Source organism: Tinamus guttatus, unplaced genomic scaffold (assembly GCF_059628265.1).
Source record: "Tinamus guttatus ecotype Peru unplaced genomic scaffold, ASM5962826v1 Tinamus_guttatus_pri_ptg000286l, whole genome shotgun sequence".
NCBI lineage: Eukaryota > Metazoa > Chordata > Aves > Tinamiformes > Tinamidae > Tinamus > Tinamus guttatus.
This window is the reverse complement of record NW_028288820.1, coordinates 1,737,341-1,809,255: the sequence shown is the minus strand read 5'-3', so window position 1 is coordinate 1,809,255 and position 71,915 is coordinate 1,737,341. Positions and strand designations below refer to the sequence as shown.

General features: G+C 42.1%; 1 protein-coding gene and 1 non-coding gene across 2 annotated transcripts; one reads left to right on the top strand and one right to left on the bottom strand.

Annotated features, from left to right (window-relative positions):
• Positions 1-33,377: 33,377 nt before the first annotated feature.
• Positions 33,378-62,597, bottom strand: HAAO (3-hydroxyanthranilate 3,4-dioxygenase). The gene is made up of 10 exons (XM_088527412.1): positions 62,475-62,597; positions 58,328-58,406; positions 52,866-52,949; positions 51,458-51,564; positions 49,439-49,528; positions 48,637-48,680; positions 37,270-37,415; positions 36,078-36,146; positions 34,862-34,944; positions 33,378-33,458 (listed from the first exon to the last, which is right to left on the bottom strand). Exons 1-10 carry the CDS (start codon positions 62,552-62,554, stop codon positions 33,380-33,382), a joined length of 861 nt encoding a protein of 286 aa, XP_088383538.1. The 5' UTR covers positions 62,555-62,597; the 3' UTR covers positions 33,378-33,379.
• A 5,218-nt stretch (positions 62,598-67,815) lies between these two features.
• TRNAI-UAU (transfer RNA isoleucine (anticodon UAU)) lies at positions 67,816-67,908 on the top strand. Its single transcript is given in 2 exon segments — positions 67,816-67,853; positions 67,873-67,908. It is a non-coding gene; the product is annotated as a tRNA-Ile (tRNA).
• Positions 67,909-71,915: the final 4,007 nt, after the last annotated feature.

The window sequence follows — 71,915 nt, the reverse complement described above, 5'->3', positions numbered from 1 at the left end:
CGGAAGTGTGCACATGTGTGTTTATAGGATATATAAAAACTTAGGAGGTGGCACCCTGAACCTTTGGTAATGATAGTGTTCTGTTTTATTTCTCCTATGCTTGTTTCTCTTCCAAGTATTATTGATTTAGAAATAGCTCTGAAGAAATATTTTGTCACGGAGTGCTAAGGAGAGCAAGTGTTAACAAGTGTTAAACCTAGCTCATTTTGGCATATTACTACTTCCTTTCGAATATTGACAGTAAAAGCGTGACCCTACTTAACGTAGGAAGTAGCATAAGGGACTGCATAGTACCAATCATTAAGTTTAATTTTGTGCTCATAAATCCCAGTAAAGGTTTCGCAATGACTAACTGTCCTTTTAATTGAAATGTGGCTGGGCCAGGGAGACAGGACGACAGTGACCCAAGTAACTTCTGTTGTTTCATATTTGCAGCATTCTAATGCAAATACGAGTATCACAGAAAACATAATTACAGCCTGGAGTTTTATAGGGGAAAGAAGGAGAAGATCTTCTCTTTGCTGGGCTCCCTGGAGCGGCAGTGCTGCCCGGCGAGGCTGTGAACAGGCCCTTGGGTCTGAGGGAGCTCTCGGCAGGGAAGGCCGTGCCTGTGGTGAGGGGTGACCGCGCCCTGCTGGCGGTTGGGGCTGCAGAACGGCGGGGCCGGGTGGCCTCCTTAGCTGGGAGAGGCAACGTAGGGCAAGATGGGCAGAGGTCTGCCAGATGGCGGAGACGCAGAAGGGACACTCGCAAAAGTAGCCTCCGAAATAGGAAAATTCTGGTTTGATTTGGTAGTTAATGCACAAGAGTTACTGTAACTCTGTTTTTTGAGCCAAATGAGCCATTGGATAGGAGCAGCAGCCATGGAAATAAGTAGTCGCTGCTTCTTGTACTTGAGGCACGTCTGACTTGCTTCATTTTTGATGAGGTGCTTTCCTTTCAGCAACACAGAAATTGAGCAATGCTATTGCTAGTTGTGCGAGCTTTACGTTTAAAATTATTTATTTTATTTTTTATGATAAGGACTGGTATCCTTTTGGACTGTGGTTTTTGCTTAATCATAACAGCGTAAGGCAATGTGGACTTAACTCCTCATCGCATGGAAGGTGAAAAAAATAATAAAAAAGAATGGATAGTTCCCAATCTTTACAGATTTTAATAGTTTTCATTACTGTACTATGCAATGTGACAGATGTCCGACATGTCTGGCTGGTTGGCTGGTTTTGCATCCTGTATATTACTCCTCTTGTGCCCAGAGTTGTATTACGTTTAAGTTGGTTTGCTTGCCTGCATTTTGTGAAGGGAAGGCAAAGAAAGATGTTTTCCTTGAAGCTTTGGGGACTGAGACTTTTTTTTTCTTGTTTTTTGGTTGTTTAGCCTTGTGGTTTAGTTTTATCAACCTTCCCTAATGTCCTGTTTCAGAGATACATGGGCAGATGACTAGAAGGGTCATTAGGCTTTTGCTTGAGAGGGAAAACAGGATTTTGGCCTGTAGCTTGGCTGTATGGAAACACTGTTCATTTTTTGTTTCATGGTTACAGCTGTTTGCATTAACTGAATTTTTAATAAAAGTCCAAGCAATTCACGCAGCTGGTGTTCTCTGAGACTCCTCATGGCCTGGGGTCATTATGGCTTTCACAGGCAGCTTTGTATCTTTTCTACTTTTCCTCTGCTGTTCTGTTTTGCTCTCTTTTCTACAGGTACCCCAGAGAATAATAACTGTTTGTTTTCTTCTTCATTTACTGGTTTATAGAGGTGTAGGATACACTTATCATCATTACCCTTCTGATCATTACCATGCTTATTTCCTGTGACTCCTTCCTCAGATCATTCCTGTGAAAGGAGAACAATGTGGCTCTTCTACCTGCTGGCTTGCTGATTTCTGGCTGTGGTATGTTTTCTGCTTTCTCTTGTTCATTTCATAGGTATTTCCGTTTATAGGTGTATTTTTTGTTTTTTGTTGTTGTTGTTGTTGTTGTTTTTTTCCTTTTCTAAATCAGACTTTGGTTAGTGCAGACCTCTTAAGCCTTTTTTCCCCCCCTAATCTATGAGAGACAGAAATAATCAATATGAAAGACTTGACAGACCTTATTTTTTAAATTCTCATATCAAAGCATCATGTAGAAGACATCAAACAAAATGCAATATTCCAATTTCTTCCTGGGTTGGGGCAAGAAGCGAGAGTGAAGCACAGGCAAGTAACTGCAATTCCCAAGATGGTAAGTGTCCTTCAGACACAGTAGCCTTGCTAGCATTTTTGCTCCATGGTTTGGTGCACTACTGTGCACATCAAAAGGCTGTGGCTAGGGCCTGGCCACGTTTTCTCCCAGGGAATCCCTGGAAATTCATCTTCCAAGGCCATCAGCTGATCCAATCTGTCAGTGAACTTCCTGGCCATGCATATTGCAGTAAACTGCAGCTTGACCCTGAGTTGCTTTTGTGTCATTTATTAGATTGTGAGTTATTAGTTATCCCTACCTCAGCTTCAGAAAGCTCAAAATCACTGTTTCAGTCACACACCTGGTCTGTGTCCTCAGGTTGCACTTTGTGAGCTGCTAACTCAGCCCTGCAGCTTTTTCCTTCCCACACACCTTGCCCTCCAGCTCCTCCGCTGCTCCAGCTGGCACTGTTCTCTGCAGTAAAAATTGATGACTGCCTAATACAAATGAGACTAGAAAAGTGTATTTCGGTGGAGCTGGGCTCTTGAATGTATAATGGTGTCATGAACTCTAAGTCTCTGATGTTGGATTTTTTGTGCCATATGGGAAATGCAGCATAGCAACAAAACTGCTACTCCTAATTATATACTATAAATGTCAAGCTTGTTCAAAATTCAAGAATTACATGCTGCTAGAAGAAACTCTGTCTTCTGTAGACTGAAGCTTTTTGGCAACAGGTTCTGAAGGAAGAAGCACTTAGTGTCTGTGATCTCATCAGCCTGTTTCTTAAACAGCAGGGAGAAGGAAAGAAGGCATTTTCACAATGTCTTTGCGAAGGAACGAGATCAGTTCTTGATTTCAGCTCTGAAAAACCTCCGAGATGAAAAAAAAAAAATCCCAATACACACAAATTTTCATATTAAGATTAAAAGACTTAACAAATATTGACTGGTTATTTAAGCATAGCAATGTTATAAAGCAAACAAAATTCACAGATGGGTATAGCCTGCTGACTTCTTGGTTGCTGCAATATAAAAAAGGACTTTAGAAATGATCAGCTGAATATTTAGGAAATGAGTATAGATTACTGCTGAGAAGAGCTTCTAATAGATATGACTTTTATAACTTTAATATAATACATACTAGAATTAAAACAAAATGCTATACCATGCCTTTAGTAAAAGGCTATCACTATCCTTGGATCTTACAAGCTTAAAAGTAAACAAAACAGTGTGTTAGGAAGGAAGTAGTATTATTTCACAGTGGAGAACTGAAAGTAAGTTTTAATGCCAAAGTTATACAGAAAATCTTTGGCAATACTAATTGCCTGTTAAACGAAGTCTAAATGGAGAACTTCAGAACTGCCTCTTGTAGAATGGATTGCAAAAGAAAATACCCAAGTAGGCACTTGTCTCAATTCATATTGGTTCTGAGCAGTTTTTATTTGATTTATTCTTAATCCACTTACTCATCTCCATAACTTAGAATCACCTTCAAAATCATTGTTTCATAAGTGGTGACAAATCATCTGTATGTGTTAAGAAATCTGTGTTTCATGAGATTGCAAATCAAAGCAATATGAGGTACCTTATTTTAAAAGGCTATATTATATAGTTATGGTTAATAATGCAGAAGTAATTTATATAAAAAAGAAAAACAGTATTTTGAGTGGCTTAAACGACGTTGTTTCTTTAGTTTAACTGGTTAAAGAAATTCCTACTGGGCTTTTATATTTATTACCTAATGCAGCTTGATTTAAAGTCAGCAAAACACATAACTCATATTTCTGATTTGACCGAGTGGCAGGGAACATACATATGATGTATTTAGGATGGGCAAAGTCTCATCTTAGTGAAGAGTGCTGTAAATTACTTTTGATTAAAAAAAATCAGCAGAGGAAGTGAAAAATCATTACTGCCAGAACAAGAACAATAAAACATTAATGTTCTGCATAAAGATTGATGGGTAGTTGAGAAGCTGATTTATAAAAGTCACCAGTACCACAGGGCATGAGTTTATTAAGATCATGAAAGAGGCAGAGTAAAAAATGGGGTCATACTTTAATCAACAGAAATGGAAAATAAACAGCTCAATATTTGTAGGCTTCTTTCAATAGGCTTTAGTTTGAGGGTAATTGCCTCTGCAACTCCCTCATTGTCCCCCAGAAAAACAAAACAAAAACCCTTAAAGCTTTTGAAAGCAGCCCTTCCCCAACCTTGATCTGTCTGAGCATCTGAAAAAAGGTAATAATGGGTTTAGAGGCAGATGGGAAAGTTGACCATCCATCTTTCTAATAATTAAAATACAGAAGGAAATGCATAGCAAGAGCAATAAGGAAAGAAGTAAAAATCTCGAAGTCGCACAACTAGCTGGAAGTTAGTCACTGGCTGACCAGGCTTTCGTGGGCTCAGAAACAGCCATCATATGTTTGACATTAATTGGATTTGGCATCCGTGTCTGAAAAGTCGGACCAGAAACTCCGAGGATCTCACAAGCATAAAGTATCTTCCATTTCAGGAGGTGAGTCACATAGATAAAGTACACAGGTGCTGGTGACTGTATGTATTTCTGTGTACTGTTTCCACTGTTGCTCTGGAATAGGAAACTTTCTTGATAAAAGCATATGTACAGAATTACACTCTCAAAAGCTGCCAAACCGACAGCCTTCGTACCACTGGCAGAGGTAATGTGTTTCTTATTCTATCTAGCCAATAGGTCTATATTTAATCTAAAAGCGTTGAAATACAGTATGAGAGATATATTTTCTTCCTGCTCATTTATGGTTTACTGCAAGATGCTGAGCTTTTCTGGGAGCTGGTGGGAGTTGAAAACTTCTAGCAGCTTTGTGGGATTTTTGGTGTGGTAAATATTTCACAAGAATGCCTGGCGTTTTGTGGAGGCAAACTCCGAGTCCTTCTCCTCTCCTCCGAGGTTTTCAGCAGAAACTGATGAACACACTGATACAATTATCAAACAGAGGCTTCCAGGTGTCTGATTGTTTTGGTAACTTCCCTTTCAGTAAGCCTATGTGGGTAATTCTGTGTTTACATATGTGATCTGGATTTAATATTAAATTAGGGGCAATATAGAAAGGTCTTTCAGTGCCTAAAATGGAAAAAAAAAAAAGCCCTTACCCTTGCAAAGCCTCAAATTCATGCGCTGTCTCCCCCTCTTGCCTTAAAGAGTGAATATAAATGAGCAGTTTTTTCTAAGAATGCATTCTTAGAATGGCATGACTTTTTCAGTCTATGATATATGCAGTAATTATGTATTTGACTACTTCAGTTCACACTTCTATAATATGTACAATTCAAATTACTGGGATTTTCTGTGTTTATGTTGAGGGGTATTCATTATTGTCATTTATTCTACAAGAGTCTTTACCGTCAATATACTGCAGATTTTTCAGCTTGTAGACTGTATCCTCCTCTTTCTGAGAAGCTAAGTATTTAAAGAATGTAAGTATGTTCTAAATGTGTTAGCTTGAAATGAAGAACAACATAATTGTTTAGCATGCAGTAAGGGGAAGATTTGGAGAAGTGTTTTCCTACATTAGAGGGCTTCTTGTGAGCTCTAAACTATAGAAGATCAAGGAAGAAATTGGCAGTAGCAAGGAACAAATGGGTGATGTCAGCTCTCCAGAAAGTAGCTTTCTTTCGGTGTAATAATTGAAATTTTCGTAGCAAAAAGAAAATTGCTGCAGGAATATAAGGATTTCAAATACTCACAGCAGTGAAAATGTGCAAGGAGTTCATCTGGATCAATATGGTGTTCTTGTGGTAATGTAAATATTAATACCCAACACTTTTCATGTTGTTGTTTATTTGAAATGGGGCATTTGCTTTGCTGTTGCAAACATGATTGTCTGGAGTTTCAGGAGAAACAAAGTTTGTAGGGAAGGTGATACCCTCGTTGGCCTTGCACACCTCGTGGGTAGGAAGGAGTGATAGGCAAGAACTCAGACTGTTCTACTCACACTGGATCAGGCAGTACAGTCTATTGCTGGATGAATAAAACTGTATTTCATTTGTGATTAGTAGCTTTCTGTTCACAGTATTGCTCCCCTGGCTTCCTGTTGCTAGCATAGGTGAGTCCTGTAACTTGCTTGAGGGTTCTTCACTCTTCAGGTCCCTCCTTGCTTGGGGCTTTTACTGGGATTTTGCTTCCAACTTACCGTATTGTTAAGATTCCAGTGACAATGCTTAATTGCCTTTCTCGTGGGAGAATCTAAACCAAATTGGCTGCTTCTACTTTTACTTTCCCCTCTCTCGCCCCAAAAATCCCGTATCTGCAGTGCCCTGTCTGATCAGCTACGCTTGTGGGTATGGTAGTTCACTCTGCAGCCCTCTTCTGGAGGGAACTAATTAGTTCCCCTGGGCTCTGTCAGCATTTGTACCTTGGTATGCAAGAGTGCAGCAGTAGATTGAAATGGATGGTCCTGAACATCATGATGTCTCTCCTTTTTGTGTGCTACTGGGATTACAAAGGCTGTCACCAGCTGCTGCCCTCTGGCATTCCCGCTGACATAAAAGTTGGCCAGCGCCTCATCTTGCGTGGGGCTGTGTTATGGCATGCTGTGCTGCTCCGTTAGAAGCAATGCCATGCCCACAAATAGGACAGCACCCCATTATCCTGCCCTTTCCTTCCTCCTGGGGGTTACATACCCCACAACTGACCTGCTGGCAGCCAGCTGCACGGTGAAACTGGGAATAGAAGATCTCTGCTCCCTAACTCCCCCTTCTCCCCACGGAAACCTGAGTGGCTGCTCATGCTGTGTGGGGGTCTACGCTGAGGTGTGTGTGTGGCCAGGGTGTAGTGTGCTTGCACTGGAGCCTCCTCCAGAAGGAATGTTAATGCACATGAAAACCATTCTGAGAGTTGACGCTATAAGCAATGCATAGCAATAATTGTGGGGTTTACCTCAGAAGACATATTAATCTTGTGAATCACGTTGCTAAGGTAGATGAAGCTTTGGTCTGGTTTGGGGGCTGGACCATTCCAAGGACTGCATATTCCGGGGAATTACAGGTAAGGCCAGCTTGATTTGACTCCCTTTATCTTGCACAGTCCTCTAACATTCTTCCAGGAGGTCTCCAGTTGCACCCTAAAATGCTTTTATGCCACCCCTTATGTAATGCAAAACATGCCATCAGCACCACAGCAGAAAGAAAGAACAAAAGAAAGAAAATGGGATTTTGGTGGATTATGACATGCCTTTTGGGGCTCTCTGAACTGGAAAATCATTCTCCAGTGTGGCCCCCATAAGAAGTAGGTTCACAGGGCACAGACACATGACATGGGCCCGGGCACGGAGTGTCCTGGCACTCTGCAGGGAGAGCATGGCTACCTGGATACAGGGGGAGAGGAACGCAAGTGGGCAGGAGATACTCACAGAAGGACCCAGCACCGTCTGGTTCAAGGACAGGATGCCACCGTTTTGAATGGGGGACTTTAAGGAGCTGACAGATTTTTCTCTCTTGCTATGAACTTCTCTTTGAAGAGAAGAACAGCTTTTATGGGATACTATCAACCTGTTATACTTTGCATAACTTTATTTTGAAGTACTGATCTTAGAGTGGCAGAGATGCTTCTTAGGTTTTTCAGAAATATGGATGTTTAAGCAGTTGGTGTTTTGCAAGTTTGGTAATCCTATTAGTGGTGTGCTCCTATCTCCCCTTAGCTAGTTTTTTCTCACTTAGATGGGAACATTTTATGCGTGTTCAGGGAGCGCAGAGTGTCTCTGCAGGACAATATAATACATCTACTGCAGCATGTTTGTGTGGCAAAAACCATAGCAGAGAGAAACTAAAGTCCATTGGAACTAATGCTTTCTGAAGAAATGGCTCCTGAATATTATTCTGTGTGCTTAGAATAGAGAGTGAGCTTCCAAACCCCACAAAATAACATCAACAGGCTGAGAAAATTTATAATCTATGAAGCTGGGGCAGAGAGCAGGGAAAGGAAGTAACTGCTACCTTCTGAGCTGCTGAAATTTGAGTCAGACAAATTCATATTTTAGCCAATTCCTGACTAAGATGTAATGAATTATACACAGGCACACACACACACTCAAGAGTGTACAAACATACAGTGTTCTCAGGAAGAAGGATTTTCAGAAATGATGTGGTCAGATATCCAGAAGATAAATGTAGTTTATTTTCAAAAATGATCAGGAAGAAAAGGTTGGACAGAACAGGAGGTCATAGAGCAGACAGATTCGTTCAGGAGCGTAGTTTTTCAGGGCAGACATTTGAAATGTAACAGTGATAGCAGCATGTCACTGTTCCTGGGCATTAGCAATATTGAATGACTTGCCGTGAAAATGAAACAAAGCATTGGCAGGTAAGGTAATAGCACAGAACATGAGCCCTGGACATGATCGTGAGCCTGTCTGTCTGTTTGATTAATGTAATGAGCCCATTCCAAGGGATGAAGAGTGTTAACAAGACCTTTGCAGAGCTTGTGAAATGATCTTGCTGATTGACATTGCACTGAGGTGCAGAGAGTGTAAGAGTTCATGCATCTGTCAACATTTCTTGGGAAATACCAATATAAAGTAGTGGGAAATTGAACAAGGCATCTGACACTCCTTTTTTTTTTTTTCTGTAAACTTAGGTACTACAAGCCACAGGATCCACCAAGTCCAGCCCTGTTAAATTCTTGGTAGAGGAATGGGAGGGATAAAACTGTGGTAAACTGTGATAAAATTCTCTGCATAAAGTGTGAATCACTCTGTTTCCAGTTAACTAATTTAATTACAGTGAGCAAAAAAGGCATTACCTGATCATCCACGAGAAGACAGATATGTAGTTTTGCAAATGATCCATGTCTCAATAATATCTACAAATTAATTGTACTCACTGCTGAGGACAGAGGCTCTTCTCCACAAACTTCACTGATCATCCTAAAATCTGATCCTTTTTCCCTCTGGGAAAATTTTTAATCTGCTTTGATCTGATCTTTGTCAATGATACTGGAATTATTTCCCACATGATCTCAATGGGAGTGGAGTGCCTAGTTTCTTTTGGCCCTTTTTGAACACTTTGTTTTGTTATAGGCAGGACAAACCAGCACTAAGATAAAATCGGAAGGCCATGGACTCGATGATCTTGAAGGTCTTTTCCAACCATAGTGATTCTGTGATTCTATGATACTCTGACAGTGTCGATGACCCTTCTATCCAAAGGTCTCCTTCTGCCTGAAGCACAAGTACTCTTGATTTACTCTTGAATCATTGCTGAACACACAAGATGTTGTTCTTAGCTTTTCATAGTTCACCTTTGGTACTAGAGAGACTACTGACCTTTGAACCGAGAAAACATTCAGGTGATGGTTGTGTTGATAATTTATCAGCTGTAGTTAAGGGGATGATAACTTTCCTTGAAATGTGCCACTGTATTACCGTCTAAGTTTCATCATAAAAATACTCTCAGTATACTTTAATTATGAAATACCCTTTGAAATTGCAATAAAATGATGTTAATATAAACCTGTATAATATTTTTGAATTGTGCCTGCCTCCTGCTGATCAAAACTATGGGCCAAACTCTGCCATTCTATTTGCATAGTCCTATTGGAATGAAAAAGCGAAGTGTGTATTGATTAGACAATCAGGAAATTACATAAATCCAACTAAAGCCCATTTTCACAGTGGCTGTCCTTCCTCGCTTAGATCCAGTGTCCTCATATCTGTGATCTTGAGTTTGATGGGCTCAGAATCCTTGTATTTATTAACACATTTTTTCTGGCATGTGCCACTGAATAGCTGTGTTTCTATGGCCTTGGAGATAATTTAAAACAGTAGATGCATTGGGCTGCGTTGTGGCATCATGTCAACATCTCAGTTTCTGGGACTTTCCCTAGGTGACTGTACAGAAAATGTGCTGTCTTTGACACCCTTTGTTAATCTGTACATGTTGACAGTGGCTGCTGAAAGAGCGCTGTCACTCTTGTTAGGATGCCACTTTTTTCCTCCCCTTTGCTGTGGAGCTGAGGGGGGAATGTGTTAACTCTAGTGGTAAACCATCGTATGGGAACAGTCCTATGGGGCTTCCTAGCCTCATCTCCAAAAAGCAAAAGGCAATACAAGGGCTTGGATATTTGCACCTCGCATATTTAGCTGCAATTTGCAGGTTTCCTGAAAGGGAGCACCTGTTCCTAGTTACAGTGGTATGAAATGCTGTCATATTAACCCCTAGCAGTTACTCTCTTTAGCTTTATGACTTTTTGGTCCTGTAGGAACCAGTAAATGCGTGATTTTTTTTTTGGTCATTCTGTGGTTTAATTGCCAGTTAGCAGTTTGTATGATAGTTAAAAATAAACTTGAGCAACATGGAGCTGAGTTTCTGTTGGTTTCTATCTGCTAAGTCTATTTTTTATTACACAATTTTTCATGCCTTTTCTAAATTTCTCTTTTTTTCCCCTGAAATATTTATCCTAATGATAGTCACTTTTGTGGGAATTTTGTTGGTTCCTTCTTCATCTCTCTAAGTTCAGGAGGACATTAATCTCTGTTCATCTTCTCCATTCTGCTTCTTCCCTTTCTCTTCTGGGTCCTCTATTTTTTGTTTGCCCTTCAGTATCATAGACTGTTCCCAAGGGAAAGGTTTCCAGGTACCTTTGTAGAATGCATGACAAGGGTGAACATAGGAGTGGAGTTTGTATTCAGCGTGTTCAGCAGCCCTGAGAAATGCAAGACCTGCCTTCAATTGACCTCAGTGATCCCTCCTATTCCTCTACCTCATAGAGAAGTGTTTCTGTGATTTGAAGTTGCAGGTCTGTTGAGAACAGGATTTTTTTTTTTTCCTTCCTTTTTGCAGGGTAGAGGGAAGGACTTTTGCCTTTAACCTAAAATTAAAGAGCTGTTTTAGATTTCTTCCCTGATTACAAATTGCTGCCTTCTTACTTACTGACAGTCTTCCTGCCTGAAAAAAAAAAAAAAAAGCTAATTTGTGAAATGGGATTAAGTTAGAAAGCTAACTAATGAGCTACATTAGTGACAATGAATTGCTTTAAGGTCTGGACAATAGTGTTGGATATCTTTTGCTTCTGTGATGCTTCATTATGACGGTATGGGGAATTTTTGTCTTGGCCTGAAGGCTGCATAGTCAATGTTACAGTGTCTTGTGCCAATAGAGGTTGTCAATATGAAATGTTACATAGCTACAATCTTTTTTTTTTTTTTTTTTTAATGAAAGAGGCCTATGTAATTTCAATGCCACTTAAGCCTTGGCTTAAAAAGTTCTGCTTCTCTACACGGTAATTATTTTCATTGGAGGAAATGCATGCGTCCTGTTCACAGAATCACAGAAGGTTGGTCAAGGTTGGAAGGGACCTCTAGAGACATCTAGTCCAACCCCCCCTGCTCCAGCAGGGTCACCTAGAGCACGTGGCACAGGGTGACATCCAGGTGGGTTTGGAAGATCCCCAGAGAAGGAGACTCCACAGCCTCTCTGGGCAGCCTGTTCCAGGGCTCTGTCACCCTCACAGTAAAGAAGTTCTTCCTCACATGGAGGTGGAACTTCCTGTGTTTCAACTTGCACCCGTTACCCCTTGTCCTGTCTCTGGCCACCACCCAGAAGAGTTTGGCCCCATCTTGCCTACTTTCTCCCCTGAAGTACTTATACATATTGATAAGATGCCCTCTCAATCTTCTCCAGCCTAAACAAGCCAGCTCGCTTAGTCTTTCTTCATATGACAAATGCTCCAGTCCCTTAATCACCTGCACTGGACCGTCTCTAGAAGCTCAATGTCTTTCTTGTCCTGAGGAGCCCAGAATGTCACCCAATACTCCAGGTGCGGCCTCACCAGAGCTGAGTAGAGGGGCAGGATGTCCTCCCTCAACCTGCTGGTAACGTTCCTGATGCAGGCCAGGGTCCCATTGGCCTTCTTGGCCACAAGGGCCCATTGGCCTTCATGGTTAACTTGTCAACCAGGACTCCCACATCCCTCTCTGTGTAGCGGCTTTCCAGCAGGTCAACCCCTAATCTGTACTGGTGTCTGGGGTTGTTCCTCCCCAGGTGCCGGACCCTGCGCTTGTCCTTGTTGAAACTCAGGAGGTTCCTCTCTGCCCAACTCCCCATCCTGTCTAGGTCCCTCTGAATGGCAGCGCAGCCCTCAGGAGTGTCAGCCACTCCACCCAGCTTGGTATTTTCTGCTGTTACTCATGCTAATTACTGATGAGGAAGATGAAGGAAAGCTCAGGAATGAAATTTGTTTCATGTGTTTCTTTGTCTTGTCCTAATCCAGGTTCTGCAGAGCTTGCAGCAGGTACAAAGAGTGTTTCTTGTCATCATCCCACTTCACTGCAATTTGAAAATTCCTCTCTCCTTTCCTTAAAAAACGACAAGTTAAAGGGCTCACGTTTTGTCAAAACACCTTTCACATGCTACGTGGACTAAGTAGGCAGTTAGGTGAGTGGCCAAGTGTAGGGTACGGCGCTCGGAAGATCTCGCGATGTACGGGAAGAATAGGGAACTAAGGCATATGCCATATTAGGTAAAGAGCAACGCTTATTGGCTACATAGGCATGCTTCCGCCTTTGCTACCTTTATAAGGTCCAACCTGCGTATATTAAACGCCATTTGCAGCATCCTCATATTGGTGTCTGTGCTCTCTGGCCCGGGCACGGGTGGGACGTGCCTGGCCGCCTCGGCGGACGGAGTCGATTGCCAATGTCAGGCAACAAGTGGTGACCCCGACGTGATACTCCGAGGCGGCGGACCGTAGGCGGCGGACCGTAGGCGGTCGAGGGATCCGCGGATCATGGAAGGGATAATCAAGGTCGTATTATCGTTTGCTCGTGAATGGGGGATTTCTATGAAATCGAACGCAGTTAAGAGCTGCATTGAGCGGCTCCTTGAAGAAGGGGCGGTTAACAGTGCCGGGGAAGTTTTATTCCCCCAGCACTGGCAGAGATGTACCACCGCGTTAACGGAATATGGTATGTCTAAAGGGAGTGCGAAAGATCTAAAGACATGGGGAGTGATACGGCAGGTCCTCCAGAGAGCAAGGGAGGAGAGGGAGACTCGGAGGGCAGCACGGGAGGCTCTCGGAAAGAGCGAAGCAGTGGGAGTGCAGACAGAGGCTGATGAACAGACCCTCTGCAAGCTTTCAATCTGGTGCAGAGAGAATGGGTTCAAAGCCGAACACCACCTAGTATTCAAACCCGATGTGAAAGCCAAAAGCAAAGTGGCCATCGGAGCCACGGCAGCCTTTGCAAGCACTTCAGGACCGGGACCGCCACGCCACTGAAAACCGCTGGTGTTTGGAGATCCATCGCTAACCCCCCTGCCCGTGCCTGCCTCTGTGCCTGCACCTGCGGCGCCTACACTGTCTGTGCCCCTGCTTCCGCTTGTTAGATCGCCTTGAAAAAAGGAGAAAGGGGGGCTGGGGAAGAGAAGGCGAACGAGATCAAGGAAACTTATGTTGCTGAAGGCTTGATGAAAGCCAGGAGGGAGGTGCAGAGGAATTTGATCTGTCTTTAAAAGTGGGGGTTGAAGAACTGTAATGCTTTAAGTGAGGACGGAAACCATTATTAGGGCTATTATTTCTATTTGCTATGTTCATCTCTATTATGTGTTGTATCCTTTGTATATTGATGCCGACACGAGGTATGGTTGAAAGGTGGAAATTTGTATGATCTGTAGAGTCATAAAACTATTGTGAAAAATAGGATCCAAGACCCTGAGAAAGAAGATGTTTGCCTGCCCAGGCTGAGCGATAAGGAGCGCGGAGGCGGCTGCCCAGCCAGGCTCAGAGCCGACCTCCTCCAAAAGCAGATGAAGGCGGCTGCTCGACCGGGCTTGTAGCCAACTTAACTGCAAACATCCTCTAAATTAGTTTGAAGGTCAAACACCCGAGAGGGAGGGAGATGAGAAAGGCAGGACCCTCAGACTGACGACTGGGACAATTTACTGACATGCACACCTGCGCACCCAGGAGGGAAGGTTATGTGACTGAAGGCGGAGTTTGTCCGCCCCCTGGTCTGCCTGCTGGCACGTACTGGCCCTACGTGGCAGGATGCACTGGGCATAAACAGACAGTGCAGAGAGAAAGGAGGGGTGAGACTCCTAACACTGAGACCCACGTTGTCTCTGCGGGGACGCCCGCTGAGTTGGGAGCCTGTCAGCAACCCTCTCATCTGCCAACTCAAGAGAATGTTCAGTCTCAGTGTCCTGCCAACAAGTATTACCTCACGAGTAATTAGTCATACTTTGCTTCTTTAACGTGCTTTCACCTGAATAGCCGTAGCCACTTTGTTCTGTGTGATTATTGACGAATCCCAAACCCATTCGCAACCTAATTGGTAGCGAGGATGGGATTAGGCAATTGAGACAGTGGAACTCACTAGTGGAGCGCACAGCTACGTGAGGTCGTGCCACTGGATGGAAATTGTGTTTGTGCTGTTTGTGTATATGGTTTTTAGATCTTTATTGTGTAATATATATATCAGCAGAGAGGGCTAAATAAGCACAACAAGAAAGTCCAGAATTTGAAAGTGGGAAAGCCAGGAATAACTCAGACTACGGCGTCCCCACCCACCCACCCCACCGATGGAGGACTGGGAGCCGTACTCTGACTTGTATCCTTGGAAAGAGACTAGGGAAGTACTTCAGCATGGGAAACAAGAATGAAGCGATGGCCAAGCTCCAGTGCAACTGACACAGAAGGACCTGCAACAGTCCTTACAAATTGTAAAAGCCTCAATGCTACTGGAGCGGGGGCCTCCTTAATATACAGAAATCCCAAGCAATTTCTGGGGAGGAAACCAAATTGAAGCTATGCAAACATAAATAGAAATGGAAATTGAGAACCTTTCAAAATGATTCGGACAACTTAATAATCGATTTAAAAGATTGTTTTTTCATCATACTATTACATCCTGAGGACCATGACATAGTGGAACATATGAACCAAACGCTGAAACGCCAGCTACGAAAAACGAAAAATTGGCAAGAGCAGAATATGTTTTAAAATGTTGAGATTGCCCCAGGATAGCCTAGTCCCTCTGATGGTCAAACACAGGGCTGGGCTAAAGGGAGGCCTGACAGAAGTAAAGTCGGGTCCGAGTAAGGTGATGCTGACAGACTGGAACACGGGAAACTGGATGGGACCCTTGGGCTTAATAACCTGGGGAAAAGGGTATGCTTGTATCGTTACAGATACTGGAACCAGATAGGTGCCAGCAAAAATGGGCGAGACCTTGGCTGGAAGCAAACTCGCATACATCAAACGTAGCAGGCAGGCAGCTGGTACCCTAGCTGTGGAAAGTGTGAGCCTGCAGAAGAACAACATGGGAGGAAGAAGTGTTACTGTTATTATTAGCTGTATATTGTGGCTTTTAGGAGGTAATATTACTTTTAACGCTATTATAGAAGCTGATGCTACTTTTAACACTAATGGATATGTTATGCTACTTAGGCGTATTGTTAATTATACCCAAATTAAGAGTTGTTGGCTTTGTGGGACAGTGGATCAATTGATGCACTGGTGTTAGGTATTCCTCAAAGCAACTGGACAGACCTGAATCCATATAGCCTACTCAATACATCATATCAGTGCACACAGGAGAATGTATGGGCGGGCACGCCAATAGCCATCATGCTGGAGGAGGCGCTGCAACAGCGCAGCACCACAGCCTCCATAGTCCATGTGAGAAGTCATGCCAGTATACAGGGATATTATCAGGAAGGCAACAATAAAGCTGATGCAGCAGCCAAGGGTGTATGGACAATAACACAAGCTCGTGCTATACACGAGCACCTCCACATAGGAGCGAGAGCCCTCGCAAAGCATTGCAACATTCCCCTTGCAGCAGCCAGGGATGTGGTAGCCACTTGCCCGTATTGCCAACGATCGACTCTATGGGGTGCTGGGGTGAATCCCCGTGGCCTAAAGGCAAATCAAATCTGGCAGTCAGACTTCACATTATGCCCTTTATTCAGACCACGACCCTGGTTAGCAGTTACAGTGGATACATGCAGTGGACTGATCATAGCCACACAACACCAGAGGGTTACTGCCCGTGCAGCTCACCAGCACTGGATAACGGCTATAGCATGGTTAGGCGTTCCGCGAATAATCAAAACAGATAACGGCTCCTGCTTCACAGCCCAATCTACGCAAGACTGGGCTGACAAATGGGAAATTCAACTGCAACACGGAATTCCTCATAATAGCCAAGGACAGGCAATTGTAGAGAGAGCAAATCAAACCCTCAAACAAAAAATCAAGATCCTTGGGGAGGGGGAAGGTCATACCCAAAGAATTCCCAGTATGAAGCAACCAGAAATTTTGATGCGAGCGCTATATTCGCTGAATCATTTCATTCGTGGAGATGAGAACAAGGCACCAGTGGATAAGCACTGGGCGGTCGCAGCTATAGAGGATGGGCCCCCAGTTCTGGTCAGGTTCCCAGAGAAAGGGATATGGGAGTCTGGGTGGAACTTGGTAACCCAGGGAAGGGGCTACGCGGCCGTAAGACAGCAGGAGGTAGTGAAATGGGTACCCGCAAGGTGGATAAGACCGAACCTCAAAACTCATGGCAACTATGAGCTTACCCCTACAGGAACAGCTGATGGGACGACCCCCACAACCCATACACCTCAGTGATGGAGGATTCGACTGGACCCCGACCTACTAAGAAAGCACCTTGTCCGGTTGAAAAGGAAATATTGGAGAATAGCAAAACAAACGATCGACATGGCAAGACGAGGAAAGGCTCTCTTTGCGTTATCCTGCTGATACAGGTTGTATGGAGTCGACCAGGAAACACAGAATCCTAGGCCCGACAATGGGCGAGGGCGAGAGGCGCATCCCATTATTGCCTCCCCACCGGGGTGGAAAAAAGGGGAAAGTCCTGATCTCAACCTGTGTTGAAAATGTTGCAGTTTGAAAGCCGTAGTGGTAATGGTGGTGGTGGGGGGGAAGGAGGTATCAAAAAAGGTATCGGATTCACGAACAGTCTGTCAACTGTAGGTCCGATTGCCCCCCCCGCAAACAAATAGTCGAGTTCACAAACAGTGTGATTTATTCAAGTGCAGCATTTACAAAGCAGGTTTCGATGTTAGTAAAGGAAATTCTCTACTAGAGCATGGGGTTTTTAGCTAGCTCTGATGTACAAATATGCAGTCATCACTCACCCCAGAAAATGGGAGAAGACGTCCAGTCTCGAGTCTCCTCGGGCAGCGTCCCGGCACAGGGGGAGGGAAGGGGGCTCAGCCTCTCGACTGACCCAGGAGTTACGATGAATTCTTCCCTCCAGACTTTTCATCCTTAGTTCACCTTTTATACTTTCTTTACATTCAGGTGGAGCTTGAGTGACTAAAGTCATACTTAATATTGTTGTTGATTGGTGGAAAAGTTTCTCGCTTTCATTTAAAGGTACAGTCAGGCGAAAATCTAAAGCGCATGCTCAGTGAGGGGTGGTCGTACCTCGGAGGCGGGTAACTTCTGAGATGGAGGTACGGTTTTCACATTATAATGAGCAAAGTTCAAGCAAAGTTCATCATTTGCCACTTTTGCTGGCTCAGCACCGGACTTGTTATCGTATATCTCTCATTAGACGGCCACTGTGCAGCTTATCAGCAGCCCAGCAAAGGGAGTGCAACAGAGTTTGGCCGTGGAGCTTTCATCCCGCTCCATCCTCCGTTACTCCCTTTCGCAGCTGCGAGGAGGGCAGATTGCGTTGCCCAGGGAACCGTGGAGGAGCAGAGTCCGTGCATACCAACCATCCTGGAAGTGGCAACTGTGCAGCACCCCAAGCAGGCCTCTGTAATGCCAGAGCTGTGTGGGGCCCTGGTTTTCCTCTCAGTTCCTGCTTTCAAACAATTCTTCTACAAACGCTCCTTCCACACAATCCACTAACATGCTTTGCTTTTGTAAGCTTTGCGGCTTCGCTAACAGATAACGCTTTATGCAAATTAATGGCACAAAGAGCAGCAAATCTCACAATACTGCCTAGTGGGACAGTGTATGGGGAATCATGGTCACCATATGGGTCATATGTTAATGTGACATACCGCTCCCATCATGTGAATTTCACAGGGTACCTAGAGATAGTCACTCAGAAGGCTCAGAAATGGGAGAGAAAGATTACATCAGACCCCTCTGCCACCTATGAAAGTTATAATACAATAAATATAGGCAGAGGTGTGGGAAGATTTAGCTGCGGGGATGATGAAGGAAACAGGGAGTGGATTATACCCGAAGACTTGTTAGACACTCAGGTACAAGATGGACGAACGGTACTATAATTCTCCCCACCTGAAACGTTTCCTGCTCTAGCGCGCTATGCTTGCTGGCTGCTGCATACCTACCACCAGACAAAATACCCCCAACCCTTGTAAAATTTTTTTACCCCCATGTCACCTGATGTCTTTTTACCGGGTAATATGAGCGAGGCACCATTCCTCATCCTAGTGAATGCTAATATTACTTGCCTCGGCCCGATCTTAGGATCAACAGGGCTATACAAAATTCAAAGCTCGACCTGTCACTTGTTGCGGACGAATAAAGCAGTAAACACGTTGTCTCAACAGATAGCGGCAGGTTTTAGGGATGTCAACAAGATACTCAAAGCACATCACGAGGCCATCAACGTAATCTTCGAGATTCGCCAGGTGGGAGCAGGCCAGTCCAGAACATTCAAAAACCTAAAATTTTGTTGCCTGACCACAGAAGACTACGAGAAGATCGGCAAGAGGTCGGAGGACATTCAAAACGTAGGATCAGATCTGCTACAGATGATAAGACGTAACCCAGGAAACTGGAGATGGCTTGAGAACATAGGCAACAGTATCTGGACATGATTACTATCCTGGCTCAATTGAATTGATTGTGGAAGCTTGGGTTGATTATCATTATGGTTTTGATTGGTGTCTTTTGCAGCATGCCTATTTTGTCATGTATAATCCACTATGTATTGCATCAGCTACGACGCTCACAGAAACAAGGCAGTCACAATGTATGCGATTAGCAGCTTGTTCAAAGTAGTGATATTTAGGATATTTAGATTAACATGGGGGGGGGGAGATGTAGGGTACGGCGCTCGGAAGATCTCGCGATGTACGGGAAGAATAGGGAACTAAGGCATATGCCATATTAGGTAAAGAGCAACGCTTATTGGCTACATAGGCATGCTTCCGCCTTTGCTACCTTTATAAGGTCCAACCTGCGTATATTAAACGCCATTTGCAGCATCCTCATATTGGTGTCTGTGCTCTCTGGCCCGGGCACGGGTGGGACGTGCCTGGCCGCCTCGGCGGACGGAGTCGATTGCCAATGTCAGGCAACAGCCAAGTAGATGAGGAAATGCTCCCTTTTTCTCCTAAATTTGCTATTCACTATGAAGAGTAGGGGAACAGATGCTTTTATAAATATGATGAAAGGGCAGCAGTAACAGCTTGACTAGATTAGGAACTTGGACATACTAGACATACAGTTTGCCATCTTATTTCTGATAACCGAGATTGATAGCTTTTCTGATCTTCCGTCCTGTAGTGGTGGGAAAGTGACTGAGAGATTAATCCAGGATATTTCCTGCTTCCTGGGTGTTTTTAGATCTTGAGATAATGGAGTTAAATCAGTTATATGATCTTGGGTGTTTTTTTTATGTTTGAGAGTAGTAATATTAACTATTGAGGGATAGACTTTTTTTGAACAAAGATAAGTTATTACATCTGAGATAATGTTCAGGATACAACAAAACTTTTAATCACGTCCTTTTCTTTAGAAAATGTACTTCGATACAACTTGCCTCTGTAAATCGTTGCTGATTCCCATGATTTTACCTGATACTGCTTTAGATTTACTTTAATAACAGTGACGTCAAAATTTAATGCTTTAAATCTTGCTATATGTCAAAACAGCAAACCTAAGAGTATTTAAAGGCTGAGGCAGCCTTAATAGTTGCAGAACAGTGGCCGGATCTGAAGACTCTTGTTTGGAGTTCATAAGGTTTTAGAATTCCTTTCGAAAGAAGGCTAAATTGGCCTCTGGGGAATGAAACAGTAATTTACATCCTCTTGAGCTGCAGTGCTGAAAATGGAGTAATTTTGCTGAGATTTTATTATAATTCAGCATTAACACAAGCTGCCTTTGGACATGTTGAATTTCTTTTCCTTTGATATTCTTCACTTTGCTCGGTAATGTGGTTTTGAAACAGCTCTCTGTTTTGACATCCTTGATACCAATATTAGGGAATGAATAGGTCAAATATTTCAAAATGGAAGTCTCCATTTGAAAAATGTCAGAAAACATAACAGCCTGATACAGAGTCTAGCTTTTCTAGTCCCAGCCATTTGGACTTTTGTAAGCCTTGCTTAAATTTCTTGGAGTCATTTAAAGCTCCTATGGGAAATATTGCCTGTGACTTATTGATAAATCATTTTTTCAATGTCTGTTTACAAAACCCATATAAATAGTTTTTAAAAAATATGTAAATACAATTTCAGGCTTAAAGATGAGTGTAAGATATTTTGGGAATTACTGGAAGCTGTTTTGCCTTTACACGTCTAACAAGTAAACTTCTCATTAAAGCTTGTCAATAAGTACCTTTTTCACCCCAGTGAAAAAAAATCATGTATTGCATAGTATGAAAAAGCTAAACTTGGAACTTGGCCTTTTTGACTTTTTTTTTTCCTTGGACAGCTATGAAATGCAAATTTTCCCCACACGACTATTTGCTCCTGGTATTTTTATGTCAGATCTCTTCAAGTTACTCTTCAAGATGATGTCCCCTCTTTCAGCGAGACACCTGCCTTGGTCATCAGCTTAACCCACTTTAGCATATTCCAACTTCATTAAAATAAAACCCACAGAATCATAGTACTATAAAATACCTATTTTTTCCAATAGCTTTAAGTCCCCCAGACAGTATTTTCATCTAGACTATGTTCTCTTCCTTTGCTTCCCTTGGATGTGAATCAGTATGTAGAGTGCTAGTGGAGTCAAACCATGACAGGTACTATTTCTCCTCTATTTGGTTTAACCCAATGTCAATTGATGGCGACCCATTGAAAGAATTCTAGATTTCTACATTGTATGTATTTTTATTAAAAAAAAAAAAACACACTGTTTTGGTAAATTGTTCTCTTGTAATTCAAAGGACTAGAGTACAGAGGATTCCTTGAGGAAACTGAAGATTTCTATATACCATAGAAGTCATCAATGGTACCCAAAGACAGAACAAGATCCACTAATCCTGGTCTAAGTAGCAGGGGAACTCCAAGATATTTATTAAAGTATAAATTATCTGGATGTTTTTCTTCAACCATTCTAATGAATGTTTCTATAGAAGCTATTAGAAACAATAGGAAATTGAGAACAAAATATTTTCAGAAACCAGAGTAGGGCTTGAGAGCTCAGGACAAGAAAGATGAATAAAATTAAACCATAAGAACTGTGCATAAAAATCAAGATCAAATCTTCCAGTACATAGGGGGTTCTAGTACTGAAGTGCTAAACCTAAATACATTGCATTAAGTTTAGCAGTGCAAAGAGTGGACCACAGAGAGCCATATAGCAATTAGATGATAGGGACAGAATGATTAGACAGAGGTAATACGGTATTGATCTCTGAAAAGGTTGTCCAATAAATGTAACTCAATCTTTCTTAAAGTAAAAGCATAAATTTTAAGGGCAATTAAAATCTGTTAGTATATAAGGGTAACAGACTATGAAGAAATAAGCAGCATGAATTGATGGAGGAAAAATCAAGTCAGAGAAATTTGATTAATATTTGGGAGATTGAATTACAGATGTCTGCAATGTAACAGATGTAATTTATATGGCTGTCTGATCCCTCTTACTTACACAGATGAAAATCCTAATTGATTATAAGGGCATCCATTGAGCTTTTCCTGTTTGAATTTGGAGAGGGAACAGACCCCTTGCCTTAAATGAGAAAAAAACTTTCACTGTGGATATTCATTGAAATACAGCTTTACTTACTAACATAGTCAGGTGAAACTCACAGAAAGAAGTGCATAAATGTGTGGTTCTGTGGGAAGTGGGAAAAGGAGCTATGGATAAAAATAATGCAAGCCTAGCTAACTTGAAAACAAGATGGTCTAAGAGAGAAATTCCCAAACTATAGTATGTTTACTGAAGAGTGGTGTCGCTTTGCGCAGCTGAGGCCCGAAAGCCTGTGCTGCTGAGAAATGCAGTTGGCTTTCCTCCTGCTACCACCAGTGGTGACAAGTGAAACAAATCTGGGAGTCCTAGAGGAATGGAAGCCTTATGCTGTGTATCCCTCCAAAAGGAAGTATCCTGCTCGCCCATATGGTGGTGCAGAGGGTGCTCCTTGGCCCCCAGGCCAGCTGAAGTGTTTGCTGGGCTTTCTGCTCAAGGCTGCCTCCCTCCTCTAGTGGGATGCATCCACATGGAGTATTCCTTGTCTTCGGCTCTTCCCTGGGCCTCAGGTGTCTCCCAATGACCCTGAAACACAGTTTGTGGCATGTGTAGATGAGGGGGTGTATTTTTTCACCTCAAAGTATCTGAGATAACATGTGGGTGATTTTTGCAGGCAGCCAGAGCTGTGGTTGTTATAGCATAAAACACCAATTTTTTTTTTTTTGGCAATGGGAATCAAGGACCAACAGACAATATCTAAACTGCTGGTAACATGCATACTCAGATTACAAAGGTTATTAAGCTGTGATGTGAGAGGACAATAAAATTGTAGAAGGTGATCAGATTAAAATAGAAATATGGGCAAAAATGAAAATACCTTGCATAGCAGGGATTATTAGATCACCATATTATTGTTCACCCTTTTGATATTTTGATGATGTGTTTGATGCTAATCTGATGCTAAACATCAAGAGGCAAGAGGCTAAAACAAAAGCTAGTAAGTGGCAAAATCTTTTTTCTTAAATGACTGTTCTGCTGTACGTGGCTTTTTGTCGGTCAGACGCTTGGCTTCTCATGACACAGAGTGATCACAGAAGCCAGTTTTTAGCGCAGGAACTCTAGCTCCGAGCATTGCGCGGGCTTTGTTCCTCACTGCTGGATACCCGAGATAAGCAGGGAGCATTCAGCCCCTCGAAATGGCAGCTCTCGAAAGGAACAGGCATTTGCTGTGGATGATGGAAAGGGAGGGCTAATGAAGCTTTTGTCGGGTGCCTTCCTCTGCTTGTTGGGTCGCTCCCTTTTCCGAGCTTGCTGCTTAGCCCGTAAGCCTCAGGAAGCAGGTTGTCTCCATCGAAGTCTTTGCAGCTCCTTGCTGCGTATGGGAGCCGTAAATCACAGTGTGTATGCTTTACTGATCACTCACATGGGCAGAATTTGCCTTTTGTACAGCTTTTCTCTTCCTTCCTGGTCTCCAGCAGTAGCACAAACCTAAGCAGAGTGGAGGTTAATATTAGCTCTTCCCTACTCATGGGCAATCCTACAGAAATCTCTGGGCATGGAGCAAGAGCAGTGCCTACAGCAGACCCCAGGAAGCACCCTGTGCCTTTCCACGTGCCACATGGCAGCTCAGCCATGGGACAGGCCCCGTAAGGCCTTGCCATCCCCCTTTGCCCCAAGAGAGTGGGCGTTTCAGTCTTTTTCAGTGCTAAAACAAGGCAGGGGAGGGTTTTTTATGCGGTTCCTGTGCAGTCTGTCTGTCTGTGGCTTTGTCTGGTGCTGATGTGTCTGCAGAGAAGCTGACCCAGGGCTCTTCCTTCGTATCTACTTCTCCATCGCCATCATGCCTTCTGTGACTGAGTCTTTAATGTCCTTCAAGATAAAGCATATGGTGTTGCCATTGTCTGACCAGTCAGGGGCTAAGGGGACGTGATGGCATTTCACAGAGAACAGGTATTTCCAGGAGCTTCACTTTCACTGTAAGAAACTGCTTTTGTGAGCACAGCTCAGGGAAGTAATCCATATAGGGGAAAAAAAAAAAAAAGGACATCTGTTCAGAATTCCATGAAGTAACTGTAATATCAGCTTAATGGAGAAAATTTCCAGCAGGAGACTATTACATTTTCCTGAATAAATTAGTGTTACACAGTTTTAGTGGAGGTCTGAAACAGATGCAAGAAATAAAGAGGATGTAAAAGCTAGGTGGTCTGTGGAGTTTTACCTGGGCTGGTATAAAATTTTCTCTTTCAGATGATTGCATAAGAAGTAAACTGTATTTCTTAAGTTGGCTTTAATGATCCATCTATATCATTTATACTGTACTGTAGAAGGAAAGCTTTTTAAATATGACTTTAGCTGATGAATAGAGCTACTATACATCAGCTCTGCGAGATGGATCCATTTAGCTGGATCAAACACTCAAGACCAGGGCTGAGAAGAGTTACTTGAGGCCAAGGGGTTTTAGGACTTGTTCCATATCAGCCCCATGCCAGTGCAAATTAGTCTGGGATTGAGTTTATGCTGTCTGGTGGGATCTCTAAAGTGTCTGTCTGGAATTGTTATTTGGAGTGTGCTTACTTCCCATCCCTAGCTCATGCCTGTTTAAATCAGGGCTGCACCTTGGCTGAAGGGAATTAGGTGTAAAGGGCCAGGCTGCTCAACTTGTGTCTGCTAAAGCAGGTGATCTTCGTTGTTTTTCCTCCCATCCCCTTCCTTTTTCCCTTTCTGCCTTCTCAGAGCAAAGCTTACTAACCTAGCTTTTCTCTGCTGGTATATTATGCCAGAGCATCAGTTTGTTCTAACAGCTTCAATTCAACGTACTGGTGAGCACTTGTTGTCTAAACACTTTGATTAATGATCAATGAGATCAATGGGAATAGTGCACAAAATCTGACCCTGTGCTTTTCTGTCATGCTCTCGGGTGACCTCTGTGCACTCTTCCTCATGCAGACTTTCTATATGCTACCTTATGTAGTGTGTCCTAGGTAAGTCAAGGAAATCATTTTGTCTCTGTGTATAAATACAAACATGCAGCAGTTCTTGCAAAAGATTGATGAACAACATAAGGTTTTGAAAATTTGGGGACTGATTCTGCATTTGATCCATGGAGGAGAAACAATGCAAGTTTATTTGGCCCTGAAGAAAAGATCTCTGTTTAGGTAGTTTACATGGAATTATGGCTCTAGCTAATCATGTTGCTGGGCTTTATATTTCAGAAATGCACACTTATGTCACTTCAAGTAGTTGCTATGGAAATCCTCACAGCATGAACTTCCTTAATGAAGACCTTATGGCAGATAAATTATGTCTATTATTTCCTCAGACGTGTCAGACACCAGAGTGAAAAGGTTTTGCCTGCCTTCAAAAACACACGAGAACTTCAGCTCGACTGTCACAGCATACTTCCCCTGACCTTGCTTCTTCAGATAAATGAAGGTCAGATTCTAATATTGTGCATTTAATTGAAGAAATAGTATGAGGAATTAAAAAAAAATCTCTTGATGGCCTAGTCTTCTAATGTATTTTCATATGAGTTCCTTTTTTAATAAAAAGAAAAAAGACTTCTTTATGATGGTCCCTTAGAAATATGAACATGGGAGACATTATTGATATTTGAATGCAGTGGGTTTTTTTTTCCCTAGAATCCAGTCTTGTAGAGTCTAGCAAGCAGGATGTATGATAAATGATAAAATATGGAGTATATGAACTGTGTTGCAGTTCCACTATATAACTTACTTCTGCTTTAGACAACTGATGAGCTATCTTGGAGCTTACTTTGACTCCACATAAAGATTTCTATCCAAATTCCAAAGTAGCGACAAGGGAGTTGGGTGCTGCTTTCTTTTGAAGGTGTTTTCAATATACTCCAGTGCTGCCCTCTGCACGCGTCTACATGTTCACATTTCGGTGCTGCCGTCCTTGATGCTTTCCCTTTTCACCAGAACAAAGCTAACAGTTCTGTGTTTTTCCACATTTCCACAGAAACGTTCAGCTGCAAAAAGAGGCTGTTACACTAGACCACTGAAATAACTGTGTGCCTTATTCAAGATAATACAACAATGTGAGTGAAGCTGCAAGTTGCAGCAGATGAACAGTGTCATATGGGAATGTACCTTGTATTAAGCAGGCTTCGTGTGCTAGTATATTTCCACTATTGTGTCTTGGTTTAGGTCTAAAGTTTATATAGAAAGAAGGCCAGATTGTATTTTGTTGTGGAGCTGGCAGACTAAAGTAGTTTTGTTAGTTGCATATTTGGACAAGTACAACTGGAGATTGCATTTCTTCCAATGTGGATGCATAAAGAAATGAACAAAATGGAAAATAATTAGGAATAGGATATGAAAAATATTTTAATGAAAGAATACACAGGCTATATAAAATAAGTGTCAGAACTTCATTTTTTTTTTCCAAAATATTTTTCTATTGTTTTTATGTGTCTTTAAGCAAGGTGAATTTTGGTACCTTGCACAAATAGTGATTTTATTAGTTTTGCAGGGCAAGGAACTTGAAGATGGCCATTCATATGATCAAGCAGAATGTATTTATCTCTGTCCAGTTCCTGCTGGACTGATGTTGGTGTCATGGAAATGACATTTGCAACTAACTTGTTGCCATCTGTAGCAAAAGCCAGTGTCAAACGCGGGTGGAGGCAGCCCTAATGGTGGGTGAAAACACATGGGCAGGAAAAACGGAGAAGCTCAGCTTGCCCTTAACAGTTCCCTCCTAGTAGATATAAGGAGCACTTCATTCTCCTGAGCTTTCAGTCTGTCTCTATTCACTATACTCCCTTTTAAAATTGTGTCTGTTTAGCTTCCCCTGCCAGACACTCTGGCACAGTTCCTCAGGCACTTAAATATCATCGCGGATTTGGGCTTCTGAGCCTACATCATATTTCCCTCTGAGGGGGAGGAAGCTTTGCAAGTAGAGTTAATTTTGCCATAGAGGAAATAAATGCTGTGAAACCTTTCTGTGGGATTAAAACTGATGATAAAAAGCAACCTTCCTCCTCCTGCCCCATGACAAATATATGAGCTGCAAAGACCCCAGTCCCTGGGATGCTGAGAAGAGGCTGGTTTAGGGGGAGCATTTCAGGTAGTTGTCTGCCAGTGACGCCCTAAATGATTATTCCCTCTTGTTTGATCCTTTGTGGGTTTTTTTTTTGGTTTGTTTTTGGCGGTGTTTTTTGTGTTTGATTGTCTGCCTTTTTTTTTTTTTTTCCTCTCTTTAACAATATGCATGGAGTTCATATAACCCACAGAGAGCGCAGAGGCAGCAGCTTCATAAAAGTTCTGAAGCACCCTGTGTTTGACACAAATAAAAATGACCTTTAGCATCAGTCTCTTCTGTCTGTCTGCCTGGCAGTGACTGTCTAGCTGTGTTGCAAAACGCCAAGCACACGCATTACACTTTGGTGCAAATTTCACCAGCATGGGCAAGATACTATTTCACAAGTGATCACAGAATCACAGAATGATTACTGCATAAAGATGCTTGGAAGGCATGTATAGGGGGCCTGTGGTAATTATGTACACACACATGTATGTGCATGTGTACAATATCTCTAAAAACACCCATGCAATGATATTTTGGGGGATCCAGAGCAAAAAGCAGAGCAACATCATTGTAGTGTGGGAGCCTTGTCCTGTTTCCATACGGCCACCGGTCAGGACAGTTGCATCAAAAACAACAAAGATAAGCGTGGGAAATTGCCTTAAACGAAGAATGGGGAGTAGATTTCAAAAGATGAAAGAAAGTTTTTGACAGCCTTAATTAGAGGTGTCATCCAGACTGGCAGTGGCAGCCAGAGGGCTGATTAGCTTTCCTTTTGAAATGTGGTGGGAGAAGGCAGCCTGGTTCTGGTACCAACTCGCTTTTTTCTGGTTTGGTTTAAAAGTGAAGCTACTGTAGCTGGTTTGGGTGGATAAAATATTAAATGAAATATTGTCGTGTGCTGTTTGTATGATCTGAGTAGAAATCACTTCAAGATTTATCGAGTTCATTTTTATAGCTGAAAATACTTTCTGAAGGTTAGAAATGTGCTCTGGGAGGTTACGTGTGTTTTCTGTGAATGGCTAAAGGCCATTTCATTTTTGTGGTTGGGGAGCTGCTGTAGGTCCCTGTTTCTCCTCACGGAGTAGGGGAGCTGAGCTCCCTAAACCAAAAGCACATTTTGAAAAGGGCTAATTCTTCCTCTAGTTCTCTTGCTTTTTATCCTGTGTCTTCCCACTGCAAGCCCTTTGGATCAGCCACTGCTTGCTGGTTTTTTTTTCCTTCCAGTGTTTTTAGTTATCACTGTCGTCATGACTTAAGTTGCTTGTGTCGCACCTCAGGTTTGCAGCTGCTAGTTGGTGGGGCTCGAAACTACGTCTGACAATTAGAATCCCTGCTGGATTTGGCTCCTGCAGGTGTCTCATAGCTGCCATCAGGTTCTCTCTTTCCCTCTTCCTCTTACGGCCTCTGTGCACATGGGGGAGTTGGTGGTCCTGACATGAACTCTTGAACTCTTAGGGGTTTTATATGGATGCTACATGCGTGTGCTTCCTCTTTTCACTGTTGTATCAAACTTCAGATTGGGTCATAGCAAAGCCTTTTTTTTTTTTTTTTTTTTTTTTTTGAAGCTGCTCAGTTTTATTCAGTGTTTATAATTTGTTGGTGTTCTCTTCAAAAGAGAATAATCTGGTGAAAACTCTTAGATGTTTATTTGTCACTCAGCAATAAAGCATATATGGCTTGAAGCACTTGGTTTTTTGTTCACCAGCATTAAGAAGCAGCCAGTAACTGCTAACCCTCTTCTCAGATTGTCATGACCATGTTAATCTATTCGTGATGCTACAATCTTTGGATTATTTTTCTCAGGTCAAAATTTTTTTCACCCTCACTTTGGAGTGTATCCCAAGAGGCTGCAGATGACTCAGGTGTACAGATGTGATCAGCAAATAGTTCTGTGGACCAGTGGCTTTGGAAGGATATGTGCATTTTGTCAGAAGTGGCTTTTATTTTATCAAATAATGTTTTCTGCTAAACCCTGTGGGACGTAGGAGCTCTCCTTGGGCTCCATACCACGTTCGCTAGCAACACGGCGCGGCCTCCTGCGCGTCCTGCTCATCTCCCTGCAGTTCTTCAGCACTGCAGCAAGAGGAGGTGTGGAGTGCCCTGATGACCGGGACATTCCCGTGGGAGAGGGCACGCGAGGAGACTGCTCCTCTCCCTCTACTGCATTAGAGGAGGCGATGGATCTCTGGCTGCGGCTGTTTACACAGGGGAATAAGGCTGGCACAGATCCTGCAGAGCACAGTGGCTCTTTGGGAGCCGGAGGCGGCTGCAGCGCCGTGGGAGCAGAGCGCGGCAGAGCCGGGCTCCGATGGCCCTCGGAGCGTTTCCTTTCGGGCTGGCTGCAGGCGGCCGTGCCGTGTGTGCAGCGCTGGGCAGGGCAGGGCAGAGCAGTCGCCGCGGGCCCAGCCGAGGTTCCCCCTTCCACGTGGAGTCCGGGCACTGCGGGCGCTTTGGAACCGTTCCCCGAGGAAGGGAGACGTTCCCGTAGGTTAGGTAAGGAGCATTTCGGGCCAAAGCCCAGTCGTGTTTAGAAGTCATGCACTGAAATTTCCAGGCATTAGCATTGTACATCAGCTCATTGCTTTACATACGTGCATTGTCAAAGATCCTCCCAAACTGTAAAGCATGAAGAGGGCAGCTTATTGTGCAAGAGTTGGCATCTGCTGTGAGTGAGATCCAAGCTTCATCACCTACCTGCTTTAGTTCTGCCTCTTAAGTAAAACTTGTTTTCTTCAGGAAAGAAAACTAAAAGCTCTTTAAATTAATGCTCTCCCTATGGCTGTACAGCACTGAAAAGGTCTTATTTTTCTCTGACATAATGAAGATGTATCCAGTTTCCTCACTGAAGTGCCCCAAATGCTTGTGTTTAGTATGTGGCTGGGTTGCTATGAAATTCTTACCAGTGCTTCAGAGGTAATATAATGTAGTGTTTGTGGAACTCAGGTTTTGCCCCAACTTCAGTATAACCTATCTTCCAAGTTAGAGAGATGTGTTTAAATTTCTGTGCGTAAGGGGCATGTATGTGCACCTACTGAATGTTAAAAACACGAAGTATTCAGGTGTTCCTTTTTGTGGTTCCAATGCATCTCTTACAGAATTTACATGGCCAAAGACCTTTTGTGGTTTTTTTTAATCTAGAGCAACAACAACTCAGAAAATATAGTCTAAAGATCACGTACTCGAAAAGGGAGAGCTCTCTGCAGAAAAGAATCTCATGCAGGCGTTTGGGCTTGAGTTGCCTTAAAAAATGCCATTTTTGGTTTTTTTTCTGCAATTGTGCAGAACACTGAACCATCCCATTTTCCTCTCTCCTTTCTCCCAGCCCCTTCCAGCTTGCAAACTTCAATGAGAAGCCCAGTAAATTGGAGAGTTCTTATGGGCTTCTACAATTTCTTACATTGGATCCATACAGTGATAACCAAAGACTCTCTGAGCTAGACTGTTTTGCCATCTGGAGGCTGGGTATTGACTCTGAGTTGCAATATGATTATTAATATACATTAACTCAATCTTATTCACTTTAATTTAAAAGCAGACATTTTATTTTGGGTCCAGTCTGCACCCTTTGCTATTGAAGAATAACTTTATGACTATTTGTATCTTCAGTTGGAAGCAGACGTGAGATTATGACCTTCATTAGCTTGAAGTTGTGCTTCAAGTGCACTCTGGATTATTAAACAGGAAAAAAAATGTATCATGAACACAAGCTGTTTTTCTAGAGATCTGTTAAAAAGCTTATTTAATTCTTTTCCCTTTTACTTATGTGTGATGGTGGTGGGAGGGAAGCTTTCTGTTCATCTGTTCTATATAATAAATGTGGCTAGAGAGCTGAAACTGGACTACGATGAGCACTTCACAATAGACCGAATGTATGTGCTGTTGTCACACACCAGGAGTGACATCACTTGCTTTACAGGTGTCACTTGTAAAATGGGGGCTTGTGGGTGCTTGAGGAAAGAGTTTACTGCAGCACAGCCGGTTAACTGACCCATCCAGTCTGTTTCTCTGTCCCTGGTAGGGGTTGTTTCTTTGAAGAAGTGAGTGGGATATAAAAAATAAACAGGGAGGAAGACAAGCTTCTGTCTCGATGTTTGCAAGCTGTCAACATGAAATGTAGTCAGTATTAGACCATATTCTTCTGTGTGTGTGTGTGTTTTGATGGTAATCCATTTTCAAGAATAAAACCGTTACTGGTCTTTAATCTTTTTACTACACATTCTATTTGGGTCACTGTTTTCCTCTTGCAGTTCACTCAGAACCACAAGTGTTTTGCCCAGAGTTGCTTTTTGTAAAACATGGGACACTTACTGAGGAGTTTTATATATGTATATATATATATACATATATATGTATATGAGAGGGAGAAAGGCTTTGCTGGAGGTCTTTGGGAAGCTGGGGCAAATAGGTGGACTGTCTATGCAAGAAGGTACTAGTGCAGGCAGCACAATCCTGCTAAAAGGCAATAACAAAGATATATTTGAGTATGAAATAACACAATTATCCATATGATTCATCTGGAAAAAAATGGAAGAAAGTGGGAAAAGCTGTGTGGAAGAACAGTTTCTTGTATTGATATGGTGTGGTTTGGCTTTGTGTTGGTGTTGTCATGGACATGCATGCGTGAAGCACCTTGTTTCACGCACGCACTGGGAGTACATTAGGGCCCAACTCGGTGTTTGCTGCTGACCAGTGCTTCAAATCCTTTCCTGCGATGAGATTTGTGTTGGAATGCTAGGCTGGAATTCCACAGATTTGGTGCCGAAGCAGACTTGACCTGACTACATGTGCACTGTGAAGAGCACCTCAGAGCTGCGAGGACTCCAGGGAGCCACCTTGTATCTGGCCACTTCCTCATGAATAGAGGAGCAGGGCTTTCCAGTCACCTAAGTTACTGTCCCATGTTTGGAGCTTCATCGTATCAGAGGAAGCATAAAGCACCTGAAAAGGTCTTCCCACTGCTCAGAAGCACCCTGGAGACAGCTGAAAGGAAATGTGGGATCAAGTCTGGTGGTATTTCTCTGAGCTTAGAAATACATGCAGTGTGGCTTGCTGATAGTTGGAACTGGTTTCACGGTCCAGAGTGGATATTTTCAGGTGGCTTTGGGAGGTATCAAGGGGGAAGGATGGGGAGGACTGCAGCTCCTCAAGAAAAGATATTCCACTGTCTGCTAAGCTGTGGTCTCGTTCAAGGCTCTAGGTCCAGTTCGCTTGTAGGCACCTAGAGTTGGAGCTGGGCAGAATTCGGGTGTTTAAGCAGGAGACCTCAGAAAAAGGTACACCCACCACAAATACAGCTTGAGCGGTGCCAATAGTTTAAATTCTGAAGTAATTGGTAACCCCTGGAAATATTTAAGCAACGTGTTATCCAGTGGTAAAAACCTATGAAGGACAATGCATAAAAAAACCCTGGAGAGTTCCTGGAAGAAAAGCAGGAAAAGCTAATTATACACCCTGCGCTCATATTACATTCACACATTAAAGTGCAATGAAGAAATCTCATCTGTTCCTTCACAAAGAAGCAACAGTTAGGAAAAAATCTTCCCTCCCTCCCTGCCCCCCCTTGTCTTGCAATAGACTTTTTAGGCTACTTTCAAATGAAATTTCTGGAGCTGCAAAACCGCGACCAGGATGCTTGTGTTAGAGGTGTAGCACCCCAGGCTAGGACAGTGTGCCGCACAGGTGGCATTGAGCATGCTGAGGGGGTCACGTTACTCATGGCTGTCATTGGCTCTGCATGGCCAGGTTTGGTGAGCTGGTACCAAGTCACCTCCAGTAAATACCGCAGTGCACTGATGTTCCTATTAATGCTCACTGCTGTTTTTTTTTTTTTTTTTTTTTTAACTGCTGATGGACAAGCTGACCAGCCATGCACTGGATCATTAATATTATGCCCAATTTATTATATATGACAAAACTGAGACAAAGAAGTTAAGACCAGGCTACAAAAGGCACCAGGGATGGAATGTGACTAGAATCCAGGGTTAAGTCCTGTGATAGAGCTAAAGTATAATCTAGGAAAATAACATTACTCCCACCTCCTTTACTGCATCTTGCAGCACAGGCTTGTGTTTGAAAAATCTTTTAATTTATTCTATATAGGGTCATGTATATTTGTCTGTGAGCATGTGTATAACTCCTGCCACTTGGATCCATTGTTCATTTGTTTTCGGGTGACAAATGCTATTTTGTTTCATCAAAATAACCGGTATATTTTGTTGAAGCTTAAATTACTTTTTTAACCTTTTAACTGAACTGGGCACAATTCCACCTATATCATCACAATTCCACAGTATCACCCAGCGCAGCTGGCACAACACCTAGGTATAAGGTTGCTTGCGTCTCGGGTCCTGAGCAATGGAAAGAGCCACACATCCTTCTGCTCTCTTCCAGGAGTACCTAGAGAACAAAAAGACAGATGATTCAATGTGTATTTAAAAACAGCAGCAACAAAAACCTCACAAAACCATCATAAAAATATTTGCGCTGCTGGAAATGTGGTAGAATGGAGTTTTTTTCTGACTAATTTCCTGGAGTTTGACAAAATATACCAGTGTGGAAAGGGAATAAAAGCATTCCCCACCAATGCTAATATAATTCAAATGTGAAACAGTGGGGAAGAACATACCTTTGCTTATGAGTGAACTCAAGGCAAAGGTTTATATCCTTATCTTGGCCACAGGAGGAGCTCAAAATCATCTCAGTGAGTACAGATTTTGCTTTAGTGATGTGAGTGTTTAAGAATTGAGGAGTATTTTTGCCTTGTGGTTATGATCTTGTGTTGGTTGTCTTTTTGCCAATTGTGGTGGTGTCCAGAGATCAGTACCAACCTACTGCAGTAACACATACAGCAAGAGTGTACATGCTCTATGGATCTTGTAATCAAAGGATTACAGTCTCCTAATGCACATGCATCATATCATGATTTCGAAAACAGAGTTTCACTGGTTGAATGGCAGAACTGAGAATTAAAGACAAGCAATTTTGCAGAAGTGGTGGGAGATAACAGTAGAGGGAGGAGGTGGCTGCACGTTGGAGGCACAGCTATGGAGAACAGTTCTGGGCACAGTTGGATGGTTTCATCTCTTCCAGCATTTTTTTTTCTTTTTAGTGCTGTAAGAAGGTGCAAATATCAAAACTACTGTTTATTAGACTGGTGATTTCCTGCAGGAAAGATGGTAATTCTCTCACCTGATTACAATCTGCTGCTTTGCATTACCAGTGGGCATATATCATCTTTCCTCTCCTTTTGTGGTGGGTATTTTTTCTGCCCGTGTTGCTTTTTACAAGAATTGGCAAATACTTTCCCATTACATTCTGTTTGGAAGCTATTTTTACCAGTTTTTCTTTCACATGTATCCTGTGTGTTGCGATTATGAAACAGCCCTCTGCATCCCACTCCAGGGAGAGAACTGTGGGCTTGGTCTAGTACTCAAATACCTACTGTATTTGCTGATGAACCCACAGTATCAAACTTAGAGGATCTACCCTGATTGCTGATTGGATTATTATCTCCATCTACCTTTATGTAAGGTATTTTGTATTCTACTTTTTAATGGTAGCTTTAAATTTTGCATTTGTTTGTTAGTTTTTCCAGCCTTATTGTAAAGGGCGAGTTGGCACGAATCCCTGCCTTTATTTCCTCCTCAGCACTCTCCTGCCTTGAGGAATCATGCAGCCCACTGCAAATCCTGCACTACCAGAGCCTGTGTGTTTCTGCACCAGTGGATGCCCGTTCCGATATGGAGCGAGCACGCAGATCCATGTGGTCAGGCCTGGAGCCACTGCCCATCTCTACTCACGTAGCCTGGGCACGGACAAGCAGGCTGTCCCCAGCAGCCAGAGCCAGGGTTTTGCCATCCTTGGTAACAGCCGATGTGCCCTCCTGGAGAGAAGAACAGAGCGCCGGCTTTTAATTTTCCATGTGCTGTCACCGGCGACAGTACTGCTATTAAATGTGGAGTTCTTTCCCACTGGAAGAGTGCTTCAGACCTGTTCTGTTTTACGGGCTCTAGCAGAAGCTCCAGCAGGTATTCCCTGTCTGGCAGTATTAGCATCAGTAGGAACATGCTTCACGGCTCGTTGTTGCCCATGAGGAAGCAGCAACCCGAGACGCTGCAAGCATCTAACCCGGCTGCCTGCAAATTGGTGTGCCTCTCTGGGGGTCACCTCCGGGGACTCACCTGCTGGAGTATTTCAAGTTCCCTGTCTGCTTTTTCTGATTTCTAACCTTTCTAAATCTTCAAACTCAGTTCGCGAGTCAGCAGGGAGCTGGCAGAAATTTCTAATAGGAGTCCCCGTGCACGGCAATGGACTGTCAAGCAGCGGAGCCAGGGTCTTGCCCGCAAGAACAAGGTCTTGCTTGTGGAGGCTGCTGGAAACTGTAGCTTAAACAAGTGTCCTTCAAGATTATTATGTCCCTAATTAGCACTTAATAGGCCCTGTGAATCTGAAAAGAACAGGAACTGGTAGAAATATCAGGCTTAAGCTAGCCTGACTTGTGTAACTGGAAACTAACTTTCCTCTGTCTGTTTTCCTTCAGGCTGCAAATTTGCTTCCTACGAGGTAGTTGAACGAAGGACACCTGGATCACCTACTGCTGTGCTTTGATATAAACAAGCCCTCAGTTAGATTTTTGTTAGCTTAGTGTACAGCATACCCATTGCCAGCAGAACTGCGGTACAAGGGCAAATGCTTCAAGGAGGAGGCAATAGATAACGGTATTTATCACTCACAGGCATTTTGTGTTTGAAAGATATACGCTAGTAGGAACCAAAACTCTCACCAAGACCTGCTGCAGGATGGAAGCAGCTGTTTTGAACATACAAGGTGGCTGAGGAAGGGCTATTTTCACAGCAGCAATGGCTTATGGCTATTTTCAGCAATAGTTTGCTGATGAAGGTGGTGTCTGTGAGAAGGAAGTTAATTGTTTTAGGTTTTGTTGTCTGTGGTAGGAAGCTTTACTACTATTCTGTCTACTCTGACTGTCATGGTTAACGGGTGTGAATTGTCACGTACCAGCTGCCATATCCAGATATCCGAATTCTTTTTGCTGTTTTCGGTTATTCCTGGTCCATAAGCTATAACCTGTAAGGAAGAGGAAAAAAAAAAAAGAAAATATGCAGCGAATTCATCCCAGTAGCTGAAGTATACATGTTCCTCTTCCTACAGCATCTAAAACATTCTATTCTTAGAGGGAAATGTTCATAGAATATGACGATATTTTTACAGACATTAACATTCACATTATGTTTGCTATTCTCTTATTGATTCCTGCTGGTAAAAAGGGAGCTGATGGCACCTGCCCCTCCTGCTGCTGCTCTGCATCCCCCCTTATCTGCTCCTTCTGCCTCTTCCCACTCTCAGCCTCGCATCTGCATCCCTGCCCGCCTCTGTTCCGGCAACAGGCCCTTCCTCCTCATGAACCCCAGGCCCTGTCCAGAGCCTGCTCGGGTCAGAAAGATGTTTCCATTAACATTAGAAAAGCTGCAGATCAGAGTCACTTTTCCCATTATTATCTGCCCTTTCCGCATTGATCCTCCTGATGTCAAGCCCCGACCCTCTGTTATTTTGCAGTTAAATGTATCGGATTGCTCAGAGTGCGACTTGAAGCAACCCAAGGAAAGGGTATGTTCTGTAAACATACAGAACAGACATCAAAAGGTGACAACTTTCCTTACACTCGAACTAGATGGTGCTTGGCTGGCATGAGAAGCGCAGCGCTCTAACATCATTCCCTGTGTTCCTCTTTTATGTAGGTTAACAGAAACAGACGTATGTTTACATGTCCAAATTGGATTTGGCACCAGAAATGCTACTCAGACATGAAGGAAGTCAAACATACCAACATGATGTAAATATTGCAAGTATTGCTAATTCAGGGAGTATGGAAAGGGGAAGCAAAGATGCCTTATTTAAATCCTAAAGAAAATAAATGGAAATAAGGTTCAGACTGGTTCCTCAAACTGAAGTATCTAAGACAGGAGCCTCCTTGCCCTCAGGTGGTCTCATCAGTGTCTGGAGACCAGTAGTCCTGAAGTAGTCAGGTTAGGCAATGGCTGAATTTGCAGGGAGGTATAGTTTTCTATAGGATGCATAGGGACAATAGTTTTATCTGCAGATGACCGAGCAGTTTTAGGCCTGGATTCAATCACCCTACACAATCTGTACCGTTAAAACACTCGCTCTCAGAGAAATTGAATGCGCCTACCTCTGTTTCAAAGGTGTCTTCAAACACACGTAAGGATTGCTTCTCCGTTATTTCTCCACGATGACCATTTAACCAGCTTTGAAAGGAAAAGGGCTCCATGACAGAAGTGAGATTTAGTGGGAAAGGTGTTTCTTTCAGCAGTTCATCTATAAACAAAGCAGAGACATAACAGAGAAACTTGCTCTCCCTTGGCCTTTGCTAACCCGACTCCACTCTGAAGGGTTCAGTTACGGCCTGGTTACGAGGCGGTGGCCGTGGCACCGCGTGCTGCGCAGCTGTAGGCCTCGAGGCTGTGCTTGTCCTCACAAGGCCGCGTCCCCGAAGCAGTGCTCAGAGCTGCTGTGCACCTGGGTTTCCTACAAATGCGTAAACGTGTGCCATAGGCAGGAGTGTCTGCTGGCAGCTCCTTCATCCTCCTCGCCCCCAGCTTGGGCACGGGTAGAATCGCTCCCGTCTTCTCTGCGGCTTCGCGCGTCCCCCTGGCTTATCCCCGTGTGACTGAAATTAGCTCCACAAAACCAGATTACTCCAGATCTGCCACACATTCCATACGGGCTGATGTTTTTCTTCTCCCCTGGATATTTTTAAAGTTTCTAAAGGCTTCATTGACCACAGTGAAATAAATAAGTTATCACAGCCTTAGATTTAATAGGAGGTCATTTTTTTCTGGTGTTCCTGAAGTAGTAGCTGGATTTAATTTCCAATGATTCTCCTTTGTAACTGATTTAGTTGAAAAAAAGCTGGAGGGATGAAGGCAGTTTCAGTGTAGGTAATGAAATTCAAGATTTGTGCTGTATGTTGCTGCTATATGAAATAAACTTCTGTCATTGAACAGCCCTCAGTAAAGTGCAGAGACAACACAATCACCCTGGGGGTCCCAGGTGGTTTGTTCTGAGAAGCCATAGGGAATGTCCCTGGAGCTATTTGAAGTAATGATGCCAAGTAGATGCAGCAAAATTCCCTAGATGCCTGTCTCCCAAAGGCATTGAGATAATAAACTTGCAACCAAGTCTTAGTCTCGGTAATAGAGCAAACTTCACTAAAGTACCAGTGCATTCACTATGTGATTCCCCCCACCCTTTTTTTTTTCTTTTTTTTTTTTCATTCCCCCTAAAGCTATATTTCTGTGTTCTACAGTGTTCTGAATTTAGCATTTCATGGCTTTTCTTGGAATATCTTTTTGTATGTGGTGGTCTTTGAATAGTGCGTGAGGAAGGTGGGTGCATGCAAGGCCCTGGTTGCACCAGCATCAGTTTGTGCTATTTAATAGACCAGTGCACCAATTATCTGCCTTTTTTTCCAGGTGGTCTGAATGAATTGCTAACCACTTTAGTTGTTTTGTCATTTAGAGCTTTTTATTATACTAAATTAGATGGAAGAAATGAACAGGTTACGGTAAACTGTTTATTTCAGCATTGCCTCTTTCATGGATGGTACATATTGTATCTTCAGCAAAAGGAATCTCTTTGTTTGCAAACATTTTCCTATTGAGCTTTTTTTGAAAAGGCATCCTATTCTGATATTATTTAACTCAAATATTCAACACATTTTTATTAAACAGTAAAGGCCTTAAAAATTAAGGAGCATCAGAAAGAAAGAGAAAATCTTTGCATTAGATTTATTGTAATATTGGCTTGGAAACATTAACAAAACCTAATCTGATGCTGTTTTTTTAAAAATTATTATTACTAATTAACACTAAAAAACACTGTTAAGGTTGTAAATTAGAATGATTTATTTTCACATTGCAGTATGTCTGAATTTCTTTTATGTCAGCTTTCACAGAGCCATCAAACCTGTTTTGGAGGTAATTAGAAATATTTGTCCACCTTTTCCCTTAAATTGTGGTTATACTCAAATATAACTTCAAACTTTTTTTTTTGGTGGGGGGATAAGAACATGTTAAATAAAGATCTAAAATACTATTACGATGCATATTCACCCACTGCAGAAAAAAAAAAAAATGAAGACATTGTATCAGAAGGTATTCAGTGCATTTAGTGTTCCAATTAATTTTTTTGTTTGTTTCATTAATTGTAAAAATCCCTACCTTCTGAAGCAATATGAACATGTCAGATCTTACTGTGTTATCAGAATAAAATGGGTCATTCTTGAATTTAGAAAAGCCTTTCGGAGTACTAGAAAATTACCCATTAATCCAGCTTTCACCTACAATACGTGTTGTCCCAGCTGAGGTGATGAAGGTACACAGCACTCGGCAGGGTAAGAGACACACTTGCATGCAGTGGATATCCTGCCTATGGATTCTCAAGGGTGTGGGCATTTTCCCACAAGCTCAGAATTCCTCACCGGGCTAGGAAAGAAGCTCTGTGCCCCCATGCTGCAGAACATGGGTTTCCAGGGTGGGAATTGTGCTGTTTCAGGCAGGCAGAGCTATGAGTGCTCCTCATGAGTTGCACGGAGTGGAGAGCCGAAAAAGTTACAACACTTGTTTGTGCTCTGAGCAAAAAGCAACACGCACAACTAACAGTGGAAAAGAGCTGTAAGCTTCTTGGCCTGTATCTTAACTTCTGTAATTTATTCCTTATATGTTTTTTCCTTTGTAAACTAGTTTTCTCCACTCTAGTGTTCTCTGACTCCAACCATCCAGATCACGGTTATCCCCTTGCATAGGACTGTCTTGCATAGCAAACTACAAACATTTAGGGCCAATGCAAAGTATATTACATCCTACAGCTACTGTAGGGCCTGCAGTCATCTTTGCCTGTGATGTACCAGCACTTTGCAACTGTTTCATTTACTTTCAAGTAAAGATGGACAATTGCTTTATCCAGATTATAAATTCTTTTTGAGCAACAGCGTAGTCATTTTATACTTGTGTCTAGTCTCAGTGGGCTATGATGGAGTTTTAGCTTATTGGTGATTCTAATATTAGTAGTGCTTACTTGACCAATGATAGGCTGATGACCTCTGAAAACTAGGTCCAGGGAAAAAATTAACCTTAGGCATGGTCAGGTATTGTGGTTCTATTATTGCAAAACAAGTATGGGAGCATGGTGATGAAGTGCAGCCTGATATTGTTAAGGCCTGATGTTGTTAATGGCTCACATGGCTGGGTCCTGTGTTAACACCGATCCGTATCGCTTGTGTGGTGCCAGAAGTTGTTCCGGGTGTTTGTGATCCTCAGCTAATGAGTGGGAATGAAGGAGAACCAACACTTTGCACTCTGACACATCCCGGGGTCACAGGCCTGGTGCTTCCAAAAGAACTGAGTATTTCTTATCAGCCTAATGGCTTATATTTAGTTATTAATTATAGCTAATTTTTAGCTGTAATAATAATGGTAATATATGCAAGGAAAATGTAAGAGCATAGCAATTCTAAGTATCCCAAGCTTTTAGCTAACTAGTTTATGTCCAAGTGATTTATCATTATGTGGAATATCAAATCTAGTATTATCTTACATGTTGTTCTGTTCGGGAGATCCATTTAAAGAGCTAGGTCCATTTTTGCAGGTCATTACTATTAAATATTCATACCAGAGCAGTGTGTTCTCTATAGCTTTTATAGCTCTTTATCTTTAAATAAGAATGTGATGATACAACGGTAAGTTGAAAAATATATCATCTTTTAAAAATATTTTTTAAAGAGGAAATTACCCTTTGTGGAGGCCATGCATCCCAGCTAAGCGCTGGGGACGGAGAGCGGGTTCGGGATGCGAAGCGGTGCGGAGCGGCGCGCGGGCGCTCGGCCGAGCCCGCGGAGGCCTCGCCGCGTTTCTGGTATCGTTACACGGGGCGGTTAAACCTGCCTGGTGTATGGGGGTGTATCTGCTCACTCTCAAGCCATGGGGAAGTTTGCCCTTCCTGAGCCCTTGAGTCGGGGGCAGAGGACCTTTCCTGTCTAAGAGTTCAGGGCTTCCCATCCTTTTCCCAATGCATTTCTTGAGCCTTGCTCTCTTCCAACTCATCCAATACCTATTTTTGTATCCAGAGCAACTCACTTCTCTCCATTTTTCCTTTCTCCTTCCAGTCTTCCCCATTGCCTCCCAAGTCCCTTCTTGCTCCAAGCTGATTCCGACCCTCAGCTTTCCCTTCCTTTGCGCTCCTTCGACCCTCGTGCCTGCTGCCGAGATCCTTCTGCTCTTCCCTCGAGGTGCTGCTCTTGCTGCCCATGGCCCCTTGTCGCGCCGGCCCTGAGCAGGCACCATTTTCCACCCCTGCAGCTGGGGGAACCTACGCGCTTGCACGTTGCCTTCATGCAGCCCAAGCCTGGCCATTGCTCTGTGCAGGGGTTTATTAAACAGGCTGTGCTCAACACCTCTGCTTAGACTAAAAGCTGGTCATAAAAGAGAGTTAGCAGAAATGAGGGACCCTTCCCTTCCTGCTCTCAGTGGGTTCTGTGCGTTGCCTTTGGAAGCTCTTGTTGCTCCCGTCTACCTTCCAGCCTTACAAAAAGCGTTGCACGTGCTGCTTCTTTCCATGCGTCTCCTCCTCAGCACGTGCGAGCCGTCGCAGCGCGTGCAGCAATGCACAGCCTGCCCCGTGCGCTGGCACCGGCTGCGCGGGACGCGCTGCCCGCCCTCGGCATCGCTCCCCCAACGGGGGAGCTCGGCTTCTGGGCAGGAAACAAGCACAAAGTTGCATTTAAAATTCTAGATTGCAAATTGTCAAGTGGCGGAGAGTTGACTGTGGAAATGTTTGTTTCATATGTTGTGGAAGGACGGCAACGTTTACAGAAATTACTAATGGCCCTGGTACTGGGCTTTTGGGGTGCAGATGCAGCAAAATCCACAGTTTTGAAACGTGTGGATTGAAAGCTGCGAGTTTTATGTGTTCCCATCCCAAACCATGAAGGAATTTAGATTTAAAAAAAAAAAAAGGGAGGGGGAGGGGTGCCTCAAACTTGGCTGAAGTTAATAAAGTTTAAATAAATAAAATATTTAAATCTGAAGCCAGAAGATGACTGCAGAAGGCCTGTCCATGCGCTGCAATATATTGTTGTAGGCACGATGGTATAAAAACAGATGCAGAAGAAGAGTTGGAAAGGAGAGTGTCTTTCGTTAAGGAATGTTGTTAGCTGTCTTGCAAACCTTGTTTCTTTGAAACTTGTTGTGCAGGAAAACAGTAAAGCACATAAAATATACTGCCTTGAAATACTGCCAGCTATGAAATGGATTACAAGTTGGCTTTATGAAAAATACTGTTTTTCAGTGGCATGGCATCCTTCGCAGGCAGCACTGTAGAGATGGATTTGTTTATTTATTTATTTGTTAATCTTTAAATTGCATGATATGCCCCTCTTCCTTAGGAAAGCCCCTCCAGGCTAAGTCCCAGCACTGCCCCAGACCGTCCCTCGTGCTCTGGCCTCGTCTCTACGGCAGGACTTGAGCACGTCTCAGCACAGGCTGCCTCCCTCTGGGAAAGAAGACATCCTCATCCAAAGGGGAGCACTTAGGCCTTGTTTTGTGCTTGTCCTTTAACAGGATGAAATGATGCAGACTGGGAGCAAGGAGCTCACATACCTTCTTAGAACTGTATAGCTATTTCTTTTTATCCACTTTATAATCATCCCTTTCACTTTGTAAAGGATACTATATCATAATGAATAGTTCTGCTATGACAGTTCTGCACAGTTTCAGGTTTAATTGCCAGTTCTAGCAATAATACAGACCCTGGGATGTTTTTCCCACATGTACCTGGCTAATTTGTATAAAAAGCCCAGCTTCTTTCTCAACGTTAGCAGAAATGTCAATGAGACCAGTAGGAGTTTAATATGTCCACAAATCAAACAGGTTAAAAGACACTTACCTGTGGACTGAGGGACATAATTTTAGACCAGCATAATTTTTTGTCACCAAAAGCGACAAAAAAGTTAACCCCATTCTGTGCAAAGGCCCTGAAAAATCAGTGATTGCTTTGGGGATCAGTTCGTTCCTTCAACTGTTGTTGAGTGTGGATGCTGAAAATGCAGCACCTTCTTGCTGCAGTTATAGCTTTCCCTGTGTATTTGTTTTTATAGCGTGCCCTAAGAACTGGCATAACTGCTACTTTATGAATTGTCTCTGTAATTATTTCTTTGCACATTTTTCTTTCTGTTGTTAAATCTATGGTGGTAACTAAACACTTTTTTTTTTCTAATTGAAATAGAGAAGTTTGATGTAGAAAGTTCTGAAAACCATTTTTGTCATTGAAAAAAGAAAATCTTCTCCAAAATGAGACATAACCACCCAGAAGAAAGGAAATACTTTAAAACAGCCAAATTGCAAGATTTAGGCCATCATTTTTTGCAAAGGCTCTTTATGGTAATAGCTATGTCATTGCAATTAAGAATGCTAAATTGTATCAAGGGAAAAACTGGCTAGTGATCAGAGCACAATCCTAAAACTGGGAACTCCAGCTCCTGTCTCTGAATCTTTCATTTTTATGGCTGTGAGAAATTCATTAATTGTCTGAGAGCCTCCCCTCTCCCACGAATGAGGAATAGGGCACTTGGTTATAACGAGTGCTGTGAGACCTCCCTGCATTTATGAGGTCCAGCAGGGCTTTGAGCAGCGTATGTGTGAGCTCTAACTATTAAATAGCCCTGGAAACACTAGTGAAAATGTCAGGCTGACTCCATTAGTGAGCTCTCTGTTTCAGATGTTGCTGTCTGGGGAACATTTGAGAAGAGCAGAAGGAAAAAAGAAGCTGCCTTATTAGAGGAGACATACCTACCGAGAAACTGCTCTGAGCCTTACAGCTGTTAAAAATGTTCCTCTTCTTTTTTCTTTTTTTTTTATTATTTTACTGAAGTCTTACCAGAGAAGGAAAATAATTTAATATGGCATTTCTTCCAGGTTCCCTGACGGGTTTATTATATAGATAATGTACTAAAGGTCAGTCGTGGCCACGTTCCCATGGTGAAGAGCCCTCGGCCGCTAGTTTGTGCTCTGCCTCTCTTCGAGGATGCTGGGCTGGGAATATTGCAAGGCTCCGTTTTGTGTCTCGGGATTTTTGTGGTTGTTTTTGTTGATTTGTTTGCTGGCTGTTGCTGCCATTGGCATTTAGGTGCGGGTGGCCCATGGGTTGGTCTGAGCTCTTCGCTCCAGGACTGGGGTTTCTGCTAAATTTCTACGGCTCACTAGCGATAAAGTTTGTGTGGGGGTTAAATGATTCATATCTGTACATAATTACTTAAGGATGATTAAGTAGATTAATCAAGATGGTTAAAATGAAAACTGATGTTCTGCTTTTCCTGTTCAAAAAAAAGAAGTTTTTGCTGTTCATTGAAATCTAAGAGACTTCCCTCATTCCCCTGTTCCTCAAACTGGAAACAAGTATCAAAATGCTCTCAAAGATCATTTAAGAAAAAAAAAGTCTAACTTAGGAGCAATCTTTTTCTCATACTCCTTCCCCCTCCTCCCTCCCTTCAAATTTTAAGAAGGCTGGATTATTTCAGTGCGCACTGGCAGGAATAAAATTCTAAACTTTTGGATCCTTTTACACACAATGTTCTGGCATTGCTGCTTATCACAAACTGGGGTTTGTGTCTGTCTGAAGTGCAGCTGAATGTCTCCCATCTTCTTATCTATAAAATCGAGGGGAAATAGAAACCTTGAAAGAACTTTGCTACCAGTCTAGTTCAACTGAAAGTAGCAAGACTTGTTTTAATAGTTGTGACAAAAATTGTGGAAAATAAACAAAAAAGCCCCTACCCTAAGTTTTCCTTGTTTTAAAGATATTCACTTCAGCCTTACTGATGAAAGAAAGGGAAGTTTATTACAAAATAATTCTAAGGACGATGCCTTGCATAAAACTTCCATGCAAAATGTGTTTCTGACTGTACTTCTGATTATACTTGTCACCTTCCAAAAATGTATCTTTTAACAGCTAGTGCTGCTTTTTCATGTGTTTTGAGTACCTTGCTTTCAGAGGCACTACCCTAGTGTTGGCTGAGCCAAGAACCATAAATTAACCCAGAAAAAGTCTGGACTTTGGCTAAAGAGGTGAGGAGAAACAAGGAGGAAGGGAGGGAGGAAGGAGGGAGGAAAGAGGGAGGAAGGAAGAAGGAAGGAAGGAAGGAAGGAATTGATTACTTGATTGATTCCATTTATAACATTTGTAACTGAGTGAACTCCCATCAAGGTTTTCTTTAAAGATGTTTTTCTTGAGCTTTGTTCCATTTCTGTCCAAAAGGAGGAGGGAATAGCTCAGGCTTGTATAGAGATGAACCTGGCAGTGTTTTGCATTAAAATTGATGGGATTCTGGATTTACAGAATAGAAACAGTCTGAAATCCATCCCTCTGCCAGCTTGAGTCTTGATGTTTCACTCAAGATGCATTCGAATACTGGTATCTGGTGATGGCTTGTTATATGTTACGAGTCCCATGCTGCTTTTTAAACTCTGCTTCTTAAGGAGAAAAAGAGCGAATAAATCTAAGCTGTGATTTCTCTGCCAGTGGGGTATGACTCCAGGAAGAACATGTTACTAGCTTACTCATATCTCTGCCATCTCCATTTGATTTAATACATGAGTTTCACTGGCAGTTAAAGGAGCTGCTAGCTAAAACTTCTGCCACTAAAAACTTACTCCCGTGTACAGGATACTATTGTCACTTTGAGCTTATTATTGTCCGTGAGAAATGAAAATTGGAAAAATGGAGCCACTCCCCAAGCTGAAATCCTGCTACACACACACATTTTTGTATGTGTATATATATATTTTGTTGACTGCTTTTTACTTGTTTAAGAGTTATGGCAAGAGTTAAGCCAAAAGCATTTCAAATTTTTGTGGTGTAAACTTGGAGGTTAATCCAAGGGGGAAGCCATTCAGGGGGGAAAAGATATAATGAACTCTGAGCAGAATAAGTACATTTATGTGCCATGTTGTTTTCGTTTTAAAAAAAATGAAAAACCTCTTCTTTCAGCTTTATTAAAAAGCCTGAAAAAAAGCTTCTCTACTGGATTTATCAATAAGAATTTCTCCAAGTTTTGTGTGAAGAGCGTAAAGATGTGTGATAATTTCTGATTGTCAGGTCTGTTTTTTAGCTCCGTTCTTCTGTTAAAATATTGACAATATAAACTGTTGTTTTCCTCTTTTCTCTACACTGATGTTATTCACTTGTTACTAACGTATAAGCTCTCAGCTTAGATTGCTGAGGGACATTTATTGGAAATCAAGGATACTTGAACAAGGATAGTACGTATGAGAGGTTTTTTTTTTATTATTACAGCAGCATCTAGAGGCCTTATCTGAAATTAGGCTGCCTGTGCTAGACATTGGAGAGGCAGCAGTTGCCCTAAAGCAGTCGCCTGACATCCCAACAAGACTGCAGTGCCCCTCAAAACTGGGGTAAAAGGCGGATGAAAATATTTATTCCTCCTTGGCTCTTGGGATAGCGAAGCATCTCGCTCAGGTCACCCAGATGTGGGAGCGCTAATCTGGTGCTTCACCCCGAATTGAGCTTATCCCAGGTGGGTGAGAAGGCAGCTTTAATCTTACAGAAGACCTCAAAAGCTCAAACAAGAATAAACATTTGCGATGGTGCACATAAAAAGAATAAGATAAAAGGGTAAGATCGTGGCAAGGAAGAGATTTTTCTTCCTGAGAAACAGAGCTTTTCTTCTGATAAGTGTATTTGCTAGTCAGGCAAACACAAAATGCCCAAAGCTGGTTTAGCTACAAAATCTTTTGGGAAGGGTTTATTTCTGGCTGAAAATTTTGTAAAGTTGCTATGCTAACTGCACAGGACTCTTCTGTAAACTCTTCCTTCACTTTGGCGAGGATTTTTTAGTCTAGTTTGATGAAGGGTGCTGCTATTCACACAGAAAAGCTTTCTCTGATTTGGATAGCAGCTTTGTTCCAATAGTGATCGAGACTGGATAACTGTGCAGGCAGTGAAGTTTTCAGGGTGACTGTCAGTGGGGTAAATGTTGAAATAATGTTTCATTAGGACTTTTGTCATCAAAATGGTCCTACGTAGAAATTCTGAAATTAATATGGAGATTGAGGATAACTGATCTCAAAAACTCCTTAGGGAATAAAAATACATGTTTGGCTTGTGGAACAGAGCTATGAAATTTAAATTAAGAGTGTGATTGAAACTGAAATTCAAAGTTTGTGCTATGGTTAAAGTTGTAGAGTAGCTGGGTATCAGGGCTGTGCACCCAATGTACTTAAGCCTTTCATTTTCTGGTGGTTGTCCCGTGTGAACTGCCCTGTCAGGCACTGAGAACGGACTGCTCTGAAGCAGCAGACCTGGCGGGGGCTGCACTTGTGGCCTTCCCAACAAAGTGTTTGAGTAATCGGTGCGGGAATTCTCCAGGTGGGAACCTGGGAGATCCAGCAGGTACCTCCTGCTCCGCTTATGCCAGTTTGTACATGCCCATGCGTTGATTCAGAATCTGGCCCTCTGAGACTGTCCAGGTGGTTCCTGCAGTGAAACTGACCTAATTTTACCCAAATAAGACCCTTACAAATACTCAGTGCAGACCATTCCTGCGGCTGCAGTCTTTTGCGTGTAGTTACACCATTGGGAGATATTTTGCATGTAGTTAAGGTTGCTGGATCATGCATACGCTCAACGTTCACACAGGACTACAGGCCAACAGGGTTTCAGGAGCACAGCAGATGATTGGGAGAGTCTCACCCAGTCTCTTGAGAGGCTCTATTGCAATGACCCTTGCAGCAGATACTGCCACTGCCATCCAGACAGTGAACATCCTGTTTGTGAGATTTCATTCCCCACACGAGCACTGCCCTATGCAAAGATCCCAATAAATTACCTTTCTTTAATAGAAAGACTTAATAGAGGACTTCTGCCCACATCCTCTATCTCTGACCAACTAACTCAAGTGTAGAGTTATAACCTGAGTATCTACTCCAGTGTGGAATTTGCAATCACTATCCACAAATAGGACAAAATAAAAATAGTGAAAGAGAGCATAGAAATTAACTATTAAATGGATCACGTGAACCATAGGCATGGATCCTTACACAAGTATCCTTTCTTTTGAAGAGCAGCTCACTGTGTACAGTTACAGCAAATAAGTACAAATAAATACCTAATGTGTAGAGTCTGCTCAACTAAAACCTCATTATGCACAGTCAGAAATTGAAATTTATGTGTACAAGACTTGAATGGCATAGGAGAAGCACAGAGATTCTGAGATTTCATACTGTGCAGTTACCTGATAGCTTGTTGTGATGTCTTCATACGAACAGCCCAGATGCTTTTGGTAATTACGTATATAGATTTTGGTTTTGGATGGAGAAATGAAAGAAATTACTTTCCAAAGTAATTTTCACTTACATAATCAGAGAGGGGGAAAAAAGGAACTTCAAGTCATTTTATGTGAACAGAATCATTGCTGTCCAATCAGATAGATAATAATTGCTCTAATTGTGAAATGAATTTACATTACCTGGATTCGGTTTTCCAGTTTGATATTGTCTTGAATTGAAAAACCTGAAATAATAAAGATTAAGCATGGTTTAAAAGTCTGGTTCTGTAAATTAGAGATTAGGCAGCAATGCTCACCATTAAGATTTGTGCTGAAAATGTGTGCAGGCCAGATCTCACCTGCAGAGAATGTTTGGTTAAAAGTCACTACAAAATTCAAGTCCCTGTCCAATTTTCTGTTCTGGTGTTATACTGTTCTTACTGTTTGCTCGTATAAGTTTATTTGGACCATACTTCATCTTTGGCAATCACTTAAAGCAATAAGTCAGCCAGATAATTGATGACATTTCCTGCAAGGCAGCTGCTTTTCACAATATCTAGGGAATTTGCCACAACCGTGATTATCCATGAATAATATGCTTTAAAAATAGTTAAGTAAGCAATAAGAGTCAAGAAAGCAAAATGCAATGAAATCTAGAGAAGCTCTAATGCAGTTTAGTGCTCTACCTAGTTAACTTGGAAACAAATTAGTGTTCAATTTTCCCATGATTATTGTTATGTTTAGCAGCAAGGTACTCCTACTTGTTGATAAGATGTGTTCCAAATAGATGTGGAGAACACTTGATTTTTGTTTCTTTTTTTAATCTGATTTAATGAATTTGAGGTATACAAGATATGATTAACAGTTTGTAGAACACTAATTAACTTACAAGTCTATTTAAAATACAGCAAAATAAAAAATGAAGTAAATAAGTTACAGATTGAGAGAGAGCGATTAGATAATTTTAATCATTCTTTTGGAATTTACAAAGAAAAAAGCTTACTCTCGAATTATTGGCGCAAGTTGAGTGCCAAGATTTTCACAGTGAAACCATTTTTCAAAGAGGACATCAGTTGATTCTCCAACATAGTATCTAAGAAATAAAAACATTAGTCATTCTTTTTATTAACTAAGTGTTGGGGGAGTTTGAAGAAAATAGCTACTTGATGTATGTAAATGTGGAAATACCATGCTACTTTACCTAGTTTTTTTTTTAATGAGGCTGTTTTTTCCCCTCATTGCTGACTCGTGGGTAGAGTGCCTAAATGTCTATAGAGGCCCTGGCAGTTTTGCTGAGCAACCATGGGTAAATTAACAAATCCCTCTAGCAAACTTTTAGGATTTAATCTTAGAAAGTGAGTTGGGCCATAGCGTTTTGAGATGGCCAACTTGTCAACTTGCTTATTGCCCATTCACAGTTTGACTGAAACGGTGGCTTCCTTGTGAAAGGTTGGGAGGTCCTTCAGTTGTGTCAGTCTGTGAGGCTTCTCTGCAGGTGAACCTCTTGCTTCACTTTTTATGTCTTAATAAATAAGTAGTGTTGAGATCAACAGATCAAGCTTGGTGTAATTTATGGAATGGTAAAGTGAAGCTTACCAACAGATCAGGAAAATACAACTTCAGAGATGGGCAAAGAACATCACTTATATTGCAAGTGATTGCAATATGTCTCCCTTGGGTGTAAGTGAATGGAATTTATGTTTCAAGCAGAAAAACAAGGCTTATGATTATACTGTGAATGTGTGTGTATTTATGTATTCACATTTGTCTTGTGTATCTCTATCAATATTGTCTAGAAACTTTTTACGATCTGCCCGTTTCCTCAAGTCTACAAAAAAGGGCTGGTTAGGTGGAAGAATGACTGCTTCCAGCATGGAAGAGCCTGCAATGTGAGCACAAATTTTGAGCACCAGAGAATCTACAGAGACGTTATAAATGTCTCAGCTGGGGAGATGCTTTAGGAGGGCTTTACACTAAAGAATCCAATCACAAAAGTAAAATCTAAACAGATAGTTTTGAGCTAGTATCACTTAGTGCATTTTTTATGACCTATATATGTTTTTACATATGAAGCATGTAATTATGGAAACTCTTTGAAGCAGGCTCTTTAGCTGTCACTTGTACCATAATTGGCATTTTGGGGACTGTTTTAGGGCATGACAGGCATGATAAATAATGGAATAATGAAGTGGTCTTTGCTGCAACTGGCTAGCAGTGACTTTCTGAAATGCAGGTGATCTTTTGAATGGTCCCTTTCTTAGTTTCTCATTTCTTTGACTCTTTGAATATAAAAACATTTTTTCTAGCTCTGCATATTTATGGTCTGTCTGCTGTGACATGTCCCATGCATAGATCAAAACTGTAGACAAAAAAAAGTGCTATACTGGAGATAAATTGTGACTTTAAGCCTCTATAGATAACATGATAGGTAGGTAATACCAACAGAGCTTTTCTAATGCAGTTGTCATTGCTATGACTTGCCTTCTTAGGTTTAAAAATTCTGTGTGACCACACACAGAATAAGGCTGAGTTTTGCTCCCACTAAAATATTTGTTTGAGGAGCTCATTCTCAGAAGGCAATAAAAGCTAGGCAGAAGTGCATACAGTGTAGAGGGGTTAGTGTTAAGAAAATTGAGTTTTATTTTTAAAGTTCTATGTACTTGTTAAGAAAGCTCTTCTTCACCTTTTTGTTTTTAGTACTTAGCAGAAATCAATGTTCTGTTTGCCAGAATATATTTGATTTGTATTGTTGCAGACTCCAGGATTGAAAATTTTGAGGTGGTAGCAGTAGGCAGCACATAGGTACACAGCTATGATCACAGCATACGTATCAGCATGTTCCTTGTGTGACTAAACCAAATGCTAAATGAGCTGTTTATGTGCATATAGGTAAGTTACACCTTGCAGACAAAATTACTGTAGAATTGGTGGCACAAATCTGATTAACGATCAGGAAAATAAAATATAGTATTGTACAGAAATTATGAATCCTGATGGACTAGCCAAGACTTCTGTACCTCACCTGAGCCCATCAATTTCTGTCTTTAATCTTTCCCTCTCAATCACAAGGCCCACGGTGTTTGCATATCGCTGAGGAGAATGAGGGATCCTAGCGGGAAGGAGAAACATCTGTCCAGACAAAAAAACGAGGAGGAGCTTGTGTTAGATGGTCACTGATCGTTGGGTTGTTTCTTTGCCCTTCCTCCCTGCCAAATCCTCTGCAGAAGCCTCCACGTTTTCCCTCCTCCTTGTCAATTCTGTGTTTGCTGCTCCTGCCTGGCTGTGCCCCTGTTGGTCCTGGATGCTGTTTCTAGCTCTTGGACTGGTGCTGTGCAAATGCTAGTCATTGGTTTAGCTATTGGCTTCGATTCTGAAGCAGCGAGGGCACCCCTCAGAGTTTCACCATCATTGCCAGACATGAGTAAAATCCAGTTATTCTACCTGGAATCTAGAAATTTACTGGCATTTCTGACTAACAGAAATTAACAGCAAGTTTGTTGCCAGCTCAGGATTTCTAAACCAGTTGCCCATGCATGTCCCTCCAGCGTGGCGAGCCCTGGGTAACGTGCCCCACTACGACTATTGCCAGCCCTCCCACCAAGGACGCTGTGTGTTCCCTTTCATCAATGCCTGTGGTCCGAGCCCAGCTCTCACATGGATGCACTTCTGAAGCGTGAAGGGTATTAGCAGAATTTCAGTGTTTATTGGTTTGAAATGTTAGGTTTTTTTTCCTCGTTGAAAAGGTCATACGGTTCTTTTAGCGGCACCAAGCTACTCAGTCTCGTGTATGTCTGCCCGTGTAAAAGCCATCCTCATTACAGCTCAGGCTTCATCCGTCTGGAGGCCGAAGGCAGTTCAAGCCAGTGACAGCAATAACGAGTGCTGGCAGTAGCATATCTAATATCTTGTAGTAACTACTTGCAATCAAATGAAATGTCTAGCGAGGCTCTCGTTAGTAGCATTGAAATATATGCTCTAGGAAGTCTTCCCATATAGGAAAAAACTGTTTTAAGTACTAGGCTCAATACAGCAGGATACGTTTTTGCATAAACTGTTGTTTTAAACAATTCTCGTGAGGGTAGCTGTGAGGACAAAACAAGGTGATTGAAATAGCTACAAAATCTTTAAATTTTCTAAGTTCTAAGCAGTTTATCTAATGGAGTGCTGATGGTAGTAAGTATTTACCAAGTATTTACCTTACCGTTTTTTGTAAGGTGGCTTCAGAAGTTGGGATGCTCAGTCACTGAAATGCTGAATGGTAGTTTGCTCTTAGTGACATGGAATTTCCTGTACTGAATTCATGACTCCATTGTTTTTTATCCTGATACCATTTCTCCCACAGCAGTGAGGAAACTGATTTTGAATTAATTCATAGAACACTCCTTCAACATTCCTACGACAACAGTAACAGAAAAACAACCCTGTTTTACCTCCCCTTCTCGGATGAAAATGTCTCTGTGGTTCCCATTTTCAATTATCTTCAAACACATATCTCCTTTCACTTGGTAAAATAACTGAGGGGAGAGGAAAAGTGACATTAAAGCAACTGCTCCAAAACTGTCCATATAGCATACATTTCCAGTTCATATTCAGCATATGAAAATCACGTTTCCTCTATGACTTTTAATATTTACACTGTTTTTTTTTCTAACAACATCAGCTGCTTTAGAAAATATTGCTAATTATGTATTGCCTCCATTATTTCCATACATTAGGAAATCTATCCCAGCGGTCCCCGACTGCTTGAAGAACTCTCCATGAACCCCATGGAAATCCATTCCACTGTCTTTATTCCAGGGGATTACACTGTAGGGCTGGGACTTTATGACTGAGACGCTCCTTTACTGCACTGTACTTGAAATTTCATTTCTTTTTTCAGTTCAGTTGTAGCGGGGTTTTCACTGTTCCATTCAGTGAAATTAAATGTCGGCATTCTAGCTGTGCTCCAGATATGCCCAGGATTTTTGGGTGCGTGTTTTCATTTTTAATGCATCTTTCCCATGTGGGAATTATTGTCCGTTTAGAAGCCAGTCTGCTTTATTTTTGTGGATACTTCTGAAGCCCTGCAACAGCTGCTCCTCTTCTTACTGCATGTGTAACAGGATTATGGCCTAAGCTTACATAAGGACAGAACCACTGAACCCCTAATTCTTTCTTCAGTGACCTTTTTGCAGTCCTGTTATTCCCAGAGTATATTAATCCCAGAGACTCTCAGGAGGGCCTTTTCATTTCAAGGCAGAATGGTGCTATTACTTGTAAGCGGGTCCCTTTTGGACCTGGAATAATGAGCACATTTTTTCTCATTCAATATAAAACAGAGCAATACGACTTTAAAAAGTCGAATTTACTTTTCCTATCCTGCCGCTCTCTGCCAAGCTTTTGTATGCTTTCTGTGTCCTGCTTGCAGTATCTAGAAATCAAAAAGGTTAATTCATGTAAGTGTTAATGCAGCCAAAATTGCCCAGGGTCCGATTAAAAATTAGAACTGTAATAAAAATTATTTTATTTATAGTCACTTGCTACAATTTTAGCAAACTGGAAGTAAAGCAAATATAAGGAGGAGAAGGAAAAGAGCACCAAGTCAAATGTATACAAATCCTGAATTAAACTTTTTCCAACATTAAGAAAGGTGAATCATTTTTGAAATGGGAGTTATTTGCAAAGCAACTTGGAAATATTGATTGATAGATCAATAGCTGAGAACTCGGGGAACACCTTTATGAACACAAGCATAAATGTGCTGCCCAAGGAAGGAAGAGCTGAGAGAACTGAAGATGATGAACTGGGAAAGAGCTCACGCTGAGAGCCCTCACATGAGCAAAGAGGTTCATCTTGTGTCAGGGGCATCACCATGGATAAACATAACTCTTGTCCAGATGGCCACAGTGTCAGGCTATTTATTCCTCTTGCACTTCATTTTCCTGTGTTCTCTTTCTGTTATTTTCTTTGGTGGTAGTGAATGAATGACTATGAACTGCTATAGTAGCCCTCGTGACAGAGTCCCTCGGGCAAGGCTGACTGCTCACTGGCAACACGAGTGATTTGAGTGGAGACTTGGTCTGTGTTGGTTGTAGTCTTGCCTATGAACATAAGATTCTGGCACACCTCATTATCACACAGGCCACCGGTAATAAGGCACTGGTGGTGCAGAAAATGAAAGATCCTTTCTGAAGTACTGGCTTTTGTAGTGGTATATACACCCTAGAACTGCTATAGGTAGTGAGAGGGCTATTACACAGGCAAATTGATGGGGCAAAAGATAAGGCTGTAACAACAGGGGGAGAATTTTATGCTGCTTGTGGCCAGGAATCCCATGGATAAGCATCAATCTGGTGATAAAAGCCTGGATGGGGAGGGCCATTCATCTCGATAGCAAAACATCACAGTCTCAAGGCAAGATTCTTAACACAACGCTGAATATTGAATTAAAAGAATTGTTTTGTAGTTGGAAAGGAGGATAGGTGTTTTTCTGTCTGAATGTAAACAGTACCTTTCACTGTAAATTACAGTGTATTCTTCCAAGCTTTTTTATTTATTTTTTCTGGAAAATGAGTGTTTCAGTCATCCATAAATTATGCGATGTCAGTGATGTAAACAAGTGGCACTAATTCTGCAATCCACTGCTGTGCTTATATTATACACCAAAATTTTACTGAGAAAACTATCAACTGTTTAATGTCTCTGTGAGTTACAGCCTGTGCCCGCTTCGTAGGACAGCCCTGTAACGCAGTATTCTGCTGTCTCTTACGGGAACACTGTTTATTTCTAAATTCTGACTGAGCTTGGCACTCTGGGCACATCTGGCTTGTTCCCTAAGTAACTCCTTGCAAAAACAGACCTCAGTAAGGAAGCACCGGTGTGTGTGTGTATGTATGTATATATCTATATGTGTGTGTGTGTGTTTGTGTGCACCTGTATATAGCAAGTAAGGCAGTGGTAGCTGACCTCACGCTACCTGAAAATGAGCTTTCCTAGTTGGTCTGTTTTTAATGGGGTAACAGGTTTAATCCGCATTCTCCCTGGTAGGACCAGAAATTGAGGAGATCTGTGTAATATTTTTATTCTGTTAGTATTTTCTTAATGGCGTAATGCTTCTTGCTACATGTAATAGGTGTAGCCTTGCAGAAAAAGCCTGCAATTTGTACCACTGCATAACAGTCAAAATCAGGCAGGTTTTCTCTTTCTGGATGAAGTATGTGGCTGAAGAAAGAAACTGTTTGTTCAGAAGTATTTTCATCCCTTTTATTATGAAATGTGCTTATTTACAAATATTTTCTTTGACTTTATTACACTTCTTTCTTTTCTGCCTTTTTCTCTCCCAGACTCTTGTCTGTCTTCTAGCTCTTTCTTATTTATTATGTGGCACCTCCTTTATTATTACTACGCTAAAACCTCTTCTTCCTTCTTATTAATTCTCATCTGACTTCTAGAGGCTCAAAGCCACACAGAAGTCATTCTTTATACGAAGCATAATTTTTTCAAAATTGCTGCTGGTTGAATATCTCCATTAAAAGCTACAAACATATCTCTGAAAATCGAATTGGAAGTCTCTCAAGACTGAGACAGTTTATCCTTTTTTGTCCCAGTTCCCTTAAATTTGCTCTACTGTAGAATTGCATTCCCCTTCCTGGGTCTGCTTCGCCCTACCACATCAGGCTTTAAAGCAGACAGCGTTGTGTTAAGCAGCGAGAGGCAGCATGGCCCGTGCTGAAGTCTGCAGAGAGGAATTTCACCCAGTTACACAGACTTTTGACTGCTCCTTCCAGAAGGAAACAGTGGTGATGCAGAGAGGTGGGGGTTCACTGTTCTCTTTAGTAGAAGATAGCTGAGGTTACTTATCTTCATTGGGTTAAAAAGTACAAATCCTGCTTTAAAAAGGGCAGTATCATCCCTGTCATATTAAGGTTGTGCAAGCTGTATTGGTCTTTCATATGGATATGCGGATCTGAATGGAGTAAAGAAAGAGGCATGCAGGATGGCAACTCGGCCGTTGTAACTGCATTGCTTATTCCTATGAAGATATAAGTCTGGTATATATGTGGCACTCTAGTGTAGGGCTTGCTCGTGTAGATACACCTTGACATCAAACACTGCCTTGATGCAGTGGCCGAGAGATCCCCTGGCTGTGAGCTAGCAAGGACCTCTGCAGTCATCTGTACTTGGAGTGCTCTTCTAAAAGTGGAATTTGGGATTGCTCAGCCCCTTGTGGGATTTGGCTCTGACTTGGCATATTGCTTGTCATTGGCTTGTATTGCCTGTCAGATTGTTAAGCACTAAATTAATTTGCAGAGCAAATCAAATTCAGGCGTGGGAGTAGTTTGGGTGTTCTCCAGACTTCAGCGGTAACTGATCTTATAAGCACAGAAAAACAATTTTCTCCCGTTCTCATCAAAAGGTTTCTTAGCCATCAGGAGTCTGGAAGGCAAGTCTGGGAGGAGGTAAAGCAGAGAAAACTGTATGTGTGTGTGGTGGGGGTTTCTGCTCATTCACGTGAACCACCTGTGAAAGCTGTGCAGTAGCCGAGACTCACCCCAACAATTTTATGCCACAAATTTATTTCTGAAGATGTAATCTCATTCTGAGGTGAAGGGATCACCACTCTTACTGCTCTGTAATACAGCCTTTGTTTTGCATTAAGAATGTTTAAAGAGTTTCCACAGACTTTTTTTTGTGTGTGTGTGTGTTTTTAAAAATGTAAAGGAGCAAAATTTTCTCTTGCTTTATGGAATGTTTCTAGTTTTTAGCTGTGAAACCAGCACTACAATACCACCTACTGGAACGCTCATCCTGTCCACTCCTTCCCCTACTTCCTAGACATCCGTACAACATGAAAGGAGAATGGAGTTGCTATGGTCAAGGCTCTCCAAGCACGCTGAATAGAGTAGCATAAGCTAGAGGAAGGGGTCAGTCTTCACCCAAGCTGGTGATTTATGGGGTGTTCATGAGAGAAACAGAGAAGTCAAAGATCAGGATAGCAAACTCAGATAATCTGTGGAAGTTTGGGAGCTTCCTAAGTCTTTGGCTCTACAAATGAACTGCAGGCTGAAAAGCACCAGGCTACTTGTGCTATAGGAGACATAATAAACTGTGTATGTGCTCACAGGCTTAAGAACAGTGATTGAACAGATATAAGCAATCCTAAAGTTAATTTTATTTTCTGAACCAACTCTTTGTCAGAACAATACCCGTAGGATACCAGCAACTAAATTTGCAAAAGGATTGTGGGTCTTCATGGTCTGGTTTGTTGACAGGATTCCTATATTTGGGGCTTGAAATTACTGTGTAGAACTACAAATGACTTTTGGTCTGGCAAAAGGGTGAGCTGAACATCAGTGCGTATAGATACGCTCTTTAGAAGTTCAAGTTTGAAAATTAAACATCTCATGGCAAGTGTCATGATTTTGTACCAAAGTTGAGATTCATTAGGACTGTAAAACGGATTAAAAAGGCTGCCATCTTTTCATGAGCAAAAAATCTAGAACAATGTAACATCAGGCCAATCACAATACTCGATTTTCATTTTTGAATTTCACAATTACTTGTTCGAAATACAGAACTTCTATAACAAAAATATGATTTTGAAAGCATCCTTTCCTTTCTAAGGTGTTGTTCCAAGAAGTTAAAATGAGACCTTTTGATGCTGTCAGAACATTTTCTCTAGTTTCCTGTTGAAAATAAAATATAGCAAAATAAATCTGATATCATCAAGTGTTTGCTTCAAAGGAAAAGCACAGATGGTGCATGGGTCTGCTTAAGTATTTAAATAGTTGTAATAAATACAACACTCTAGTGAGCTACTGACTGCTAATCTGTTGCTGTAGCATCAGAAGTACCTACACTTTAATCATACAGATCAATTAAAACAAGAAAATGTGAATGATCTATAGGTTACCTCTTCTCCTTCTTCAATATGATAATCTTTCCTTTCATTTGGCCCCCCAACAAACATCACGTTCAATTGATAGCGATGCCTAGAAAAGAAAAATGACATTTTAAAGATACCTTCACTCAAGGTATTCTTTTTTATTTATTATTATTATTATTTTAATTTTCCTTAATGCTTTGAGGATAGTAAGTCAGTGAAACAATGATGAGTGACAAGCAATCTCTGGAATGAGAACTCAAAAGACCTAAGTGTGTTTTTCAGGTCACCTGAGACCACTTATCCCCCTACTGATGTTTCAGCGGGCCCAGCTATGAGAAGGGGATAAAGATATTCATCTACCGTGGAAAGCATTTTGGGTCCTAATGACAAAGAAGAAACAGGAAAAATGAGAAAATGGCTTGTCAACGTTACCTGATCAGGTAAGGATTTTGTAGAGGGAGAGCACTTCCTGAGCTAATAAAGGTAAAGTTATATATATATATGTTTTTTTTTCTGTTAGAACTACTAGCAGTATTGATGGTAGGAATTCTCAGCTAATTTCTCTTCCATTTATATTGGTTTGGCTAAGGCGAACAATGTTACAACGTCTTCTTTATGGTTGTAACTGATTGAGAAAAGGAGATTCAGGCCCCCTCTGCTAATTTGGTAACCCTTCAGAGACGCCACGAGCGCTTCCCTTGGCTGTCACAAAGCCTGGACATCACCTTGATTACTGGTGGGTACAAGGACACTTGCACTGATAGAGAAGGTAGCATTTTTTCATTTTCAGTGTATAGCAAAAGCCCTACAAGTCAGATGTGTTAACTCTGATCCAAAATCTGCTCAGCCTTACTTCAATGGGAAGGATTTTGACTCCTGCGTTTCTCAATGAGGAGATTCTGGGCAATATGCTGGTGAACTGGCGATCGTGGTGGTACAGAAGCAGTGGAGCTGCACTGCTCTCCATCACAGGGGATGACCATAAAAAGCCCTAGAGAAAAGGAAGACCAACCTGCCAACCTGGTTGAGAGACACCAAACTATTCTGAACTGCAGAATGTTTGCCTCAAAGAGCATTTAAATAGTACTGATTTAAATGGTACTGAGTAGTGATTAGTGAAGAAAAGTAATGAATAGCAGTGACAAACATTTCCTTGGTCAAATAAATTAGATTACAATATTTAATTTCACCATTTTCACTCTAGGAAACTAAAAATTATGGCACTTGACTTCATGCCAACATTCTCAAACAAGGAACTGAAATCACAGCTGTTTGTACTATGAAGATTTATTATTTCATTTTCAAAGATACAATGAAATACTTCTGTATTAAGAAACATTTCTACTAAAACCAAGTCATAACAACATGGCTAATAATTCATAATATAAACCAAAATGAAAGCTGCACTAGAAGAAAGATAACATATGCGTATCTTGTAACCTGCCTTTAAGAGGAATTAATGTAATAGAAATCTGTGAAGTTAACTTAAATGATTAATTTTATTAGTTCAATAATGGAAAAAGAAAAATGTTGCCCTTAATTCTTTTTTTGCCAAAATATCAGGCAGAAGTACCAAAATATTAGGCAGAAGTCATGGGTTAGTTATTCCTATCATTACGAATTCCTATTATTACGAAATTCCAGCTATCAAATACAAGCAAGAATTCCAAGAGATTTGTTTACACATACTCTTAAACAAAGTTGTTTAGTCAACATTAGGAAGAAAACTGAAGCTACTTTTTTTCCTTGTGATTTTACAAATATATGCTAAATATTTTGGCAAATAGTACTCAATTTGGTGAGTATCCTAAAGGCTTCAGGGGTGTGGAAATTGCTTGATTGCATGATTTTGTTTTTAGATTGGGGTACTAATCACTGGATTATATTTTGGACTCTCAGATACTCTGCTATTTCTTGTCTTAATCATATAAAGAAAACATTTTCAGCAGGTAACCTTTTTAAAACCTCTAAAGAGCATGAAGATCTTTGTATCTCATGACCACAGGGAGGTCTCTTTATGATAGGTATCATATTCTGGAAAGCTAAGAGCTTTAAAAGTGCCGTTGCTGCACTGCGAAGATCTGCCATGTCAAGGTGTCTGATTTTGCATTATCGCCCTTCTAGTAAGTTTTTAAAATTGCAAGATAACATAATTAAAATACAATTAAATGGCAACTCTTACATTGTATTCGATTCTTGATTTTGGTAAAATTCTAAGCAGATGGAGATCAGAAATTGCAATTTTATTATAAAATGCCTAAAATGTATTTAAAACTTCTGACACTCTCAACTGTATAAAGGATAACAGAATGAAAGTTTGAAAGCCCTAACAAATGTAGACCAAAAATCCTATTGATTTGCTGTAATACCTAGCTTGTTCAATCTATTTTGAAACTTAGGGTGATAAGTTACTTGGATGTTTTGGAGTGGTTGCCTTCCTGTGATGTTGAAGGCAGTGCGATGATCGCATTATACATCTGTGCTCAGTACGTAAAGGACCAAAGCCTTTGGAAAAAGAAAAAAAAGTTAGAAATCTGTTAGTCCCTTCTTGGTAAACTGAAGGAAACCACCAGTAGCAGGTGGTGAGACTCAGAATCATATAGTAAATTATTTTTCTCTTCTTCACAGGAAAAAGCTGTATTGAAGACATTGATTCTCTTTGAAATCTATGCAATTTTCATGGTTAAAAATGTTTCTCATTTCAGTGTACCTTGTAGCAATGTCTGTAGGGAAGATTTGCCAATACTGACTGTTTGGGGATTTCAGTGACCCTCTGACCTCTGGTAGGTCTCATATTCCAGCGAAATTTTGCTTCAGGATTGCACAAAAGTGCTGGTCGAGGTGGGCAGAATAGTGCAGTAATAAATAATAATAAAAAAGGTTTCTCTTATTGACAAAGAAAAAAATATGGCTATTTAAAATACTGTAAAATGCTAAAATTGTACACAACTAGCTTTGGTAAGCTCTTGAAATGACTACACTTCACAAAATACTTGCAAAATCGATTCTGAAAATGAAAGAAATGGAAGCACTTGCAAAGAGAAGTGTTCTTCATTCTCTCCAGTGTGAAATGATGGGACGTGATGCAAGTCTCATGCTTCCTCAGCTGGAATATACAGCTGTAGATTCAATGCAGGCAACTCGCTAGGGATGTGTCTTTTACCTGATTTTTGTCTTGCAACACAGACATCCGTGAATGGAGATTACTATCATCCCCTCTGTAGTAGAAGAGGTGCCCATGTAGGTGTTGATTAGAGGTGGAATTTAGTGAAGGGCATCAGGCACATTGACACTTCCTCTGCAGCAGTTTTTATTGCCTTGTGTTTTTAAACTGACATCAGAGAATGGAACCCAGTTGTCATTGTTTCTAGTGAGAATCCTTTCTTATAAAAACTTTAGTTTATAGAGTTTTGGATGAAATATGTTGTCCTCTACTTCACTGACAAATGCTTGCTAATACTATGACCAGAAGGTGCTAATATTATGACTGGAAGGAACCATACACTGGACAATTTACCTCAGAAGTCATTCATTGGACTTGACACTGAAAAGATGCATTTTATAAATCTGAAAAACGCCCTCAATTTTTTTCTTATGTTAGCTTATGTTTCTAGCTCTTAGGTGATCTCAGGCATTGCTGCACCAACCTACCTTGCAGGACCCTGTAGGGTCCTACCCTGCCTCGACAGATCTGGAAGTGCCCCAAGAATGTGCTCTTCTTGCACCCCTTCCCTGCCTTTCTCTATATCTTTAAGGATATGTCCTGCCACTTTTTATTGATCCTGGATATTTGGTTCCTCCGTAATGCTGGAATAACTGCCAGCAACTTGGACAGCTGTTTTGGCTTGTAATATGGCATCATCAATTAGCTAAATTTTAATCACTTGTGGATGAGATGCTGTCTGCCCTGATCAGCATGGTTGTATTGTCACAGGGCCTAAAGCAAAGTCCCTGGAAGTCAGTCCTGTTGCCTACAAAAAGCAGGGCAAACATTTCGTATTCAAGCTGATTCTTAACAGCTTCTACAGATTTATTAAAAAATAGATTTCAGGCATTTTCTGTCTTTTGAAATGACACTCTGACTGCGATTAGAGAGGAACTTTCTAGCCTTTCCTATGCATGCATTTTTAGCAAAGAATATCTAAGAACTGGGTTAAAAAATTCATTTACTTACATAAGTTTATTGCACACAGGTGGCACAAAGGCATCTTTGTTTTCTTCTATCCATTTTCGTACATTTACAAGAAGCTCCATGGTTCACCAGCTGGGCAGCTTTTGAGGAAGACGTTACCAGTTTGCAGAGCTCTTCCAGGGAGCAAACTGCACGTGACTCCATCCCCGGAGCTCCAGGGATTGGTTGGTAGGAGAGGTGTCTGTGGGCTTGAGTGTCGGGGGGGACAGGTCCATCAGCCAAAGGTTACTTTGGAAAGAGTATTAGTGCTTTGGCAGCTTGGCTAATAATTGACTGGTGTTTTTAAAAATCTTCATCAGAGACTCATTTTGCCCACAAGAGGTTGCTTAATTCTCTTTATTGCATCAACTGGAGTATCCCCTCTGTCTAGGGGGATTGCCTTGTAGTGGAGACAAACTGGCAGAGAGTGGCCAAGATTTGGGCATGCACGCCAGTCTGGTGTAGAAACAGCAGGTCCAAAGCTAAACAGGCTGAGGGCAGTTGCTCAAAGTTTTTTTTTTTAAATACGTGTATATATACATATTTATACTATGTATGTATTTGTATATACACACTTATATCACCTTTGAAAGCAAAGGTAGCTCCCAGTGGTGAAGAAATTCAGATGTTAGTGTGGAGATATGGAAAAGGTTTGATGAAAGTTTGTAAAGCTTTTTGGTTTGTTTCTTTATTTGTTTTTCCTTTTGGGGGTGGAGGACGGAAGTGATAACATAGTCTAGAGGAAAGAGTATAACAAGACATTGGTAATTTCCTAGTAGCCACGCAGGTAGAGTTCAAATCAAGCACAAAATGCATATATGTAAGATTTATGATGTATGACCATTTAGTATGACTGGAGAATTTTATGTATCTATGTAGATGCTTTTGAAATTGCTTTCCTTTAAGAAACCACTATGGAAACCCCTCAGACTGCAAAACATCCTCTCTGGAGCAAGGTAGTCTTACCTTGTGAAAACAAACTCATTTTCTGGGCCGGTCTGTCGTCTATTATGAAGTGTCACTGTTAATGTCCATTTTGTAAGGAGATGCCATGACCTGCTAAAACCAGTGCTGCTTCACTGGTGGTAGCAGGGAATGGGATTCCAGCTTACTCAGAGGTAGGTTAGATGTAGTCTTGTTTGTTCTGCATGCGTCAATATGGCTCATACAGATACAACTGCATTTGGCACTAAGCTGGGATCAGTGGCTAAATTCAAAGATGATGGATTCGATCTCTTTCCGTATCCTGCTGGCTGCCTCCTGCGTGTCTGAGGCTCCATGACAGAGCCCCACTTCCTTTTCTCTCCTCCCCTCAAGCTTCTCAGCTTGAGATCATTTCAGGGTGTCTTTGTGAAAATACTGGGATCTTCTTCTGCCAGATAAAAAAAACAAAAGATGTCTCTTGCATTTGGAAGCCAAAAGACACTGTCCATAAACGCTCATTTTAATTACATCCCCATTTTGTCACTGTTGTAGCAGAGCTTGTTAGAGAGCTGAGGGTGATTCTGTGATGCCTTCTGTGATGCCTAAGTTGCCATCAAATTAATGGGCAAACAAGAAACTGAGAGTTATCAAGCATTGCATAGGTAGACCCAGGTCTGTATTATTTTTTATTCCGTTACCAGTTTCTCTTCCATGTCTGCACAGCTCCTACAGGATTGCTTACTCTGTTCCTCTTCCTGCCCCCACATTTGATAAGTAAATGTACAAATGTTTATCAGCCTTGGAGTACATGAAGTGGGTGGTTGATGAAAAGCCCCGAGCCATTACAAAATGCTAGAGCTTTTTAGCTGCTGTTGATGTAGCTTAGTTATATCTATATTATGCTTAGGGCAGGGAATATATGGGTGTATGGGTGTTCAAAAATGAACTGTACATCCTCCCTGGCCTGTGCACATGAAGCACTTCAGTTGCTCAGCTGACTGTTCAGTGTGCTGGAGTGGTACAAATCTTGGAGTTTTTTTAGCTTATCTCATTATAATTTTCCTATGGAAAGAAACACTGACATGTCAGTTTGGATGAAGATTGTGGTAACATCATACTCCTACTCTAATATGTATGAGGGTGTCCCTCCTTTTTGCAGCTCCATTATATTGCTGCTTTGAATTTTAAGCTACTTATTAATTTAAAAAGATGAAGTTCATTTACAAGTTTACCATTGGTATGAAGCTGAGGTCACTATTGTAAGGTAGCATCTTCTGCAACCTTCGACAAAATTCTTTTCTGCAACCTTAAAAAGGTTTTGAAAATACAGTTAGTGGGTTTTCCATGCATGTAACAGGCATTATGCAACATCTCTTTTTCTCTGAGAAGGGCTAAGAAAAGCTGTGTGAGGCCTGGAAGTACTGGGCCAAGAAACCCATTTCTGTGGAGCATATTGGAAAGACAAAAGTGCTGCAAGCTCTGTGGGACCGAAGTAAGTATTTGCTCTCGGAGCTTGGTTTTTTTGGTCAGTCTGCCTTGCAATGGACTCTTCACACCCATCAGCGCTGCTTCTAGAAGCCAGGCCTCAGATTTGTGCTTTCTCCTCAGACTGTTCCTTTCATGCAAATATAAGGAATCTAATTTGTCAGCTTTTTAATTTTTTTCTGCCCCAGCCATGCAAAGCTACCAAAGCACAAAGCTGCTACACAGAATTTCTTTTGCATTGAGGGTCAGGAAAAAAGCGGTAGTGGAAAAAATGAGTTCAGCACCTAGTCTGTTTTTCTGCTTTCCCTAATCACAAGACAAGAGGCTTAAATTTATGAACTATCATCCAGCAAGCAGCATATGGTAACAAAAAATCTGTCTGAAGAATTTTGACATAAGTTTTCTAGCTAGAAGAAGTATTCAGGTTTGCTGGCCAGCATTTTATCTCTATTAGTCACCTCTGTATTTGTCACCTTTTTTTACTTCTCATATTAATTCTATTGATCTAAAGAAGTGATGGTGAAGAACTAGCATGGTTCAGAGAGCCCACGGAGAGGAGAGTGATATGGATGATACAGGCCAGCTCCTTCCAGCCCCAGTCTGCTCCTTCTATTCTTGGCAGGAAACAGCCTTGTGGAAATTGATTCTTGTTCACAGAGACACTCGGAGGTTAACATTTTTTATTTTGTACTTAGTGCTAACAAGTATTTTGAAAAATCCTCGCCAGTGCAGGTTTGCGTTCATCAGCGATTTGAGGAAATATCCCTTTAGCACTGTTTCAGCTTGTAGTTGTGATTTATCTGCCTTGGGGTTACACTAATGGAGCTACAGTGAACTGATAACCTGGAGATTCTGCAAGCAGCACAAAGCAAGAAGGAACTTTCTGCAACGTTGAGAAAGCTTTAACCTATACTTCTCCTTTTCCAGCATTCTGAGTAAACTGAAAGAGTATGATATAACCAAAAAATATAACCACGTTTTTTTAAAATATATTCTTTGTATAGTTTAACAGATATGAAGCTGGTGGAGTTGCATGAAATAAAAACTCTGATCAGCAACAAACCTGCTACTGAGCCCAGGTACAGCACCCCCACCTATGTTTACCTGGCCACATTTTGCTGTTACATTTATATGCATAGTTTAAAGGGCCCTCAATCTCTGTGTGGGTCAATAAAAGAAAGAAGCGAATCAAGCAGCACAGCAGAGGAGTTAATGATCCTAGGAAATCTACTAAAACCGTCATTATTATATGGGAAGCTGATGAAAATAACAGAGCAGTGATTGCCATCTCTTTGGACACCAATGGAGACTCGCTGAGCCCTCCCTCTAGCCAGAGACTAAGGCGCTCTCTGCAACAGAGAACTTGTCTGCATGTTGGTACCTTCAGCTATGATTCTTCTTGACAACTCTGTATTTCCCAGAAAAAAAAAATGGTTGAAATTAAGTTCACAGCAGTTTTTCCATGGTATAACATATTTTATTTGCTGCAAAACTATAAAGGCAGCTGCAGGGTTTTTGGGAAACCAAGACAAAAAAAAATTGTATGTGATGTTACCTCAGAAATGAACTGCTAGCAACTGCCCTTCTTCTGTACGTCAGCCACCTTCATCTGTGGTCAAATACAGCAACTGCCTGTTGAGCCACCTGTCAGCGATGGCCTTTCACTGGAACGTGTTCTTAGCAATGCTCACAGGAACAGTCCTGACAGCTGAACAACTTCCTTGTCAGCAAATGAGGAGCAGCTTGTCTCCTTCCAAACAAGTCTCCAAAGGTTTTGGCTCATTTGTGAATCAAAGACAGGGGAGGAGGTAATTGCTTGGATAAAGTCGCACATAATTCAGGATGTCAGGGAAGCTGGGGATCACTGCTATTTATTTTAAATTGGCAACGAGGGCCTGTCACCTGCTGCCAGGCCATTAATATTGCAGTTTTCAAGGCCATGGAAATCCAAACACGTTTTGCTCCTTAGTGGAAGAAATCATGCACTTTCATATACTGCAATAGCCAGAGCTTGTTCCTTTGCCCACAACAGAGGCAGAGGTAGAAAGAAAGGTGTTTTCTAATACGTGTCAGCAACCCAGCACAGGTGTCCAGGTAAATATGCACAGTGTGTATATACAAAGCATATATATATATATGTATATATAAAATATGTCTCAAACACGCACTGGAGCATTACTTGGATTTAAAGGCTGCTATGTCTTACTATGTTTTTAACCTCTTCCTGCCTCAAAATGCAAGTGATAGCCTGAACTGCAGAATAAATCCATGTTAGCGCTATTCTGTAGCAGCAAGCTTGCGCATAAGGCTTTTTTTTTTTAAAAAAAAAAGTAAATAATACATCGCATACATATTGCTTCTGTCTGTAAGTAACGTTAGATTTCCAGATCTATTAACCATTTTCACATCGGAGTGTGAGTTCGGCACTTCAGGCCCGGCTCCCTGCGGGCCGGTGGCGGCGCCGCTGCGGCCGGGCCGCTCCAGACGTCGCCCCGTCTCTTCGCAGAGGCCGCGGGCGGCTGCAGGGCCCTGCGCGGGCTGCGGAGCCGCCGCTCCTGCCCCTGCGGGGGCTGCGGAGCCGCCGCTGCGGCCCCGGCGGAGGCGCCGGGCAGCCCAGGGCCGCCGCCCGCCCCTCGGCAGCGGCGCCGCCGCCCGCCCGCCCGCCTCAGTGCGGGGCCCGCGGCGCAGGGAGGCCGGGCTTGTGCCGGGCGCCGCTTTTCCCCGCCCCGAGGCTGCCGCGGAGCGTCCCCCGCCCGGCGAGCGCGGCGTCTTCCCCTCCCTCCCTCCCTCCGCCGCTTCCCGCCGCCGCTGGCGGCCGTTAACGGCGGGAGCGCGGCCCGCGCGCGGGGCCGCTGCGTGCAGGGCAGTGGGCGGCGGGCGCCCCGCGCGGGCCGGGCAGCCCCTGATAACGCGTTCGGGAGGCGCTGCAGTCAGGGCTCCAGTGGCGCAATCGGTTAGCGCGCGGTACTTATACAGCAGTACAAGCCGAGCAATGCCGAGGTTGTGAGTTCGAGCCTCACCTGGAGCACAGAGCTTTTTGGGGGCGGGAAGGGCTTTTTTGGGGCCTGCGCGGCTGCCGCCTGCTGCGCCCAGCGGCTTTGGCCTGAAAAGCGTAAAAAGCTCCCAGAAAAACAGGCGGTCGCGCCAGGCGCGTGTCTGCCGCAGCGCGGCCAGTTGAGCGCAGGCGGTAGCGCGCAGGAGAGCTGGGGTTTGTGCACATACAGTAGTATTGTTGTGCCCTTATGTACTGTTTTTGTGTACGCCGAGCCATCCTGTGCGCCTATGGGTGCGTAATGAGCACCCAGAACACAAAGAAAGCACTTGCAGGAGGCTGGTAAATTTCGCATGTATCCCTTTGGTCACAAGGACATGTACTTATATACACAGATAAGCATACTCTTGGTATGCTCAAAGTTGCTTTTTCAGCAGCTTCATTTGTTTCCCCTGTAAGAGCTGCATTGTGATCTTGCAGGAAATACAATAAACTGCAGGCCATGAAAATGTATTGTACAAGTAAATATTGACCAGTACTGGCAAGGAACGAGGTATTTCTTCTCCCTTAGGTTGAAGGGAGGCCTCTTATTGTAACTGCTAATTACATCAATACTGCCTTTAAAACATGTAATAATGTTTCCAGAACAGGAAGGAAAAAGATTAAAACAATTATATATATATATATATATAAAATATTTATAATAATTGTATTTATATTTATAATATATATTTATATATTTTTTATAATATATATTTATATTTTATATTTATAACTTTAGAGGTGTCAGGGCCATGCAAAAGGGGGCAATCCAGAAAAAGCACTGCCTGTATGTTTAGGCCCAGATCTTGTAAACATGCACGTTAAATGCTCCACTTCAGAGGTATCTTCCTTGCCCGAATCAGTATGCGGTTCCTGTACTGTAGGGGTCACTTGGCTGCAGTGCATTTTACACACCTATTTTCCCCTATTATTTTTTTAATCACTTTTTCCCTTAGGATTTCGTGGGAACTTTGCTATTCATTCCAGTGATCATACAGTTATGCCTAAAGTGTGTCACTCCTATCACATCTGGATGTGAAATATAATGAAAACTCAAGAGTAAATAAGACCTATCCTTGGTTTGCAGCGAGGTTTCACCTTTTATTCCGCATGATGCACAAGTACCACGTCCCAGTGCTGAGGCACTACGACTACCTGGAGGAATATCTGCAGGGCTACTGAAAATATTAAAGAACATGCTGTTATTGTAAAAACAAAAAAACAAAGACAAACACGCACACAAAAGCCTGCAACTGGGAAAACACGGCTCCCCACAGGACACCCTACTCCAGTGCTGCTGCCCCGTGTGGGGTTTTGGTGCAGGTTGCTGGGGATGTCTGTAGCCAAGTGGATGTGCTTGCCCAACTCCCCACAGCCATGGCTGTGTGAGGAACACACATCTCCGCTCCCCTGGCTGAGGCCTAAACACCTCCCTGATTCTCATGGCTTCCGTCTGGAATGAGATTGCCCTGGATGGGGCAAGTGATGGCACTCCATTAGGCTCATACAATACAAGTGCTAGCTTACCCTCATGCCACAGGTGAAATATAAATACACAGACAGGTTTATGAAGTGGAGTGAGTGGGATGGCTGCAGAAGTGCAGCTGTGCCCTGAGGTGGCTGATAAGGATGACCAGGTGTGGGAATAGTGGTGGTCTGGCCACAGGCACCTGTGCAGGGGAGGTGCTGGGGACCCCGCTCAGCACCAGGAGATGGAAGAGCCATGGGCCTGAGCAGCTTCTGAGGAGGAAAGGTGCTATTTTGGAGCTGAGATGATAAGTGTGCATTTATTTATTTATCTTTGTGCTTATTTGTTTGGAAGGGGGCTGTTTCTTCCCCCCTAAAGCTGAGCCAGGACCTTGGCAGGGTCCTGGGGAGGTTGGTCCTTGTGCTGGGGTGGGAAGTGGTGACGCAGCCGTGGGCTGCTCTTGGCTGGTGAGTGGGGATGTGCCATGGGCAAGGTGCTGTGCTCGTGTTTGTAACGACTTTTTGGAAAGGTAGGTGCCTTAGAAGTTTGTGAGAGAGTGTTTCACAATGCTGTGCTTCAAAATAATGCCCTTTTTCTGGGGAGATAGCGTGTCCTGAGTTCTTGGTTAGTGCTTCTAATTATCAGTTTTATATATGTAAATGTATGTATAAAGATATTTTGATATACCATTACTGAAAAAATGCTGAAGTTTTATTATATATATATATACACACATATATATATGCATGTGTCTATGTGAGCAATTACTTTTTTTATAAAGCTGGAGTGTGAACAGATGACTTTTTTTAACCACTGTGTAGATGCAATGTAGCAGCAGTGCTAAATGTGATCTAGAAGGTGATAATTCCCCTTCCTCTCTTCTCTCTCCCTTCTTCTAGTAACACCTTGATGACTTATAGCACCCTGTTTTGTATAGAAAAGGGAAATGGGCCCTGGCACTGCCTTGTCCCCTCTGCCTGTCCCCTCTCTTGCAGGGTGACCAGGACAGACCTGAGCTTGAGGGCACTGTGGGCTTGCAGGGAAGCCTTGGATAATTGCTGTCCTTCCTAAAACTGTGACTGGGCTGAGGATTTTCCTTTCTGGATACCATTCATCCACGCTGCCTTGCTTATTTAGGGGTCTGCCCCTTCTAGCCTGTGTTTTATTCCTTATTGTGGTGTTAGTCTTCCTGGTATAAATGTCATGCCTGGAGTTCCTGAGGTCCTTGGAAATATTTTGTAGGGTCTCAAACACCATTTTTAACAATACATGTTTTTCTTCATTTAACATTGGCTATGGGTTATGCTTAATTTTTTACCATGATTGCTCAGTTAGATCAGTTGTAGATGCTTGTAGGTATATAGATATATGTGCCTGAAGGCTACTGCTGGAGGGAGAATTGTAAAGACTTAGAAATGGCGCAGTTCTGGAGGGTGAGGGAGGAGGTTTTACATGTTTTTTCCTATACAATACTGCTCACATACAGCATTTGACTGGACTACGAGTTCAAAGAGAAGGGTGAACAGCAAGGGTTACTGCAGAAACACCTGTAGGATGCCCCTCACTGAGAGCTCTTTCTAGAAGTGTCCACTTGTATTCTTTATGTTAAATACATGGTTAGTGTTTGTGAGCCTCTTAAGCCCTTGCTTAACATAAATTTATTGAACGCATTGGTCTTGCACTTGCCATAGTCTTTCATTTAATAAAGACTGTTCCACAATATTAGATTTTTCATATCCTAGGAAAGTTAGGAGGAAGACTTTCTTTTGTATTTAAAAATATTAAATAGCAATTAAAGTCTGCTTTTCATAACTCTGCCAATAGATGGCACTATGATTACACAAAGTGAAAAGGATGAGTGGGGATTAAAAAAAATAAAAAAGCAAAAGCATTTCCAAACTTTCTAAAAATAGAAATAATCTGTGAAGTGCTTTGGTGGGCACAAAAGAACAGTGGGCAAAAATGCTATTGGTTGCTTGGAGAATCAAGTCAACTGGAAATATAGACACTTTTTAAATATAATGTCCTGCCTAAAGGACCTCTTTGAAATGGAAAAATCTAGTGAGTAGTTGTGTTTGGAGTGACTAGAGAAGGATGGGACCTGTCGTGTTCTCTAGTCTCTGTGGCTTCAGTGCTTTTGCAGAATGCCAGCACAGCAGGTCTGTCTGAAATTCTCTGGAAAAGGCCTGCTCAAGAGGAGTTGGTGTTCGAAGCGCCCTTGCGGCGCTGCCCGGAGTTCGGAGCCCCATCGCAGCTGCTGGCAATGGGGGGTGCCTGTCCTGCAGGGTGCCAGGCTAGGAAATGGCAATAAAGCCCGCTAGCTAACTGTGCTGGTTGACTTAATTGCCTGGATTTGTTTTCTGGGCATCCTACATTAGACTGTGGAATAGAGCTGGTTAACTGTGCCGCTTAGTTTTAGGCTCTTTTAAACTTTACATGTTTAAACTTTTTAAAGTTTAAGCTTTTTAAATGGTGTGTTTAAATATTTTAAAATAGGCTGTGTCTCCTTCAAGGAAAGTCTTGTCAGACTTGT

Excerpts from the sequence above, each read along its gene's own strand:
- HAAO (XM_088527412.1), bottom strand. The coding sequence starts at position 62,554 with ATGGAGCTTCTTGTAAATGTACGAAAATGGATAGAAGAAAACAAAGAT. Across the intron at positions 34,945-36,077 it reads ATATCTGGATATGGCAGCTG|GAGGGCACATCGGCTGTTAC; the intron begins GTACGTGACAAT and ends TCTTCTCTCCAG. Across the intron at positions 33,459-34,861 it reads CTTGTCCGTGCCCAGGCTAC|GTACTCCTGGAAGAGAGCAG; the intron begins GTGAGTAGAGAT and ends TTTGTTCTCTAG.